Source organism: Pristis pectinata, chromosome 3 (assembly GCF_009764475.1).
Source record: "Pristis pectinata isolate sPriPec2 chromosome 3, sPriPec2.1.pri, whole genome shotgun sequence".
Lineage (NCBI taxonomy): Eukaryota > Metazoa > Chordata > Chondrichthyes > Rhinopristiformes > Pristidae > Pristis > Pristis pectinata.
This window is the reverse complement of record NC_067407.1, coordinates 105,685,945-105,758,033: the sequence shown is the minus strand read 5'-3', so window position 1 is coordinate 105,758,033 and position 72,089 is coordinate 105,685,945. Positions and strand designations below refer to the sequence as shown.

The 72,089-nt window shown below is 39.7% G+C and overlaps 1 protein-coding gene across 3 annotated transcripts; it reads right to left on the bottom strand.

The window, feature by feature from the left end:
- Positions 1–37,243: 37,243 nt before the first annotated feature.
- Positions 37,244–64,422, bottom strand: taf1a (TATA box binding protein (TBP)-associated factor, RNA polymerase I, A). Of its 3 annotated transcripts, none has more exons than XM_052012484.1 (11): positions 64,141–64,422; positions 60,050–60,210; positions 58,319–58,488; positions 56,565–56,678; positions 55,934–56,132; positions 54,752–54,879; positions 52,838–52,996; positions 50,576–50,642; positions 49,651–49,774; positions 47,836–47,990; positions 37,244–45,408 (listed from the first exon to the last, which is right to left on the bottom strand). In XM_052012484.1, exons 2-11 carry the CDS (start codon positions 60,174–60,176, stop codon positions 45,293–45,295), a joined length of 1,359 nt encoding a protein of 452 aa, XP_051868444.1. In that variant the 5' UTR covers positions 60,177–60,210; positions 64,141–64,422; the 3' UTR covers positions 37,244–45,292. The 3 variants fall into 3 exon arrangements, with proteins under 3 accessions (XP_051868444.1, XP_051868446.1, XP_051868447.1); XM_052012486.1 differs by having other exon boundaries at positions 60,036–60,210; positions 64,141–64,395; XM_052012487.1 differs by lacking the exon at positions 52,838–52,996 and having other exon boundaries at positions 64,141–64,395.
- Positions 64,423–72,089: the final 7,667 nt, after the last annotated feature.

Below are 72,089 nucleotides of genomic sequence, written 5' to 3'. Positions count from 1 at the left end.
CACCTTATGTATAATTACTAATGTTATATGTATTATTTTGTACTAATTTGAAAATTAGTAAAAAGATTGAAAAAGAAAGAAAGAACTATATTGCGAACCCTGTAAAGTCAAGCCCCATACTTAACTTTAATGCTTGGCCGAACCACTGCTGATTGTCTTTCCCCACTGAAGTCTCAGACCTGAGTGGTATATTGGGTGTGGGTTAGGTGGGCCATCACTGCGATAGACCAAGTGCTGGTAAGTAGGATTGGTTAGATGAGTATTTGATGGTCGACGTGAACACAATGGGTTGAAGGACCTGTTACTATGCTGTCTGACTCTTACTTTTGCACGATATTGCACCTGGGTGTAATGGAATCTTTGGGGCCACATGTTGTCTCACTCTTGGGGATGAATTCCACTTCAATATCTAACACTGAACTGTAACGTGCCAGTAGGATGGAGATTACTGATCTTTTATACGGCTGCAGTTAGTTATGTTCCGTAAGGCTGAAAAGAGTTTTCAATTTATCTCTGGAATGGTAATGCAGCAAGTGAGTAGAAATTCCACATTGGTCATACAGCAGCAATCACTATCCTTGGAAAAAAGGAAAGAGTGGCACAAATAATCAATGAAAACACAATATTGTGCAAAATCCCATCCTGAGGGCATAAAAGCACATTTGATTGTTTGGCCCTGTTCACCAATTCTGTACATTTATTCATATTAATGATCGCTCATTCTACTGATTTGTCATTATTTTCAGTACAAAAAGAGGAAAAAAATTGGAGGGGTCTGAAGAAATACTAGCTTGAAAATACTTCTGGTCAAATTGCTTATCAATGTTATATGTCTCCCTTCTGCTCCCTACTTGAACAAAGATCTTTAAGGTTTTAAAAGTAAAGGATGCTTGAGATCCAGACCAGGTTGCTCATGCAGTCATAGAGCCAGACAGCAGAGAAACAGGTCCTTCAGCCCACTATGTCTACGTTGGCCATCAAATACTCATCTGCACCAATCCCATTTGCCATCGCTTGGTCTGTTGCCTTTCATGCCTTGGCAATTCACCTTCTCATCCAGATACAGCTTAAATGTTGTGAGAATACCTGCCTCCACTATCTACTCAGGCAGCGTGTTCCAACTACCCCTGGGATGAAAAGTTCTTTTTCAGATTCCCCCTTAACTGCTTACGCCTTATCCTAAACATATACCCTCTAGCTTTAGATACCTCTGCTATAGAGAAAAATTTCCTACTATCTACTCTCAAAATTATGCCTCTTATAATTTTGTATGCCTCCATTGTATACCCCCTCAGCATCCTTCACTCCAAGGAAAACAAACCGAGCCAATCAAGTCTGTCCACATAACTGAACCATTCTATCCCAGGTAATCCCTCTGCACCCTCTCCAGTGCAATTATGTCCTTCTTATAGTGTGACAACTAGAACTGTACATAATACTTGAATTCTGACCTAACTAATGCCTTAAAAATTTGTACCGTATGTTCCCTACTCTTTTATACTATGCCCTGGCTAGTAAAGGTAAGTATCTCATATGCCGCCTTCACCACCTTATCTATCTGAGCTGCCACCTTCAGGAATCCTTGGATTTGTACATTCCTGGTCACAGGGTCCCAATCACAGAAGATCCACCCTCCACAATTACCCCGCCTCCTATTACCAAGCCAATTTTAGATCTAATTTGCCAACTTGCCCTGGATGCCATGGGCTCCAACCTTTTAGACCTGTCACTCATGTAGTACCTTACTGAAGTCCATGCAGACTCTTTGCTCTCCTAATTTTTTAAGTACCCCCTTAACTTTCTATAACTCCTGAAAGGCTTCCCCGGTTTTTGATTCTATATATACCTGCCATATGTTTTCTTCCTTTATCCACCCCTCAAGATCCTTTGACATCCATGGTTCCTTGGACTTGCAGTTCTTACCATTCACCTTCACCCTTGTGGTGACATGTTAGCCCTGAACAATCATTATTTCCCATTTGAAGGATCCCACTTCTCAGATGTAGACCTAACTGCAAGTAGCTACTCGTATGCAATCAGAGATACAGCATGGAAACAGGCCCTTCATCTCACCAAATCCACACCTACCATCAATCACCCATTACACTAATACTACGTTAATCCCAGTTTTTATTCTCTCCACTTCTTATCAACTCATCACAGATTCTATCACTCACCTACACACTAAGGGCAAATTACAATGGTCAATTAACATACCAAACCACAGGTTTTGGGATGCGGGAGGAAACTGGAGCTCCCAGAAGTCACAGGAAGACTGTGCAAACTCCACACACAGCCAGCACCCAAAGTCAATATTGAATCTGGGTCTCTGGTGCTGTGAGATAATGGCTTACCAGCTGCGCCACGATGGGTCTTAATCTACGTTTTCGAGGTCACATCTTATGATATTAAGATCAGCCTTCATCCAAGTCAGGATCTTAACTTCCAGACCATCCTTGTATAACTACCTTGGAACTTGGGAAGTCATGGTCACCATCTCCAAAATGCTCTGCCACTGACACTTCAACCACTCGACTGGCTATATTCCCTAAGATTATATTAGTAGCTGTTATGTATTGTGTGATGAGTAGTTATAACTTGTATGTTATTAAGATAAGGTTTAACCCAAGAAAGTGGAGTGCAGTTTCTTGCCGACTGTTGCCATAATGCTGTCTTGCCAGCAGGGGGAGTTGGCAGGAAAGGGGTGCGGGGAGGATAATAAAGTTGACCACAAGTAGATAAACTAGCACAAGTTTTTCCCTTTGTATTACTTACAATGTAGGTTATTTCCAGAAAAACACCCCATCCAATATTATTCTATATTGATGGCATTAAAATGTAAAATAGGCCTTTGTACAAATTCAATATTGCAGTCACTTATGGTCAGTTTTCCCAACAGCTGAGTTAGGTTAAAATTGCTCATTCAGGAAGATTAGAAGACTGTCACCTCCAGGGCTAAAGTTCATACCACATCAACCGTTGTATTATTTTAATAATGAACATCATTTGATCCTTAAAGAAAGCCACTCGTGACAGTCTCAGACTTTAAGAAACATATATTCAAAATATCTTAAAGTATAAAAAATTGTACATGACCTTCAATGAAAGAAAACCAGAATAAGAAAAATGATTTGGTTCAACGAAAAAATGTTGGCTTATTTGTAGGGTTTAAATTCTGTGTGTGCCAGCACAGATGTATTTTCAGACAAGAAGGTTTGTTCTAGGACTAGCACCTTTCCAATTTTTACTTTTCCGGCGTTGCTAGGGAATAACGGTTAGCACTGTCTTGAGGTGGGTGGTCCAGTCAAAAGAGTGCAAAGGTCTGAGTGCAAACAGCTGCGGCCAATTACATCCTTCCAGACTTTAAATTTTGTATCATTTTCAAGCATGAATGTTCAATTATGAGGAAGGGACAGACACAATAATTGAGCCCTGAGATTACAGAATGTCCTAAAGCTGTACATCTGGAAAATCACTCAAAAATAGTCATTTTAGGGTCATCCAAAGGCTGTGTTCCTTTCCAGTACGTCAATTGTATATTTAAGTAACATAAATGAAAATCAGTGCTAATTTAATTTAATTCATGTTTGGCCATTTTGGTTGGATTGGAAGAAAGAACCTGCATTTCCCTGTTTCTATTTGGAAAGACTTAGATTTTAAATTCAAATTAAGTGATTTATGGCTTGCTGTCTGGAATTCATCTTGGATTGATTTGAAATAAGACACAGTGAGGCGAGACAAATCCACATGAGGCCGTGGAGGACTTTTCCTGAACTTAATTTCTATTACACTGCATCATATGTTACAATTGTGCCACATGTATTAATGAGAAAGAATTGACAATATAACTCGGGGGTGAAAAAGGCCTAATCTTGCATTATACCTAACAGTTGTGGAACTAAATAATAGACAAGATGACATTGAATTTCTGCCTCAATAAATAGTCTTGAGTTTTCTGCATCTCCCTAATGTGAACATTATCTTCAGTAGATTTAAACTGCATCTAAATCCCACTGATTTGCAGTAGGTATGATAATGATTTGGAATATATCCATCAGTCCTTAGGTAAAAAATTGATATCAGTCTTTCATCACTACTGTGGGAGTGGAATCCGCACTCTATCTATGTAGACTTTAACTTTTTGACACTAGGAGATCCAACTCTTTCTCTGTGTTTGGGCTAACAACTATTTCTTCACATCCATTTTTGTTTGGTTTCTAACCTTCAAAACATTGTTATATGGATAGTACATTTCACGATCTACAGCTATTCCAGAATATTTGGGAAAACTCCCTACAGGGTGTGAGAGCCTCACAGTGAAGTGCGATGGAAGATTTAGGAGACTCACAACTACAGGTCCTCCCCAGGTAACGGCACTGTTCTATTCCTATTCGCAAATCGGAAATGTAGCCACAGACTGAGTTCCCACCTGGCAGAAGATGCCTGCAGCCCCGCAGCAGCCAGTAAGTCCATACCGCTGGTCTTCCAGATGCTCGTCGTATGTACTGGCTGTACGTAAATTGGGCATTCATAAGCTGGGGAGGACCTGATGTACATTTGAAGGATGGATACTGTTGTAATGTAGAAAACACTGTAGAAACCTTGTACACAGCAAAATCCTACATGCAGCAATACAATGAAGGCCAGAGATGGTTTTCTTTGGCAATGCTTATTGAAAAATAAATATTGGCCAAGATACTGGGGTAATTTGTTTATTCTTTAAAGTAGCCCAATGAGATCTTCTCATCCACCTAAGAGAACAGGCAGGGTCTCAGTTTAACAACCTCATCAGAAAGATAAAAACGTCAAGAATTTAGAACTCCCTCAGTTATTGCTCTGAGAGTATTGGATTTTTGTGTTCAAGTCTCAAGGGTGAAACTTGAACAAACCCAGACGTGAACAGACAATCTTTTAATTCAGGGGTAGTACTACAAACTGAGGCACAGCCTGAAAAAATGTTTTGCTTATCCTTTTGCTTTCATTTCTAATGAAGTGACACACACACATACACATATATGCACTCATGCACGTGCACACACACACACAGACGCACCGCACGCGCGCACACACACACACACATACACACACACACACACACACACACACACAACACATATTTCACTTCACACGCCCTCTTCTTGCTGCTACCATCAGGCAGGAGGTACAGAAACCTGAAGCCCTCACCAGCAGGTACAGGAACAGCTACTTTCCTACAACCACCAGGTTTCTGAACCTACCTGCACAACCCTAACCCTACCTCAGCAAGACCTCTTGCACTACCATGGACTTGTCTTCGATTGTGCCTTTGTTCTGTTTTGCACTAAGGTCTTGCTTTTGGACAGTCTTTTTCTCACTGTATGGTATAATTTTTTGTATAATTTATGTTTAATTTATGTTCTGTGTTGTCTGTACCTACATGCCCGTGATGGCGCTGCAAGCAAGTTTTTCATTGCACCTGTACCTCACCATACTTGCCCTCTGCAATAGCTAAGAGCTTAAAGTCAAGGCCTTTCCCATTGCAACTGGCAATGCCTCAGGTCTTGTATGCAGCAGCAGGCCCTATATAAAATCATATGTTGGCATATTAGCCCCATTAATGGATTAACAAGCAGCATTCAGTTTCTAGGCAAAAACTTTTCTATAGCAAAATCAAAATGGTAGCAGATTCCAGTCAAAAAAATCTGCATGTTAAGTTCTATTCATTTAAAAAAGGAAATAATTTCATAAGGGGGATACTTTCATTAAGAAAGGATAATACTTTCATAAATACTTTTCCCCGTGTTCATCATCGGCTTTTACTACTGCAGAATGTGAAAGGTGCTTGGGAGTGATCCCTTACTGAGCACTTACTCCTGAAATCAGAATCCAGGCTGGCTTCATTTCATTGTTAGCCAGGGAAATCAGTGCCTAAATTGTCAGATAAACTGGTCCGTTACACATTTTCTTTTTATATGATTATTATAATAACAGTTTATTTAACATTTATTTTGCATGTCATGGGGGAATCCTCCATTATAATGGAACTATTTATTGGAGTTCAGGGATCAGCATCTGTAAATAATCTGTGTACAATGGAACAGTTTATCTCACGTTTACTGTGGAAAAGATTATGTGGAACCTACTCTCAACCAAAGCCACAGGCACATTAGCAGCTTGCTGATGTGCACAATGGGACAATATTGTAAGGTCAGGACACACTTTTGAATGACCCTGATGGAAATGAATATTTTCCATTATACTATTGTGACTTTTCTGTAATATTTCCGATGTTTTGAGCTCTTTAGGGATGGCATAAAGAAGTCAACTAAAATTAAAGCTGGAGTATCAGAATTTTAATAGAACACCTTCTGAGGATGAAGAGGGTGATAAAAACTGGAGTCTATAAACCAAGATCTCAACAATAACTTAATTGTTTTGTAGCATAAGATCCTCACCTTTAATATGGGAGCAAATCTTGAAATAGTACTCAGCTGCGGTTCATTGATAGCACAGGATCATATGAGTGTAATACATGGAAATCATAGAAATTTGTGATGCAGAAGATGACCATTGTTCTCATGCCAATTGAGAAAGAGTTGCCAGCCTAATGCCGCCCATCCAGCACAGGTGTATAGCCCTATTCAATGATACATCCAAGTAGCTTTCAAATATGATGAGGTTTTTTGTCTCTACCACTTTTTCATTGAGTTCTTTTGGAGAACACAAGGAGAATTGTTCCCTGATCAGGCTTGATTCTCAAGGTAATCCATGAATTAGCCTTGTGAGATATTAGCTAATAAACACTCATTTGATTGTTTAAAATTATTCTCTTGACTGTTTAAGTTGAAGCATTAAACCTTTCAATTTGGCTAAGGTCAGAAGTGAAGATGTTCACTGATGATTGCACAATGTTCAATTCCATTTGTAACTCCAGAACAAATGAAGAAGTCCATTCCTGCATGCAGCAAGACCTAAGCAACACTTGGGCATGAGCTGATGAGTGGCCAGTAAAAGTGTGGGCCACAGAAGTGTGGGGTAGTGACCATTTGCAGCAAGAGAGAAACTAACCTCTTACCCCTGGCGTTCAATACCACTACAGTTGCTGAGTCCACCGTCATCAACATTCTGGGGATCACCATTGATCAGAAAGTCAGCAGACCAGCCATGTAAGTACTGTTGCTGCAGTAAGTGACTCATCCCCTGATCTCTACCAAAATCTGTCCAGATCCAAAATGATGGGTCCTTGTGCAATGCAATGGCATCACGTGCATGGAAAGAGGATAGATAGAGCAAGCTCTATCTACAACCCTGGCACTGAAAACTACTAAAATGAATTAAATGATTATTTCAAGATTATTTGAAAATTAGTTCATTAATACTCTGATGCTTTGAGACAATTTAGACGGCATCTGTAGAAAGAGGCTGCCTAACCTACTGAATGCTTCCAGCATTTTCTGCATTTTCAGACAGGTAACTTTTAAAAATGTCTATTTACTGCTATTGGTATCCATACTGTATTTTTGAATGTCATTGCGTATTCAATATACTTCTGCTTGTTAAAATGATCTAGTAAGCATGTTATAATCAAATTTAATTATTTGATACAGTTCAAGCAAATCAAGGTTTTAATTTCACTTGAGGGACTAAAGTTTTCCAATTTGAATGGTAATTCAACCAGTATCAGTAAGTGTAACAAGGCTTAAACTAATGCAGTCGTATATCCTCTGCATTTGAATTACAAACCTCTTTGTTTAACAAGATGAGCCATTTGAACTTTTGGTCTTTGGTGTAGTAAAAACTCTTGGAAGTTAAGCCCCAGTCTTAAGTTCCAAGGTGCACCATTATTATATCCCATTCACTCTACTTTTTTTAACTTATGTATACATTTTTGGTCAGGCCCTCCCAGTGGAAGTAAATACATATTACATTACACCACAACATGCTTAGGTATCAATGTTTTTTCACAACTTTTAACAGGAAACACACAATTTCCCAATTTTGCCTCAAAGGTTTGCTTGGCTGCTCCTTATAGGGAAAAAAATAATTTAGGCTTCTCAACTGTATTATGTAATGTTCTTAGATCACTTTATCTGTTTACCCATTTAATGGTTATAAAGGATTTCTGGCATGGATTTACAAAATTCATTATTTATGCTAGCAGCTACACATTAGGAAGTGCATCTTACAAGTGGAATCCATCTTTACTAAGCCAAAGTGAAGGAAGTTCCCTGGGTGGACTTTTCTTCCTGTGATCCAGGACAGGTCAACATTTCATCATAGAAGAGCTCTAGTCCCCCAAGCCTAAACCTTTCTAACCATTCTATTATTAGTATTTTTTCAAGAGATCAGGCCACAGCCTCTTCGATCCTTTGTATCTGTCACGCTTCTTAATTAGATCATAGCTAAAAAGGTTTGATATAAATCCTGAGTTGTGGTCCTGCTTCCTACTTTCACAAGCCCTGCTCTTTGAATAAACTCACTGCCAACAATTTGCCGGGCTGTTTCCTCAAGCTGCACAAGAGGAGGTTGAGGGGTCTTCCACACATTCAGATTATTTGTTTATGCATTGCCTTCTGAAACATTTGTAGGTAAAGGAAGAAACTGTAGTTAAGTGGACATACTGTGTGTTAGTGGCCAGTCCACATACAAATTTGCATCATGTAAATATGAAATATATAATCTAGGATTTGTTTAAGGAATATCAGCCAAGAAAGGAAAAAGAAAAACACTCACAAAAATGACGATTCCACCATGCAGTGTCATCTAGTGGGAATTTGTTTATGTTATTTTTTTAACATAATGGGAGACTGTATAATGAGCAGGTGCAATTCACAGTAGTGATGGAGCCTTCCTCAAGCTCAACAGTTTTATTGGCATTGGTTTATTATTGTCACTTGTACCGAGGTACAGTGAAAAGCTTGTCTTCAATATTCTTATCACAGTGGGGTAGAAGCTGTCCTTAAGTCTGGTGGTACGTGCCCTCAGGCTCCTGTATCTTCTACCCGATGGAAGAGGAGAGAAGAGAGAATGTCCTGGGTGGGTGGGGTCTTTGATTATGCTGACTACTACACCGAGACAACGAGAGGTAAAGACAGAGTCCAAGGAGGGGAGTCTGGTGTCCGTAATGCGCTGGGCTGTGTCCACAACTCTCTGCAGCTTCTTGTGGTCCTGGGAAGAGCAGTTGCCATACCAAGCTGTGATACGTCCAGAAAGGATGCTTTCTATGGTGCATCGATAAAAGTTAGTGAGAGTCAAAGGGGACAAACCAAATTTCTTAGCCTCCTGAGGAAGTAGAGGTGCTGGTGAGCTTTCTTGGCCATGGCTGACCAAGACAGGCTGTTGGTGATGTTCACACCCAGGAACTTGAAGCTCTCAACCCCTTTCGACCTCAGCACCATTGATGTAGACAGGTGCAATTACACCGCCCCCTTTCCTGAAGTCAATGACCAGCTCTTTTGTTTTGTTGACATTGAGGGAAAGGTTGTTGACATGACACCATTCCACTAAGCTCTCTATCTCCTTCCTGTACTCTGACTCATCGCTGTTTGAGATACGGCCTACAACAGTGGTATCATCTGCAAACTTGTAGATGGAGTTAGAGCAGAATCTGACCACACAGTCATGAGTGTATAGGGAGTAGAGTAGAGGGCTGAGGATGCAGCCTTGTGGGGCGCCAGTGTTGAGAATAATCATGCCGAGGTATTGCTGCCTATCCTCACTGATAGCGGTCTGTTTGTTAGAAAGTCGAGGATCCAGTTACAGAGGGAGGTGTTGAGTCCTAGGTCTCGGAGTTTGGTGACAAGCTTGCTTGGAATTATTGTATTGAAGGCAGAGCTGTAGTCAATAAACAATAGTCTAACGTATGAGTCTTTGCCGTCCAGATGCTCCAGAGCTGAGTGTGGGGCAGGGAGATGGCATCCGTTGTAGACCTGTTTCGCCGATAGGCGAATTGCAATGGGTCCAGGTTGTCTGGTAGGCTGGAGTTGATGCGTGCTATGACCAACCTCTCAAAGCACTTCGTGATGGTGGATGTCAGAGCCACTAGTTGGTAGTCATTGAGGCATGTTACCTTGCTTTTCTTTGGTACCGGGATGATAGTGGTCTTCTCAAAACAGGAGGGAACCTGAGATTGAAGCAGGGAGAGGTTGAATATGTCCGCAAATACTTCTGCCAGCTGATCAGCACAAGATCCGAGCTTACGGCCCGGGACACCATCTGGGCCAGGTGCTTTCCTCATGTTCACTCTCAGGAAGATTAATCTTACATCCTCCACTGTGATCACAGGTTCAGCCGCATTGGTGGCTGTCAGGGTGGATGGTGACAATCCACTTCCCTTTTGTTCAAAACGCGCATAGAATGTGTTAAGTTCATCAGGAAGGGATGTGCTGTTGTTAGCTATGCAGCCTGACTTCATCTTCTAGCCTGATATGGCATGTAAGCCCTGCCATAACTGGCGGCTGGTCAGGGACTCTATTTTGAGTTGGTATTGCCTCTTGGCATCCCTGATAGCTTTCCGAAGGTCATACCTCGAAAGGTATGAACTTCTGGCTTTTAATGTAGCCAGATCTGCCTCTAGTGTGGGGTTCACATCTGGTGCTAGGTACACTGAGACAACCAGCTCCCAAGCCTCTGGAGATCCATTCCCAACTGAAACTGCTCCTTTTTAATTTATCCGTTTGCAGGATGTGAGTGCTATTAGCATGGTCATCCATAATTATCCTTGAAAAGGTGGTGAACTGTCTTTCTGAATAACTATATTTCTTCTGATAAAGCTAACCCCATGCTGTTGTTGAATTAGTGAGGTCCAGGATTTAGATATAGTGATGATAAAGAAAAGGTGATATACTTCCAAGTCATGATGGTGTGGGAATAAAGGCATCCAGCACCTCTAGGTGGTAGAAGTGGTGGATGTGGAAATGCTGTAGGAGTATCTAAGTAAGTGTCAGTGGTACATTTTGTAGCTAGAGCACACTGTAGCATCAATGCATCTGTGGAGAGGGACTGAACATTAAGCGAGATTGCTGATGCTGGAATCTGGCGCATCGGTGGAGCATTGCTCCTAAATGTAGGGTTATGACCCGAAATGTCCTCCAAAGATGCTGCTTGATCCACTGAGTTTGTTTTTTGCTCCTGGATGTTAACGATGCTTCCAATCAAATGGGCTGCTTTATCTGGAATTGATTAATATCTCCATAATCCCATCTAAAAATCAATCTTGTAAACTAGAACCACTTGATATTTACAAATATATTCAATTACAGCCCTGTAATTTACTACACTGTGATGTTTTCTATCTTCTGTCAAAAACAGCAACTCCCCTTTAAATGTGCTTTGGGCCCAGAGAATGTTGTTGATAAAAATAAAGAAAGTTAAAAATAAAAAAAAGAATCAATACGCCACTGGATCAGTGTATACTAATGCTGCATTTTTTCACCAATATAAGCCCCAGCTGAGTTCATGGCTGACTTGTCTTGAAATAAATCCCCTTTACATGTCTGGGAGTCTATATTTCATGACACTAAGATTGCAAAAAATATTTTCTGTAAAGAAGCATGGACGTAAATTGTTTTATGGCCCCAAGCTTCTGCAGAACAATGCAGAAATCATCACCTTGTCAGCAGATATATACAGCAGAGGTGAAAGTGGAATATTTGCAGTAATATTGAGAGCCACCTCAGGGACGAAGCCAATCTATTAGCATTCAAGTTGTTCTAGTGATATTGTAAACCATATCAGCAAAACTCATCTAAGAACAAAGGAATTAGGATTATTTAACACACTAAGATCATGTAATATTTACAATTTTGTTTCTTCTTTTAATTTTCAACACTACTCTGGGAGTAGGATGGTAGTGTTGTATGAAAATGACAAGATCTGTGGGGAAAGGTAATGTTGCCTCATGGCTCTTGAATGTGGATGGGATTATGTAGTGGGAAATTAAATTGGTTTTCAGGAATTGCCATCTTCTAGCATAAATGACAAAATGCTGCAGATGGCTCTTGGAATTCTATGAAGATAGATCAGGTGGGATTGGTTTATGCTTTCTGGAGTTTAAAAGATTGTAGGGTGAGCTCTTTGAAGCATGTAGGTTTCTGAGAGGGCTTGATAGAATAAGTGTTGTTTTCCCTGAAACCAAAAATCAGGAAGCGTAGTCTCAGGATAAAAAGATAGCCAATTATGACAGTGATGAGGATGGATTTCTTCACAAAGCATTGCAAATTTTTTATTTCTTTTTTTTTACAGAGGGCTGTGGATATTCTGTTATGGGTGAGGAAGGCTCAAGGGCTCAATGGCCTTTTCTTGTTTCTATTTTTTCAGTTGCTCTGCTAGAAATCTGAAATATAAGTGTTGGAAACACACAGCAAGTGAGGCATCACCAGCAGATAACAAATTAACATTTCAACTTGGTGGCTTTTAATCACATCTGGAAATGCTCCAGCTGTAAAGGTTTTAAGCATGTACAGAGGAAACAAAAGGAGGAAGGGGAGGAAAGGGTCAAAATAAAATTCTAGGGGAAAACAGGAGAGATTAAATGCAAAAGCGATGACAGTGCTAAGAATATGAGAGTTGCATGGTAAGACATAAAGAAACAAAAGGTGGGTATAGAAGAAATGTACATGACAGCAGTAGAACTTTACCAACAAGTTGGGATAAAATGGGAGCTGAAGTGAAGATCTGAAATCGAAATGAATTTCCTTTGCTAAAGGAGGAATAATTCCTTTTTATGATACCTCTCAAAAAGCTGAATGTTTGCTTTTTGGCAATAAATTTCCAGAGTGTGTCTAAAAGAGTGAAAATATTTCAGTATTTGAAGAGAGGCTATAAGATAAAAACAATGTTAAAACGATTTAGAATTTTGGTTAGATTAAGGTGTGCAAATAAAATAAAAAATAATCTTTCAACTGAGGCTATATTAATACAACATTAGACTGAAGACCAGTAACTGACTTTGCAAATTACAACATGCTCATGCACTCTGATATAAAAAGACCCAAGTAAAATATTACAAATATAGTTTAAAGAGCATATTCAAAATGAATGCAAGACAACAACACTCCTATTTTGTACAAGTATCAGTCAAAATAAATAGATCATTTAAATATATTTTTTACTCATTCATCTTCTTGTTTAATCATCCATCATTGTTTCTGTGATTGGCAGCATCAAGCAAGGCAGCATTTTATTAAATGCAGTATTTCTGTGGCCAAACCTTTGCAAAGAGGTGTGTTTGGATATGCAGTGATAACAGAGCTGCTGTACCAGTGTCATTTATCTCTGCTGCTGGCTCTTCAGAATCTTGTATGAGAGCATGGAGGTTGACTTCTCCCTTGCTCCTTGTCATCTCCTGCATTTGGTCAGATGGGCCTGAAAACACACCCTCCACCTCCTTGTGCATCCATTTCAGCTTTATAATGAAGACATTCTGACTGTGGTCCTCATCTGCAACTTTTGGTTCAGGGGCAATAGGAACTACCTCTGAGAAACTGCTGTTCCAGATTCCCTCTGCTTGGTGTCAGACTGCAGTCTGCTAGTGCTCCATGCATCCACCTACAACACAAGTCCCTTCAACCTAATCTGCTCCTCCCTCAAGGTGCCAGTCTCTGGAGTGATGGTATGGGCTGTCAGGTGCAATGATAGACTGTGATCTTCTTCAGCATCACTTTCCTCTTCTTCCACTCCTTCCAGTAGTCCCTTCTGTTTCTCCAACTCTTCCTGTTCCATCCTCCTTTTTGCACTCCTGTAGAACGAGGAACTATTAAGTCCTCTGAAACCATGAAAAGACAGAACAAAAGATAATTGCTCGTTTATTGACGACCAACATATCTTTATAGACTTGCAGCAGCACAAAAAGCAGTGAGACTGTCTACTGTAGTAGAAAGTGAGACTATCTTCAGGGGAGAAAGAGTGCCCCCATTTCTCAAATTCAGATCTCGACATCCCTGTGAGTGAGGTGAAGTTGAGGTGGCATGTCCTCTGTGCCGGGAGGATGGCCAAAGCACAAATGAAGAGGAGATGGCATTAAGCAGCATCAGATACCTTGGCATTCATAAATCATAAGTGTCAATATAACCACTGCCAGGTACTCCTCTCATCCCATTCCCTGAATCAATGCAATTTCTTCCTGCCCCTTCTTCCAATGAAGGAAGTACACATCACATTGCTTTTTCTCCAGCCTGATATTCAGAAGGCAATGTAAGCAGCCACAAACATTAGTGAGGATTTAAGCAACTGGATGGATAGAGAAGCTTAATGGCTTGCACTGTGCAGAGCACACATATGGAAATTCCCTTCTCAGTGAAAAGCCAACTATCATTTGTGAGCATATGTGAAATTGCTGTAAGCGATTTCTAACCTGGGATATGAATCATTTTTAAAGAATGGGCAATTTTCTTAGTTGCTTTTGTTTTCAGAACTATAGTGTGTAATGATATGGATGCCGTTGGTTTGCAGTCATTGCTCTGCAATTGGAAACGCAAATGGAAAGATGGTTGAGTATGTCAGTAGCTTTCCAACTGCATCATTTCTTTGGCTTTCACTGCTGAAGGTCAAGGCTTTGGCTAACAGCTTCGTACGGCATTGGTTATGCTCTGTGATCACTGAGGCAATATTTTTGTGTCATGGTCACTGATTAGAGCAAAGTTTCAAACTGTGCTGGTCCCTCAGATTAGAGATATATCTGGACCCATACAACAATACAGCACAATACAGGCCCTTCAGCCCACCATGTTGTGCCAACCTTTAAACCTCACCCAAGACTATCTAACCCCTTCCTCCCACATATCCCTCTATCTTAAATTCCTCCATATGCTTACCTAACAATCTCTTGAACTTGGCCAATGTATCAGCCTCCACCACCACCCCAGGCAGCGCATTCCATGCACCAACCACTCTCTGGGTGAAAAACCTCCCTCTGACATCTCCCTTGAATTTCCCACCCATTACTTTAAAGCCACGTCCACTTGTTTTGAGCATTGGTGCCCTGGGAAAGAGGCACTGGCTCTCCACTCTATCTATTCCTCTTAATATTTTGTCTACCTCTATCATGTCCCCTCTCATTCTTCTTCTCTCCAATGAGTAAAGCCCTAGCTCCTTTAGTCTCTCCTCATAATCCATACTCTCTAATCCAGGCAGCATCCTGGTAAATCATTTCTGCACCCTTTCCAACACCTCCACATCCTTCCTATAATGAGGCGACCAGAACTGGACACAGTACTCTAAGTGTGGTCTAACCAGAGTTTTGTAAAGCTGCATCATTACTTCGTGGCTCTTAAACTCGATCCCACAATTTATGAAAGCTAACATCCCATAAGCTTTCTTAACTACATATCCACCCGTGTGGCAACTTTTAGTGATCTGTGGATATGAACCCCCAGATCCCTCTGCTCCTCCACACTGTCCAGAATCCTGCCATTTACCTTGTACTCCACCTTGGAGTTTGTCCTTCCAAAGTGTACCACCTCACACTTCTCCGGATTGAACTCCATCTGCCACTTCTCAGCCCAGCTCTGCATCCTATCAATATCCTTCTGTAAGCTTCGACAGCCTTCCACACTATCCACAACACCACCGATCTTTGTGTCATCTGCAAACTTGCTAACCCACCCTTCCACCCCCTCATCTAAGTCATTAATAAATATCACAAAAAGTAGAGGTCCCAGAACTGATCCCTGTGGGACACCACTAGTCACAATCCCTTCAATCTGAATGCACTCCCTCCACCACAACCCTCTGTTTTCTACAGGCAAGCCAATTCTGAGTCCACACTGCCAAGCCTCCCTGGAACCCTTGGCCTCTGACCTTCTAAAGAAGCCTACCATGCGGAACCTTATCAAATGCCTTACTAAAATCCATGTAGACCACATCCACTGCACTACCTTCATCAATCTTCCTGGTCACCTCCTCAAAGAACCCTATCAGGCTTGTGAGGCAAGACCTTCCCTTCACAAAGCCATGCTGGCTGTCCCTAATCAGTCCATGATTCTCTAAATGCTCATAGATCCTATCTCTTAGGATCCTTTCTAAAAGCTTACCCACCAGAGATGCAAGGGTCACTGGTCTATAATTCCCTGGACTATCCCTACTACCTTTTTTGAATAGGGGGACAACATCCGCCACCCTCCAATCCTCCAGTACCATCCCTGTGGCCAACGAGGACTCAAAGATCCTAACCAACGGTTCAGCAATCTCCTCCCTTGCCTCACAAAGCAGCCTGGGGAATATTCCGTCAGGGCCTGGGGACTTATCTGTCCTAATATTTTCTAAAAACTCCAACACATCCTCTCTCTTGATTTCTACATACTCTAGAACATTACCGTTACCAACACTGTCCTCAGCATCAAGACCCCTCTCCTTGGTGAATACTGAAGAGAAGTATTCATTGAGAACCTCACCCACTTCCACAGCTTCCAGGCACATCTTCCTACCTTTGTCTTTAATTAGACCTACCTTTACTCTAGCCATCCTTCTGCTCTTCCCGTACGAGAAAAAAGCCTTGGGATTCTCCTTAACCCTACTAGCCAAAGCCTTTTCATGTCCCTTTCTCGCTCTCCTCAGCCCTTAAGTTCCTTCCTTGCTACTCTATATTCCTCACGAGCCTTGTCTGATCTTTGCTGCTTACACCTTATGTTGCCTTCTTCTTCCTAACTAGTTGTTCCACCTCTCTCGTCATCCACGGTTCCTTCACCCTGCCATTCCTTCTCTGCCTCACAGGGACAAATTTATCTCTAACATCCTGCAAAAGCTCCCTGAACATCGACCACATCTCCATAGTACATTTCCCTTCAAAAAAAGTCATCCCAATTTACACTCCCAAGTTCTTGCCTTATAGCCTCATAATTTGCCTTTCCCCAATTAAATATCTTCCCATCCTCTTTGCTCCTATCCCTGTCCATGACAATTTTAAAGGTTGTAGAGCAATGGTCACTGTCTCCCAAATGCCCACCCACTGATAGATCTGTCACCTGTCTCGGTTCATTACCTAAAACTAGATCTAATATGGCATTCCCTCTAGTCGGCCTGTCAACATACTGTGTCAGGAATCCATCCTGGACACACTTAAACTCTGCCCTGTCTAAACCTTTGGCACTAAGTAGATGCCAATCAATATTTGGAAAGTTGAAGTCTCCCATTATAATAACCCTGTTATTTTCGCATCTTTCCAAAAACTGCCTCCCAATCTGCTCCTCAGTATCCCTACTGCTACCGCGGGGGCCTATAGAATACTCCCAGGAGGGTAACTGCTCCTTTCTTGTTCCTAACTTCCACCCATATTGACTCTAGAGAGGATCCTTCTACATTATCTACCCTTGCTGCAGCTGTAACAGCGTCCCTGAACAGTATCACCACCCCTCCTCCTCTTCTCCCCCCCTCCCTATCCCTTTTAAAGCACTGAAAACCAGGAATATTCAATAACCATTCCTTCCCTGATGTCAGCCATGTCTCTGTAATAGCCACAATATCATAGTCCCATGTAATTATCCAAGCTCTCAGTTCATCTCCCTTATTCCTGATGCTTCTTGCATTTAAGTAAATGCACTTTAGCCCATCCACCTTACTACTTTTATAGCCTGTACTCTGCTTCTGCTTCCTCAAAGCCTCTCTACCCATCAGATCTGACCTTTCCCCATCCCTTTCTTCCTCTGACCTACTCCTCCAGTTCCCTTCCCCCTTGCAATCTAATTTAAACCCTCCTGAACCACCCTAGCAAACCTGGCTGCAAGGATATTGGCCCCCCTCTGGTTCGGGTGTAACCCGTCCTCTCTGTACAGGTCCCACCTTCCCCAGAAGAGATCCCAATGATCCAAAAATCTAAAACCCTCCCTCCTGCACCAACTTCTCAGCCACACATTTATTTGCCATCTCCTCCTATCCTTACTTTCACTATCGAATGGCACTGGCAGCAATCCTGAGATTGCTCCCGAGGTCCTGTTCTTCAGCCTTCTACCTTGCTTGCTAAACTCACTTTTCAGGACCTCATCCCTCTTCCTACCTATGTCATTGGTACCAACATGATGTCCGCCATCACTGCGACCAACCCCACCCCTAACCAGCCAGCACCACAGCCCTCATGCTGCACCACACTATCTAACCCAATGCCCTCTAGAACCCCATCCACACTCTTGATCATTCCACATTGCACCCTAACCCAACCCACTGCCATTCATTCTCCCCCTCCATCTTCCTTTGCTGGTAATGAATCTGCTCTGTGATGTCTTTTAATAACCACTATTTGAAGTGGAAAATCCTTTTGAAAGCAAAAAAACTATAGTTAATTCTGCTCCAGAGAATGCTCTGACCTTCAGTGTAGCCTGGTCTGATTTGTGCAGGTTTGTTTCAGGTGTCACTGTAGATAGGGGTTAAGCCTTTCAGAAATGCCTATTGATGAGATCTATTGCAAGTTCATAAGTCCGATAGTAACTACCGACCCCCCCCCCATCACCCACAAAGGATCTTGACAACTGAACACAAAGGAGGTGTGGTCATTGCTTCTACACTCATTACCTCCTCACCTGGGTGTGGTGCCCATGAAATGGTGCCCTTGAGAGAACTGACTCGAGAGCAAGTCCAGAGAGGGTCTCCCTTTACCACTGTAAAGCCTTCTGCTTTGCCACCTGCTGTGCCTGTTCCTCCACCCCCTCTTTCTGCATCTCCAGGAGGGCCTTGACAGAGCCTGAGCACTCCTGATGTGAGGTCATTCAGGAGGCAACAGATATCAGTGCAGTATCCAGTTCTGCAAGATGTCCCTGAAGTGACGCGGACATCAGAATCACACTGTGAGCCCTGGTGGCATTCTCCACCTGGCTCCTATGTTATAGAGGTGATCAACCTTTATGAGAACCCAAGCTCTCCGTGCTTATCAACATTCCTTAGGGCCCTACCACTTACTCTGTATGTCCTACCCGATTTGACTTCCTAAAATGCATCAGCTCACACATATTGGGATTACATTCCATCTCCCGATCCTCCACCCCACTTTCTATTTGATCTACCTTATCCATATCCTGCTGTAGCCTTAGAGAACCTTCCTCACTATCCACAACACCATCAATTTTTGTGAATTCCATGAACATATGAATCATATCTCCTATATTCACATCCAAATTGTTGATATACATCACAAACAACAAGGGTCCCAGCACTGATTCCTGCGTACACCACAAGTGACAGACTTCCAACACTTCCACCAGTACTCTCTGCCTCCTATCACCAAGCTAATTTTGGATCCAATTAGCCAGCTCACCTTGGATCCCACATGACTTAACTTTCTGGACCACCCTACCATTCAGAACCTTGTCAAAAACCTTACTGCCTTGAGCCATTACTTGAATCGAGACGCATGAAATCACCAACCATGCGCATACTGACTTTTCATCCTTGGCTAAAATCGATAAATATTCATGAATGTTCACTTTAGCTTCCTTCAAATCACCAGTTTATTCTCAATACATGTGATCATCCTGTAAAACACCATCAGATCAACACTGACCTGTACTTGTCTCAAACTGTAGCTCAGCAATCATCTATAACTAGGTAAATCTATTAGCAATATTTATAATGATAATCTGCATCTCCTCCCAATGGAACAAGGGAAACAAAATTATTTGGGCAGTGTGTCCATTGGAAAACAGACTGAAGTGGTGGTGATGGCCTTGGTAAATACCTTATGTTGGCTTAATGCAGAAAAATCAACTCATTTAATCAATTAAATCAGTTCAGTGATTATAGATTGTAAAATTGGAGGACATCAAACTTTAGAAGATACAGCAGCCAAGTAAGAACAAGGAACCAATTTATACAAATTGAAGATGAAGGTAGATAACAAGGTCTGGTTATCTTCCTGCTCAAACTGCCACTATCCAGTCCAGTTTAGTTATTTGGGGAAAGCAAAACATTTTTTTCTGTATTTTACTACCTGAATAAAAAGTAAACAACTGCTACTTTAAAAGCTAATTAACTTCATAGCATCAGCAATAGAAGGATTTATATTTCCTTACTTTTTAGGTGTTGAAAACAGTTAAATTCACAACTGTAATGAACTTCTGTAGCTAATTTTGCAGGCACGTTATGTATTTTAAGGAAACAATGTTGAGAAGTACGTAGGGAGAAGAGACACCATCAGAATGTTCATACAGTCTTGCATTTATTGTATAAATTTTAGTGATGCAAAATGAGTGAAGGCTTTGAGGCATAAATACTTCCCTCAGCAGCTTTGTACAAAATGTGTTAAAGTCAGCATTTGACATATGAATAATAGAACTGACTTTTTAATCACTGGTGAAATTGCAAATGTAGTGTATCCGTAAGATAAGGTTCCTCAACCATTATTGTGAATAATGCATTAAATTGAGATTGACGTTTGACCTTGGACCACAGAAATTAAAGAAAAATGTGCACTGGAAGGTTCTTTTTTGAAAAAAAACTCATACTTGGGAAATTATTATGAACCTACTAGATTTTTGCTGTTCTAGGGAAAATAATTTTTGAGTTTGTGCTGTGTCAGATAAAGCTTGGTTATAACTGTTAAACTCCATGTTATTAAAATGCACTGTTGTCATCAAAGTGGCACACTGCTACAAACAGATGGTTTTTCAAAAGGATTATGCAGATTGACTGAATCATCAAACAGTTTCTCAACACCCTGTTTCCTTAGAGTCAAGTACATAAAATATCATTTCCAAGCCAGAATTCATTCAACTGATTCAGTCAGGAAAACAGACCATGAGCATCAAAGTGTAACACCAAAAAGATATTAATTATAAGCCACAATCCAATTGGTTTGCTATTTCAGGTGCCTACGCTACCATTTCTATGATGTAATGTGATCTAATACCCAGTTACTGTCATTTCTTTCTGTGAGCTCAACACAATTTTTCTGACTTGCAACAAAGAAACAATATTCTTCTCTGTTCAGTTACTCTTCAGGTTTACATCAATTGCATAGAATTAAATAGAATTTACTGCACAAAACAGGCCTTTTGACCAAAGTGATTTAACTAGTATCTATGCTCCACACGAGGTTTCTCCCACCCTTGCTTATCTGGCTTTTTTCTCCCCCCAATGTATTTTTCCTCTCATTTCTCCCTCTTCCTCAACTGACACTCTATTTCATTAATAATGAAAGATGAAACAAAGAGGTTTCATGCAAAATGTACACCTTCCAATTTAAAATCCCAAAGTAGATCCAAAATTACATTGCCTTTGAAGTAAGTCGTGCAATAAAGTAGTCAAAAATTACAACAAATATGCTTAGCATTGTTGTCCAAATGGCAATGAGATAAATGACCACCCAGTCTATTTAAGGTGTTGTTATCTAAGGAATAATATTGGCCTAGACATTGGAAGAACTCTTCAAGTTCTTCTTTAAAAAATACCATGAGATACCTTACAACGGCCTGAGCATATGGACAGGGCCATTCCAATCGTAGTATCTTTGCCAATGCAGCACTTATTGAATGCCAAAGTCTCAGCCTAGACAATATGTTCTGATCCTGTTGGAATCCTTTGAATTAGAAATTTGCTGCATTGACAACTGTCGTTGAATTAAGAAAAAAAAGGTTGTTCTGACAGCCCCAATTGGTTTAAGAAGTGGGAGGTGTAGGGGAAAGTTGGCAGTAGGTGATATGGAATGTGGGTGCTACACATGATCTTCCACTGTACTGGACCAGAGTTTGAGAAATATATCATAGCTGTGCAGAATGGGCCTCTAGGGTTGCTAAACTGAACTATATTACTTTAGAGATTGAAGAAGAGATGCGCCATTATATATATGCTCTTTTAAACAGAATTTATTTTTTTATGAATCTATGTGCTTATTACTGTAACAGCTATTTTACCTCATGGATCATCACTGGTATCAATGTGCCTCAATGCATCTCCACCCTTTCCTGAGAAATTTGGAATCACTCTGAGGTACTGAACATAATGCATCTTTTGCAACAAAAAGAAATGCTGAAGTAACTCAGCCAGTCAAACAACATCTGTGGATAGAGAAAAACAATTAATGTTTCAGGTCTGCAACCCTTCCTCACAACTTGTTTCATGCAACTTTTGGTTTGGAGCCCAAGATCTCTGCAGTAGCAGAGTGAATATTGCTGGAGATGCTCCCTCATTCAAATGATATGCTCCTCTGAAGGCTTTTTTGTAGATTCTTTCAAAAGTTGGCAAATGTGTGGCATGACCAGTTGCCTCACAGATAGTTGTAACCACATAGATCCAGTTAATGCACTCTTCTGTATCATGTAATGTACTGTACTGAGCCACAAACAAGCCATGAGGTTGCTCTTGCTTAGATGGCATTTTCCATTTTTAACTGATTCACTGTAAATTACCTTGTGTTCTGCCTACTTCCTCTTAAGTTATTCTCATACCTGACACAGGTGGCACTACTTTGTACAGTATTTTGTGTTGTTGGTTTGCCTAGATTTAAGATAAGATTTCTTTATTAGTCACATGTACATTGAAACACACAGTGAAATGCATCTTTTGCATAGAGTGCTCTGGGAGCAGCCCACAAGTGTCGCCACGCTTCTGGCGCCAACATAGCATGCCCACAACTTCCTGAGATGTACGCCTTTGGAATGTGGGAGGAAACCAGAGCACCCGGAGGAAACCCACGCAGACACGGGGAGAACATACAAACTCCTTACAGACAGTGGCCGGAATTGGACCTGGGTTGCTGGCGCTGTAATAGCGTTACGCTAACCGCTACACTACGGTGCCTGCCGTACTGCTCGGGCTGACGTGTTTTCTGTCATGCCTATTGAAATGCAAAAGAACAAATTGTCAACAAATTGCTCTATTAGAATGAAACTTTTTGAGATGCAATTGATTTTGAGTATCTGAATGGAAAGCAAGTGGTGTTAAACAACATACCAGGAGTAGACCTGCTACAGCAAAATTTACCCACTATAACTTTCATGGAGGGTCAACAGAAAACTCCAAGTTAAAAGCATAGCCAAAGTTACGCCAAAAGAATGGAAGAACTGCTGTTGAAATTCTGGCCAAATGTCACTTGCTAATGTCTTTAATTTTACTAACTCCACTCCAATTATGCATTTCTGGTTGATCAATTTTAGGAGTCTCCTCTTGAAATAGGTGAGGGGATTGTGTCTTTATTTGCTTCTCACCAATTTGTCCCATAAGCAAAGAACAGAACAAAGGAAGCACTTGTTTATTTGATGCTAACATTATAAATGTTTTGCACAACTTCAGCTGCATGTTAAAACTCTAAGGTGCATATTGTTTATGTAAATCCCCTAAGGATTAATTGAGATTCTTAGAAGTTACCAAAAGCACACAGTAACCATTAACTGTATCAGATGTCCCCACGTGTATAAAGTATTCCTTGAGGTGGCTGTGCTGGAACTTCTAGATGCAGTCTAAAATGTTACAGCAGCAAATTTAGAGTAAGAGGAGAAACCATTCCTATGATTGTATCTGTGGCAGATGTTTGTTGTGCATTATAGTTTTCTTGGTTTAATTTAACAGATATTTCTCGCTTCCTTTCTACAACCTATTGCTTATTTCTCCCATTACTAGTGAACCAGACACTTACTTGAGCATCTGCACATAATCTCTTCACTGAAGTGTGTTCCTCTTTCCCCTCCTCTTCACAACCTTACCTTTGTACCTGACTTTTACTGAATTGCTGAATTCTTCAGCAAAACTGCAGTGATGAGCATTGGGTTGGAACAGAAAGTTGTACAGGTTGAGGGTAGATTCCACTCCCCCAGAAACAGAGTCTTAGAGCTTAGGGTCAACTACCTTGTTTGTAGACTTCTACCTAGATCATCAGTGATAGCACACTTTTTGTATTTTATGGATTATGGAGTGCACCAGACTGCACAACAAACACTGTTCAATATTCATTCATCTATTTAATAGCTTGGAGTTATGTTTCATCTTAATGTGTTGCTGCTCTGTCTACTTTTCACAAAGATGAAAAAGTATATGCAGCTGAAGATGCAGTGTTATAATAACCAATATTAATGTGGCAGAAGTTCTGTAATATGTTCTCCAAGTAATGCTGACACACAAGATTCTGCAGATGCTGGAATCTGGAGCAATACACACGAAATGCTGGAGGAACTCAGCAGGTCCTGATGAAGGGTCTTGACCCAAAACATCGATTGTTTATTTCCCTCCATAGATGCTGCCTGACCTGCTGAGTTCCTCCAGCATTTTGTGTGTATTGCTCCAAGTAATGCTATTGTATTGTGGGATATTAGATAGAAAAATTGTTCACTGTGAATTCTAGGGACCAAAGTCTGCTTTTAGGAGTGACAGGAGATGTTAAAACTGACAAGATATCTAGGCCAAATTCTGAAGACTGTGACGGGAAATAAAATGAATTCATGTGCTGGAGAGTTTGATTAACAATCCCTTAGCTCTAGCTCATCTGCCACTAAAACCTAATATACTTCAACTAATTTTTTCAATGCTTGCCCACTTTCTCCTTTGGACTGTCCCCTTCTGTTCCTTTACCCTCTCAGTCATCATCAATACCAGATAAAGAGAGAAAGCTATACTTGTTTAAAGCAATTAATTACTTTTAGTTGAGGAATATAGATGTTTTTCCTTTTCTTCTGTTGGTGTCTCCATTGACCTTCATGACATCTCAGCACCTGATCCAGTGACACCAAACTAATCAAATGTAAAATGCAGCCCCAAAATCTGGGCTTTTGCAGCCAATACATGAGTGAATATTTATACTAGTAAAGCCTGAGTTAGAAGCAGAAGCAAATGTTTGAAGACCTGTAATAAACAATGAAACAGCATCCGAGTACTTTGTTTTGAGCCTGAGTGCCATAACATACCTAGGTACATTTGACTGAGCAAAAAAAAACATTTTAGTCACAGTTTTAAAATTCCCAAAGACAAAGCATTAACCATACTTAGGTAAATCTAAATGGAAGATACCAAAATGTATATAAAATAGTGGGCACTTTCATGAACTTCCTTTTGTTTAGTTGAACTTTAAGGATAATTTAACTGATCAAATCTCCCTAGGCTTATATGATCAAGCCTGATTGCATTGAATACAATAACAATAAAGCCATTTCAATGCTAAGTTAGGACTTATCCTTTCATTCATTTTGTTTCTCTTAACTCTTTTACCAACTGTTGTTTTGTATTATGAATTATCATGAAAATATCAACTCAACCATTTATAAAAGATGACCCATTTTGCATCGTTGTGCTCCTGAATTACAGGAAACATGTTTTGTTGCTACCATGTGTAGTGATTGCCATTTAAATCTCATCTTGTTATCTTTTGGCATTGATCTGAATATGGGTAGTTAACATAATCTGATCCAGTTGAGGAGTCCTTTCGAGTCCAAAGCACGGTTAGCATTGCCCTCAATATTGCTGCATCAGTGTGATCACCACTGCCTTTCATACCAATCCATATTGGTTCTATTCAATCCAAAATGAAGCCAGTGTTGCATTGTCTCAAGCCTGAGGAAAATGCAGAGCTTTAAGTTAAGATCGATGGACAATAAACCTTCACTCTGCTAGGATATATCTGATTCTAGAAGACGTAACAACATAACTACATGTTAAAGGTTTGAGGTAGCAATGGTTTGCTTGTACTGACTGGGCCACTGACCTTCATTAAAAATAAATTTAGAGATATACAATTTTCTTACAGGAAAACCAATATTTTATGCCAGCAGTGCATAATTTTAATTTCAAATCCAAAAAACGATGAAATATTTTATCAAATACTTAAGAACTTAGAAATATTTCTTTTTTTTTAAAAAATTGATCATTTATCTGATTTATTTTCCCTTGAATTCCTCAGTGCCTGGAAGGGAACAGAGCTAAAGCAATTACACATTTATCTAACTGAAATAGCTGACCAAATCATTAATCCACAGCCTCAAGTCGACAATCATCACAGGCCTGAATACCAATTCAGTTATTCTACACCGCTTGAGTAAAACATAATTATTGATATTTATGGAAGCAAAATATGTAATTTGTAACGGCAGTGGAAGGAAAAGAAACCAGTGCAGAATTTCCCTTAGCTCCCCCTTCAGCACATACCTGCTGCACACACTCTGCCTATGCCAATCTATCCTTTTCCATTGTTAGCACTCCTGCCTCAACTGCACTTAAAACTTTCAGCCAATGTCCTTGCTGAAGACAACATTCTACTTTGTGGGAATCATAGCTGTGAAGATACATTTAGATATGTTACAAAGGTAATTCCACCCGTACTGCCGTCATGTGTTTGATAATGAAATTTCATAACTTAAATTGGAGAGAAAATTTAGTTGCAACATTTCCCTAATGAACTAAGATAATTAGATACTTCCTTGAAATGCCAAAAGATTTTTGTCAGGGGCTTCATCTGGACTGCATATGTTTATCTATTCTTCAAGGGAGTTTGATTGTACACGTTAAAGGTTAGCAAATGTTTACAGAGGCAGTTTAAAAACTCTCACTAATAAGTAACAGTTTAACTTTCCCTGTCTATCAACAGGTTACGAAAAAGCCTGTTTACAGAACTGATAACAGAAACTCTCACTGCTTCAAAAGAAACCATTGGGCAGCTGGGTTCTGTACCCAGCCCCCCTCCCTGGATCTAGCACCTGCTGGACAAGCTGAGACCCTGCACCTGAGATGAGCAGGTGCTGAATGGTGAGTTAGCCTCAGGTAATGTCCATCAATGTCCAAAGGTCCATCTTTGGAATGGCTTGATGGCTCGCTCCAGCTTATTGGCCGTCAAACACTCTTAACAATTTTTCATTCTCTGCAAGGCAGCAAAATTAACATCTATTTGAACAGATCTAAATAATTATAGAATACAAAATTGATTTGAAACATTTTAAAAACAAATTTAATTAAAATACATTAACATATACTTAAATACATTAAAATAAAGTAAAATTAGTAAATCCTTACCTACATTTAGCTTTATTCACTGAGTCGTCGACTTCATTCCAAGGAATGAGATTGCCTTTTCTATGACAGCCTTCCCTAGCATTAAGCTGAAGGCCAATGGAAGGAGATATATACCCCTCTTCAGGAAGTCACTACTGCTCTGCAGTGGGAGGACAAGGGCATCTCTAGCAAGAGAGCAAAGAGTCAGATACACCAACATTTGATCTTCAACACACCTCGGGCTGCTGCATAAGGTTTCCTACACGTGGAGGTCACATAGATCCTGAGGCATGAATAGCCGATGGGCAGCGGTTCTATCAGGAATTGTTGGCTATCAGTCAGCATGATTTGATCCAAGGGTTTCTACTCACTCCATCTGAAGTACATGTGTTCTCCACATTAGAAAAAAAACATTGATTTCACAATTGAGAATCTATTAATGGTTCCAAATATCTGTAAAGCTTTCCTCTATTAACTACATTTCTCAGAGTTAAGCATGAAACATCTGCTGACTATACAGATATGCTCATGCAAGCTTTATGCTCCAGATATGGTAACCATCTCACTATACCACATATAACCAGAGGATCATATCTGAAACTAAGTGGGTTTGGGTCAGGGGTTTCTACTCAAACTAAAATGCAGACATTTCCATTACCTCCCAACCATAAATTCCCCTGTCAGTAGAAAGCAATTTGACAATTCTGCAGCATAGTTTATATTAAAGCACAAAAGCAGCTGGGACTGTTAGCATTTATAGTAATGGGAGCTCTGGTGTTTGCACAGTTAGAATAGATCTGTTTTTATTCTATTCCTGGAGCGGTGCAAACGAAGTGGGAGCAAAATTTCCTTCATTTTTGGGGTTATCCTCAAGGTGTTAATGTAAATAAATTATTGGTAAGTATTAGATATTCTTACTGTGAATTGTATTTTACTTCAATCCCAAAAGACAGCACTAACTCCCAAGGATAGTCCTGGTAAATTAACAGATTATCTTGATTTTATTGTCTTTCATCAATCTTTGTGTGGACAGGGGAGAGAAATTACTGACGTAAGCAAGAATGTTCTTAGCAAATATAAATTAGGATGGTATTATTCATATTCAAACTTCCTAAAAAGAGTTTTCTCAAGAGTTTAAATGGATTATATCTGTGCCTGGGAAGTAACTGCTTGAAAGCTTATTAGCACTTGAAACACCCACCAGCAGGAAATTCAATAGCGCACAAGCACAAGGTCTCTTGCACCACTCTTGTAAGATGATGCTTTCATTACATGTATTCCACAAGTGAAATTTGCACAAAAGGAAATCAGAAAGGTCTGGGGTTGGGAGTTTGCGGTAGCCAGAGGACTAAGAGTACAGATTGAAAACATGGGGCTGTTGATGTTGCCACTGTTGGTCAAGGTCTGAAAGAGAGCTGATAAATTAGTTGCCTTAGAGAGATCTACCTGAAGTGCCATTGAACTGTGCAGAACTTTCCAATCAGTTCTGGTCACCTCATAACAGGGAGGATGTGGGGGCTTTGGAGAGGGTGCAGAAGAGGTTTGCCAGAATGCTGCCTGGACTAGAGGGCATGTGCTATGAGGAGAGGTTGGACAAACTTGGGTTGTTTTCTCTGGAGCAGCGGAGACTGATGGGAGACCTGATAGAAGTTTATAAGATTATGAGAGGCATAGATAGACAACTGGTATCTTTTTCCCAGGATCGAAATGTCTGATACTAGAAGGTAAGAGGGGGTAAGTTCAAAGGGGATGTCCGCGACAAGTTTTCTTCCCCCCACACAGAGAGTGGTGGGTGCCTGGAAACAGTGCTGGGGTGGTGGTGGAAACAAATACAAAAGTGGTGTTTAAGAGGCTGTTAGATTGGCATCTGAATGTATAGAGAATGCAGAGATATGGACATTGTGTAGGCAGAAGGGATTAGTTTAGTTAAACATTTAATTACTAGTTTAATTAGTTCAGCACAATGTTGTGGGTTGAAGGGCCTGTTCCCGTGCTTTTCTACGTTCTATAAATACGAAAGAGGCATTTAAGAGGCTCTTAGACAAGTACATGAATATGCAGAGGATGGAGGGATACAGACATCATGTGGACGGAAGAGTTTACGCATTAAATTAATTAATTCAGCACAACATTGTGGGCCAAAGGGCCTATTCCTGTGCTGTACTGTTCTATGTTCTAAACACATTTTTAGCCTGCAGAAACAGCTTTTAGACAGCGGGGACACTCGAACTGTGCTGAAAATCTCATGTTGCACTTTAATAGATAGACGTCCCTATTATCCAGGATCCTCCATATGCTGCATGTAAGATGCATGAAAGATCCAGAATTAAAGTCCCTGCTTTTCATTAATATTCCATTCTACATAGTGCTATGCAATCCAGTTTTCAGAAAACTATGCCTGCAAAATACAGTGTTTCAGAATACTAACATCAGTAAAATCCTGGAATAATGTCAGGTATTAATGCACATTTCTGAAACATTTACTTGTTATTTTTGATTTGTATTGATTCTGTATTTGAAATTTAGGTTATTACAGAATTATCATGCAGCAGCCAATGGGTTAATCTAGCTAGTTTTGGTCTAGAAAGAAGATAGCCTATCATTGCTAATCCCCTTGAAAACAAAACAAATATTATCAAACCACTAAACACATCATATTCTGTCCTCCTAAAGAAAAAATATTCATTTTGCATAACAACAGTCCTGAATTATGCCAAGCTACCAGCCGAAACAAATACCTTCCTCTTGATATGGCTGCCATCAAGTGGTCACTTAGGTACACTACAGGAAAACAGATGAACTGCATCAGGCTTGTGAAACAGTTCACATTACTTCTTTGTACTATTCATGAGAATATATTAACCACAGACTTTTTACATCTTTAACATATTAACCTAATTGTCAGATTTTCTTTTTGTTTTCCTAACAGTCTTCTACAACGGGCATCTACACATCTGCATGGCAGTATCTGGAGGATTTGTAGATCAAAATTTCAAAATCAATTTCCATTTCATGCAATGAAGATTGATGATCGTAATTTAAAAGAGAATGCAGAACCTGCATTCTTTGGGTGTATGATTAATAGTTTGCAATTACATTGTGGTTCATTTAGCTAACATTTAGAAATTAATTTGAGAGGCAAAAACCTGCAGATGCTGGAAATCTGAAATGAAAACAGAAAATACTGGAAATACTTAGTCAGTCAGCATCTATGGAGAAATGGAATTGATGTCTAAGGCTGATGACCTTACAGCAGATCCAAGTAAAGTTATAAATCAAACATGCTTGAAGTTATGGGGGAGGAGGAGGGATGGAGAGAAGAAAGGGAATGGCTGTGATAGGGTGGGAGACCAAGCGAGACCGAATGACACAAGCGATGGTGGTTTTCCTTTTTCCCTATTCATGGCTTCTTCTCCATTGCAATTTCTCTATTTCTTGCACATCTGCTCTCATCTCCCACCTTCCACCCAGTGCAAGGATAGGGTTTCCCTTCTCCTCCCCTTCCAGCTCACCAGCCTCCACATTCAACACCATCTCCACACTCTGGTACACTCTTCCATCTCCACTGGTACCCACTCTCCTTCTCACAGAAACTTTAAGTAACTGCAGGAGATGCAACACTTGCTCTTTTACCTCTTTCTTCCCACCATCTAGGAACCCAAACACTCCTTCCAGGTAAAGCAGTTGCTTTTTACAATATGGTGCACTGTATTCCTCTACATTGGAAAACCGGCTTTCTTACTTACTTGTGACTGAGGTTCAGTAGCTTGATTCACAGGATGAACGGGTTGTCTTACAAGGTATTGGTTTATTATTGTCACTTGTACTGAGGTACAGTGAAAAACTTGTCTTGCATACCAATCGTACAGGTCAATTCATTACACAGTGCAGTTACATTGGGTTAGTACAGAATGCATTGATGTAGTACAGGTAAAAACAATAACAGTACAGAGTAAAGTGTCACAGGTACAGAGAAAGTTCAGTGCAATAAGGTGCAAGATCACAACAAGGTAGATCGTGAGGTCATTGTCCATCTCATCGTATAAGGGAACCATTCAATAGTCTTATCACAGTGGGGTAGAAGCTGTCCTTAAGTCTAGTGGTACGTGCCCTCAGGCTCCTGTATCTTCTACCCGATGGAAGAGGAGAGAAGAGAGAATGATCCAGGTGGGTGGGGTCTTTGATTATGCTGGCTGCTTCACCAAGGCAGCAAGAGGTAAAGACAGAGTTCAAGGAGGGAAGGCTGGTGTCCATGATACGCTGGGCTGTGTCCACAACTCTGCAGGAAGGAGTGAGAAGTTTGGGCACTTACTCATCGAAGCTTAGAACAAGAAGTAATCTTTTTGAAATGTAAGATGCAGAGGAGGCTTTACGCAGTAGATACTGAGAAGACATTTGCATTTTCATGTGGAAATCTAGAACTCGGACACTTTTGAACAAAGAATTTACACAGAGAGGCATATTTTAAGAAGCATTGTAAAGGAAGGAGAGGTGAGTGTTGAAAATGTGTAGCATTTAGCAGAGGGAATTCCAGATGATTAAAAATACAGAATCCAATGGTGTGACAAAGCGGGGGAGGCACAAGAAGCTAGAATTGAAGAAATATGCATTCAGAGTTGATTGTTACTAAGAATAGGGAGGTATTAATTCCTAAAGAGATTTGAACATAAAGATGAGAACACTAAAGTCAAGGCTTTGTGATTTACTGCAGATTTTGTATTTTAATTATTCCTCACTAAGACCTGCACAATTTTGTGTTTTGTAATACATTTTTATGACAGCAGTATAAGTTACATTATATCTTTAACTGTTGTATTCTTTATTGCAATGCTTTTTCGAAAGTGGTATTACTTAAAAAGAATTACCAAAGTAGTACATTGTGAGAGTTTGTATCTACTGATAACTTATTGTTTACTGACCGATTTAACATATTAACATTCTAATATATGTTAATGAAACTGGCAGGAAATTTAGGTTTTAATAATTAATAGTAAAATGAGCATACAAATTGAATGTTTCCCCCACCCATCTAGCCCTCTTCCCTACATACACACAATATTATATAAACACACACACACACCATGAATGCTGAGGACTGTTGGTTGGAGGAGAGTCAAAGCATAGATGGATTAAGATGTAATGTCTCTTTTAAATTAATGAACAATAATTTGTCAGTTCAGTTTGGAACCTCTATTTTCTACACAGATTAGACTTCAATATTAATCACAATAAAAATATCCCCCTCTGGTACAAAGTAATTTCTACACAAATGCAATCTGTATATAAAGTCTGTCACAAATGGCTTTTGTGTTGTGGATTTATACTTGATGTATCTAAATAGAGCAAAATCAACTAATGATTTTGCATGAGATAAACAATTCCTGTTTTAAACTAATTTCTGTATTGTAGAGTATAATTTAAATTAATTTCAAGCAGCTGTTTTGAGGGAAGTGTAAAAGTTTAATCTTTTAAGAAGAATGTAATGCCAGGCTAATGGAACATTATCTATTTCTGTATTTGCTTACAAAAAGATCATCAGATACCACTAGTATGTAGCAATGGCCAAATGCTGGAAGACAATTCTTCTGAGGGAGGAAGTGTTGAAATACCAACCAGTTAGAATACATTCAGGATCAGGAATGGTTGCAGCCGAGGCCTGGGAACCAGCTTTGTGTCAACCTTCCTGTTTTGGAACGGTGATGCGATGCTTCCAAAAAGAGATGGAGCATTTGGTAAGAATATGACAGAAAAGTTATAATACTGATCGTGCATTTTCCAGAAACATTGGTATTTGATGTCAAGATTTTGAAGAGGGGAGGGTAGGGAAAGGGAAGGATTGTTGAGAAATGCACCCAAAAATTCAAATGAAAGCCTCATAAAGGGTGAACTCTAAAATTGGACTGGAATCTTAGCTTGAACCAAGCCCATTACTACCACTATATCCTTCCCATCTCTCCTTGTCTTTATCAAATCTTCATTTCACTAAACATTATGGGTGTCAAATTTGATGAGGAAGAACAAAGATCCAAGCCACATATTGGTATTCTACTTAGAATCTGTGGAACTCCAGCTGGTAACCATTATTTGACTCTTCACATCCTGAATGATCTTAACTGAGGTGTCTGTACATCAAACTTCCAATGTGGAAAGCCAGTTTTTCATTTCTGATGTTAAAACAGATAATGGAGGGAACAAAGAAGAATATTATTCTCAGGTTTGCTGAATGACTGGCTTTTCAATTCAAAAGATTAATTGTTCTCTGTGATAGAAATTGTCTTTCAATTTGTATGAGTAATTACAGTCAGTGTAGAATTGAACTCTCAATTTGTGAGATTAATTATGCTTTGCAAGGAACCGAATTCCCAACTCATGGGATTAATTTTGCCCTATGGAAAAACCAGGCAGTTCTAAACCCTTATGATTCACTGCTGCTCAGTTCCAACTCATGGGACTCTTCTATCTGTAAAAAGTTAGCAGTTTGCAGCTGATGAAACGGAGTACTACAAATAGCAATTGTGTACATTTAAAGGTGGTCTGTAACCAATCCTGTGGTGCTGGTAAGCTCTAACTAGAGAAGTCTCAGGAAGGCATCAGGGTTTCAGAACAAGGCTGCATACTTTATTACAGACGAACTTCAACTAACATGTCTGCTATCATACACATAGTGATATCAAATGCCTATTTACATACAGCTATACAAATGCACGACACTGATTTCCCTCTGAGAACAAATTGTGAAGTACTTTCACATGTATGCGTCAGTTCAATCTGTTAGCTTTCTCAGACACCAATCCTTTTAATGGTCTTTGAGTCTCTAATGTTGTAGTTATTTCCTGATTTGCAGGACATGTATTATCTTGACTCAACTTGTGCTTCCTCCTTTGTAATTAGTTTTATATCAACTTGCAGAACAAACTCATGTTTACATATTTCTTCAGTGTTTGAGAATGCCTTTCACTATAATTAACTGGTCAATAAGGAGACTTCTGACCTTGCACCCAATCCATAGCAAAAATTGTGTTGGATCAAATACTTATACTGTCTCAATATTCCACTTCTGTGTTTTACTTGTTCATTGATCCCAAGACTGATTTTTTTCCCCCCCACTTTGTCCAAATTTCCTCTTGTTGTCTCTTGTCATTAGCATTGATTTCAAGTGCCATCTCTCCACTCTCCTGCAAACTACACCATTCCAAACTCAAATATATTCAAAGGCTTTGACACATATGGCACTTTTACTGAGCTAAAGATTGTGGAGGAGTGTATAATTATGCAACACTTAAACAAGATTGATTCATTGCCAAGGTAGAACAACTTTGGAAAATCTGCTTCCTCACAATTTCCTTTAAAACAGATGACAATCTTTCAACTGCTCCATTAGAGGCAGGATGATATAAAGGAATTAATGAATGCTCAATGACATTGGATTTTATGAAGCTTTCAAATAAATATGAACAGTTTTCCAGTGTTGGACACGAAGTTCCCAGGTATGTCCACGTCACAAAGGTCCATCTTAAATTTTCAACTGTCCATTCTGCTACCCATGTATACGACAATTCATTTCAAATAATCCTCACATGACAAGTGGAAAGCTATCATTGCCTTTCTGACAACAATTAACATGAACTCTCTAAAATGATTGTGTTGGCCACGACTGCAGTGATGTCTTAGCTGGTGCCACTCAGCACTCCCGGTAAACCCCAACACATGGCTTCATGTTGAAAATGACAGAACATTCAGCAGATGGAACTCATCCACAATCTGAATGCTCAGATCATTTAAGTTTCACATTGTGGTAATGAGAACATTTAAGAACATCCTCTGATTAGCCACTAAGAAGGTTACATGGACAATAGTTTATGCTCAGAAAGGATTTGTTTTTGTGTGTACTGGAAGAACTTTGGCGAAAGACTTATTGTACAAGCACCAAAAACTTTAGAATTTTACCTGAGGTAGGTCTTAAGACTCTGCTCCAAGGATATGTCACTGAAGTTCTTGTCATAGTCTTCCTAGTGCTCCTAAGGTCCCTGCCCTGTACCTCTCAAATTTGACCTCTCAAAGTGCATCAACCGCCCAACTTTCCAGCTGACCTATTCCCTGTTTTATCTTTAAATAACCTTCTTTGCTATGTATAATTCCACCAATTTTTGTATTGTTTTCAAACTTACTAATCATTCCCCTAACATCCAAGTCATTTCTATAATATTACAAACAGCAAAGGTCCCAATATGAATCCCTGCTTGTTACAGATTTCTAGTCAGAAAAGCACCAACCCACCACTACCCTCTGCCCCGCACCAACACGCCACAGATCACTTAAGCCTTAATCTCTGGACCAACTGACCACGTGGGACCTTGTCAAAAGCCTTACTAAAGTCTATATAGGCAACATCTACCATCCTGCCTTCATCAATCTCCTTGGTTACCTCCTCAAAAAACTCGGTCAAATTTATGAGACATGGTCTCCCCTGCATTAAACCATGCCAACTCCTAATCAGTTCCCTATCTTTCCAAGTGAACAAAATCCTCAGAATCTTCTCCAGCAACTTCCCTACCACTGAAGTAAGGCTCACTGGCCTGTAGATTTCAGGCTTATCCCTACTGCTCTTTTTGTACAGGACAATATTAGCTATCCTCGTCTTCTGGTACCTCACCAATTAGGGATGAGCAATAAATGCCGGCTGTAACAGTGACACCCAGATCTTGAAAATGAATAAAAATAAGCCCTGTTTTACATATTCTTGCCTCACAATAATTAGATAATTTGTTAGAGGAATGAAGAAAAATTTTATGTCCCTAAAATGGATGTCAATAATAAAATTTAGTTTGATTTGTAAGACATTGGGCAGATTTCAGTAGCAGAATTATGTAAAATTTAATGAGAGAATGAATAGGAAACATAATGAGAAGGTTATTGAAGTGAGCAATTGAGTTTAAGAGGCCAATTCTGAAGAGGTGAGATTAAAGAATTTGGGTTGAGAAAGAGCCAGGTGGTGTTAATTAACAATAGTCAAGCTTAATGATGTTTCTTTTTAAAGATTCTTATATACTTAATCAACTGGAATTCCATAAAATTAGCTGAAAGAATATTGGACCAACACTCTACATGGAAGAGGAGCATCTGTTCATTAATAAACCCTATAATAATCAAGGTATATTTTCTTCTGGCACAACTTGAGTCTATTTGCTTTGAATTGTGACTACAGCTAGCTTGTACTTTCACTTCCTTGGAACAGATGTCTGGCAAGATAAATACAAGTCAGTGAACGTGAGGAAGAAAGTCCAGTAATATTTCTTGAAATTAGGGCCTCTCCTCACAAGTACAGAATTTGTGTTCTTTAATTAACATCTATGATTGACCAAATCATTAAGATCAAATATTTAAGTAGGTAAAAATGAATTAGATAATCCTGGTCTGCCTACCTCTTTAATAGTATTCCACAAATGTATTGATTTTCTTTTGATCTTGATTTTGTTTTGAGATTAACAGATTTATCCAAAAATGAACCTTACTGATCAAGCTATTTCATTGTACAAGTGATTACTTATGTAATTTCTCTAATTAAAGCTTTAAAAGTTTTTTGATATGTTTTCCAATTGCCTGCAACATAGGTAACCGTCTAATATTCCCATCCCATTAATTATTTAAGACTGACTACCACACTGAGGGTCCTTTCCTACATTATACAGAAAAATATTACATGGTGGTCTATAAGGTGCGAGTCATAGCTTGCTACTGGAAAATCTCATCTTGAACTACAGCAGAAAAGGTCATGAACTTAACATGAATACCAACCTGGAAGACTCAACAAGCTTGTAAATTATTTCTTGTGCTTGAAAAGGAAGTAGAGCTCAGTCTAATAGATTTTAAAATATTGTTCAGGAAACTGGAATAGTTAATGACTGACTTAGCACACAAAGGCCTTAGTTTGATGATATAGATAAAGGATACATCTGAATTACTTAATATCTTGTACCAAGTTGATCTCTTCCTATCAGGTCATTTACAGATCATTAGATTTCAATGTCTATATAACCATAATGGAACAATCCATTAATCAGGATTAGATAACTGCCCTCTTAGCCACATGTATTGCTCCATCACTTTTCTCTGACAGGTTATACAAACAACTAGCATTACCCTTTGATATTTATAGAAAATTATCTTTCTGTCTACCAAGACCAAACAGGATTTCATTACAAATAAGATCTACCTGCAAATTAAATTTCCCCATTCATTGACATATTTGCTGAAATAATAATGAAATACTTGCCTCTAAGAACTTTTATGGATAGGAAAAGCCAAATAGTTCTAATTTCTTGAATTTAAAAATTTTGAATATACTACATTCTCATTATTTCTCTGTAGACTAGTATCACCTTGTAATTGGATCATATTAAAGCCACACATCATCACATAGTACTTGGATAAAATTTGTGACAGCTGTTTTGTAAAACAAATAAGAAAACTTAAAAATATCGGCACTTTATGGCAAAATTAAAGCGAATTTTCATTTGTGCTAGACTCATTTATACATATACATATATACACACACACATAGTCATCATGATGTAGTTGCAGGGTCAAGCAGCTGGATAATCTTGGGATTTGCTATGAAAGCATAAATTATGAAGCTCTAATACCCTGAATATATGCCAGAACAGGATGTATTGCCAACATCCTGCACAAACACTGAGGTGGAGCTGGTTGTACATATGTCTTCCAGCAGTGACTTCAATAGCTTGAAAATCAAACCACTTAGAATGTGGTCTTTATTTCTGTTTGAATCATTCAAATCAAGTCGGACCCTAAGCTTTTGAAAGAAAATTGTGGCTCTAAGATAGAGATAACTCATTTACATGCATATTTAATCAAATTTTAAATTATTTTTAACTGCTACAGGATTGTTGCCTGTAAAACTGCACACTATTTAATTTTAGTGAAACTCTATGGAAGTCCAGTGACAAAGAGATACTCATCCTATTGTATATGAGATACTGCAGATGCCAGAAATCAGAAGTCAATGCAAGGAATTTGATATGTTATTGAATGCATACAGTGTATCTCATCATTCCTTCATTATTATCATATATGAGGTGTAATAATTCTAATTTTCTTTAAACAGAACCAAGCTGATTTAAATCTGAAACACCAATGTCCCATTCCACCAACAATCATCCAGATTAAACCTTACTCGGTCAACTATTTCAGACCTTGGGGAAATCTGATGGAATAAGAGTGATAAATCGATATACTGTGCCCATTTTAAGATGGCTGTCCTCATTATTATTATGTTGACTATCCTCGTTATATCACTATCATAAATGATACAGAAATGAAGTCTTGTGGATTGCTGGGAATCTTAGGTATCGACGTGATTATTTTGTGTTTATTTCTGAGAGCTTTTTGTGGAGGATCAAGTGTCAACATGACTATTTTGGACTAAATAGATGTCGTAGCTACTATGTATATATAACACAAGCTGCTAAAGTACAGCAACTATAAATCTTCTACTTCTAAGTTACTTTCTTGAACATGTCCATTTGTTGGCTAATTTGAAGGTTTATTTTCTACAAACAGATGGCAGTTGTTTTTATTTTAAACTTAAGGCCAATGTGTTCTGCACTGGTGCTGATGTATTAAATAGCTTTATTTAACATTTCCTGTCATGGTGTTTGTATAATAGCCATTACTTGGATACAAGTTAACAATTAAGAATACAGAGATAAATCTTATATAGAAAGAACATCACTGAAAGGAACCATTCAGCAATCGACGCAGGGGTTTAAGATGTACCTGAGCACCCCCTACCATCTTTTAACACACATGTCCCACTTTTTAACCACTTTACATTACCTTACAAATGAATTTCCAGTCAGATCTGCTATTTATCACATGGGCAATTTATTGATGAAAGTAATTGGCACGTAATTTGGGGAGAAATCATTGAGATTATTAATTTCTTTCAATGACTATTTTTTTGAGGTTTGTTCTAATGCTGTATCAAAGAAAAGCCACTACATAACTGAGCTAAGGACAGCTAATCACGTTGATCTCTTACTGTAACCATCTGATTCCAGAACACAGAGATTTCACATCAAAACTGGAAAGCTCAGACCAATGTAAATTCTTGCCACAAAGCCTCAAATCTAACACGCAAAAATAATAATGAGTCCATACTCCCTATTGTTGTTTCTGGGGATGAAGCTTGAAATAATTTTGAAATTTAAAAAAAATCAAAATTATTGCATGTTAAATCACAGCAGCACAATAAAAGAAATCTGCAAGGTCTACAACTGGTGCGAGTGGAAACAAGCAAATTTGGGTGTTATTCCCTGCTGATTTACAAGTTATATAATTTTTTTTAAACTACACCGCCTTTCTTAAAAATACGTAAACCATCTTTTGTGTATAAAAATGGTGTCAACATGTTGAACTCAGTTCCAAGGAGTATCCACAAGATATATGTGAGGCATGGCCTTTCAACTCTTGGAAACACTGTAAGATGCAGTAAACAATTTTTCCACAAAGACAGTATTCCTGCATTCATTTCTGACCATCTGCATGACTTCAAAATCAGCTGTTCACATGATGTAAAAACTGCACAAGTAAATAAAAACATTGATTTCAATGCTTTAAGATGAATTCTGGCACAACTTCCCTTAATAACATTTAAAGCCTCCCTAAGCTCTCCAGTTGTAATTGCGTCTCTTAACAATCATATCAACTTCTTCAGATTTCTTCTGACCTTATTGCCACATTTGCTTGCCTTTCTTTATTGTTGGGTCTCTCTTAGCCTCTGCACAATGGCACATATTTTCTGTACAATATGAATACACTGCATTGTAATCATAAACAAATGGGCTGTCCTGTGGGATTAACTATGAGCTGACATGGGAACTTCCATTAACAACAATTTATAAAACTTTGGCAAATAAAACAACTATTATGGCAGAAACATGATTTTCTTTTGAAACTAAAATATTTTTCATTTACAACTTCTGGGTAGGACAAGCTCTTTGGAATAAAGTCTCACTGGGTGCGAGACTGACCCCGTGAAACAGTCACCCATTCTAAAAACTTTATCTCCTCTGAATTCAATGGAAATAAAAACTGAACAGTTTCTATAACAGGCTGCAACAAGCCTGGATGGTCATTTAGAAATCTACCCTTTAACCTGCAATAGATCACGATATACCAACAACATTGCTTTAAGGATGCCACACTTGCTGCAAGTTTCATGTTTGCAATGTAGCTCTCAAATCACATTCTTATCAATATATTCCAACTATTTCACCTGTTTATCCACTCTATGATATCAGTGAATCTCATCTGTTTCACACTGTCAGCAGCCAAATTGCGAATACTTTGCTCAATGAATTGACCTCCTATTCTAATTCATTAGCATTCTTTAAAGAATGAAACCAGCCATCCTTCCCGATTCAACTCATTTATGATTTCAATCTCAAGGACTCTTAACTGCCCTAGGAAATGGCCCAGCAAGCTATTCAGTTGTACCAAATTACAAAAAAAGTACAGTGGAGATTTAAAGGAAAGTCCACACTCAATGATCCTGCTCTCATCAAAATGTCAACTTAAGATCAGGGATCAATGTTCTCAACTTGTAAAAGGAAATCATTTTTTGGTCATAGTCCTAGAGTCATCCAGCATGAAAACAGGCCCTTCAGCCCAACTGATCCATGCCAACCAAGATGCCCCATCGAAGCAAGTCCCATTTGCCAGCATTTGGCCCAAAACCTTCTAAACCTTTCCAATCCATGTACCTGTCTACATGGATACACTTCATGTAAAAAAAAGTTGCCCCTCAAATCTTTTGCTTCCTACCTTAAACCTATGCCCTCTTTTTCCCCCAAAGTTGTGGTATCAAGAATCAGAGGGCATTCACCTTATGTATGCCTGTCATGATTCTAAACACCTCTATAAGATCACCTCTCAGTTTCCTACACTCTAAGGAATAAAGTCCTAGCCTGTCCACTCTTCCTTTTACTTAGTCCCTCAAGTCCTGGCAACATCCTTATAAATCTTTTCTGCACTCTTTCCAGTTTAATAACATCTTTTCTGCAGCAGGGCAACCAAAACTGAACACAATACTCCAGTGTGGCCTCACCAGTGTCCGGTTCAACTGTACCATGACCTCCCAACTTCTATACTCAGTGCCCTGACTTATGAAGGCCAGCATGTCAAAAGCCTTCTTCACCACCCTACCTGTGACTCCACTTTCAGTCACCATGTACTTGTATTCCAAGGTCCCTCTGTTCTACAACACTCCCCAGGGCTCTGCCGTTCACTGCGAAAGTCCTACCTGGATTTGACTTTCCAAAATGCAACACCTTATACTTATCCGAATTAAACTCCATTTGCATTCCTTGGCCCACTTACTCAGGTGACCAAGATCTCCCTGAATTTTTTTTTCCATATAACCTTCTTCATTGCCCACTATCCCACCTATTTTAGTGTCATCTGCAAACTTACTAACCATGCCTCATACATTCTTATCCAAATTATCGATATAGATGACAAACAACAATGGGCCTAGCACTGACTCCTGAGGCACACCACTCACGGGCCTCCAGTCCGAGAAACAGCCTTCGACCATCACCCTCTGCTTTCTACCATCAAGCCAACTGTGCATCCAATTAGCCAGCTCTTCCTGGATTCCATGCAACCTAACCTTCCAGAGCAACCTACTATGTGGAACCTTAGCAAAGGCCTTACTGAAGTCCATATAAACCAAGTCTACCACCCTGTCCTCATCAACTTAGTCACCTCATCAAAAAAACTCAATCAAGTTCATAAGACATGATCCCTCATGCACAAAGCTATGTTGACTACCCCTAATCAACCCATCTTTCCAGATTTATGTAAATATTATCCTTCAGAATCCTGTCCATTAACTAACCTACCACAGACATTAGACTTACTGGTCTATAGTTCCCAGGTTTTTCTTTGCCACCTTTCTTAAATAAAGGCACAACATTCGCTACCCTCCAGTCTACTGGCACCTCATCCATGGCTAATGATGATGCAAATACCTCAGCCAGGGCTTCTGCAATTTTTTCTCTAGCCTCCCACAGCATTCTTGGATAAATCTAGTCAGGCCCTGGAGATTTGTCTACCTTTCTCCTCTACTGTAATGCAGACTATCCCCAAGACCTCCCCATTTACTTTCCCTAGTTCCGAAGTCTTGTCTTTCTCCACAATAAAAACAAAGGAGAGATATTCATCAAGAACCTTGCCCATCTCCTGCAGCTCCACACAATGGTGTCCCCTTTGGTCTTTGAGGGGCCCTATTCTCTCTCTAGTTAGTCTTTATCCCTTAATATATTTATAACATCTCTTTGGAGTTTTCTTAATTTTCTCTGTCAAACTTATCTCATGATTCCTTTTTAGAGTCAGAGTACAATAGCACAGAAATAGGCCCATCTAGTCCATGCCAACCTGATCTGCCTAGTTCCATCTGCCTGCACCCAGACCACATCCCTCCAAACCCCTCCTATCCATGTACCAATCCAAACTTTTCTTAAATGTTACAATTGAACTCACATCTACAATTTCTACTGGCAGCTCATTCCACACTTGCACCACCCTCTGAGTGAGTTTTCCCCTCAGATTCCCCTTAAATATTTCACCTTTCTACCCTAAACCTATGTCCTCTAGTTCTAGTCTCACCCAGCCTTAGGGGGAAAAAGCCTGCATGTATTCACCCAATCTATACCCCTCAATTTTGTATACCTCCACAAGATCTCCCCTCATTCTCCTGCGCTCCAGGGAACAAAGTCCTAACCTATTCAACCTTTCCCTGCAACTCAGGTCCTCAGTCCCAGCAACATCCTTGTAAATTTTCTCTGCACTCTTTCAAGCTAATTGATATCTTTCCTGTGGTAAATGACCAGAACTGCACACAATACTCTCAATTCGGCCTCATCAATGTCTTGTACAACTTCAACATAACATCCCAACTCCTGTATTCAATGCCTTGATTAATGAAGGTTAAAGTGCTAAAAGCTCTCTTTATGGCCCTATCTACCTGTGACACCACTTTCAAGGAATTATGGGACCTGTATTCCCAGGTCCCTCTGTTCTACCACACACCTCAGTGCCCTACCATTCACTGTGCAAGTCCTACCCTGGTTTGTCCTCCCAAAGTCCAACACCTTGCATTTGTCTGCATTAAATTCTATTAGCCATTTTTTGGACCATTTTCCCAGCTGGTCAAGATCACGCTGCAAACTTCGACAGCCTTCCTCACCATCCACTACACCCCTAAGCTCAGTATCATCTGCAAATCTGCTGATTTAGTTTACCACATTGTCATCTATATTAATGATTTAGATGATGAACAACAACGGACCCAACATCGATCCCTGCGGCACACCACCAGTCACAGAGACAACCATCAACTACTTCTCTCTGGTTTCTCCTGCTAAGCCAATGTTGAATCCAATCAACAATTTCATCCTGAATGCCAAGTGACTTAACCTTCTGGGCCAGCCTCCCATGAGAGACCTTATCAAAGGCCTTGCTAAAGTCCACGTAGACATGTCCACCGCCTTTACCTCAGCACCCTTCTTGGTAACCTCCTCGAAAAACTCCAAGATTGGTTAGACATGACCTACCATGCATAAAGCCGTGTTGACTCTCCCCATTCAGGCCCTGTCTATCCAGATACTTATATATCCTGTCCCTTAGAATACCTTCCTTGCTCTCCTGATTTTCTTGAGCACACTCCTGCATCCCTTATACTCCTCCAGGGATTCACTTGATCCCAGCACCCTGTACCTGACCCATGTGTCGTCCTCCTTCTTGGCCAGGGCCTCAATATCCCTCATCATCCAGGGCTCCCCACTCCTACCAGCCTTGCCTTTCATTCTAATAGAAACATGCAGACCTTGAGCTCTCAATATCTCACCTATAAAAGCCTCCCAACTTGCCTGTGGTCTCTCTGCCCACAAAGAACCACCTCCAATCAATCTTTGCAAGCTCCCATCTCATACCATCAAAATTCACCTTGCCCCAATTTACAACTTGAACCTGTGGACCAGTTCAATCCCTTTCCATAACTATTTTAAGACTTTTGGTGTATTTTTGGGTCAAGCCTGTGTTACTCTATAGAATGACTAGTCCTGGGCAAACCAAGTAGAGAAACATTGAGAAAGATAAGGTACGTAGAACATGATAGCACTGCTAATGACTTTCCATCATCATATTTTGCTGATAAGGGTAGGATAATGGTTTGGCTTCATTGGACTTGCCTTGGTTTGTATGGGTAGGATACACCACAGTTTCATTTTGTAACAGTTACGTCTATAGTCCTGGGTTATTTAATAAAAAGGATTCACCACAACGTTGCTAGGCTCCAAGGGTTAAATTATTAGGAAAATGCACTGGTTACTTAAGTAACTCATTGCTTTTAGAGAGCACCTTACATTGTACAAGTGAGCATCTTAAATGTTTCTTCTGAATGAGTTGGCCATGACATTAATGTTACATTTCCAGGTCCAAAGTTCAAGCATATAAAAATATTCCATCTATCAGACCATCACAAAATCATTCAAACCATCAGTGAGATTCCTTATTCTTCTATATAGAATCTGCATTTCTTAATAATTTGATCCTTGGTGCCTGGCGAAGTTGAGTTGAACCCTTTTTAGTAAATGAAAGGTCTGGTACTCCGAATTATATGGACCACTTCAGATGCAGTCCAATCAAACATGTGTATAGCTTGTAGCAAAGAACTTAACACTTCATATTCAGGAAGTCTAGTTATTAAAACTAACATTCAATTAGTTAAGAGTTAAGTGGTGACCACAAAAACTCACTTTAAAATCAACTAGTTTGGGTCAAATCTACTGATGCTCTAATTCACAGTGCAACTGCAAGCTTCCCGACTCAGACTATAAAAATAGCAGGTGTTTCGTGGGAATGGAGACCGATCTTTTGAGAAAAGCACCATCATTTTATGGGTATATTACAATACAAAGTTTTCAATTCCACCATTCAAGTCTTCCAGATAAATTATGCAAAGCACAATCTTTCCAAATACTTAGACCATTAGCACTTTTATACAACATTGGTACCTTGAAAAATATTCTTCAAAGTAAGTTTCAGTGAGTGCCTCACAGTAGAGATCAGTGGGAAACCTCTCAACCCTCTGACAGTTGTTAGCTTCCCTTTACCCTTACCACCCCATGGCATCCCCGTCTTTATTCTTCTATCTTAACTCAGTGAAAGGTCTCGAGGGGAAAAAAAACATTTTAAGTCAGTTCCAAGTGCTCTCATTTTGGCAAAAATAGTTGAGCTTTGTTGAAGCTGGAATAAAAAATAATCTCAAGACTGTCCTTTAATTCACATTGCAAAAGTCAGAAGATTATGTGCACTTTCTAAACAGCAGGCAGACTTCAAGTCAACATCCGCTCAGCTGCAGCAGGCTGTGATCCTTTACATATTGCCTCATTTTCTTCAATTTTGCCTTCTGAACTTTACGTCCCAGTTGGTAAATGGTGATGAAATATTTGCAACCTGAAGGGGAAACAAAAACAGCAGCAAAGCTTAGAATCATTGGGCTGAGTTTAGCCAGTACTGTTGACCTGTCGGCATTTACTTGCTCAGGAATTCAGTGCATGCTCATTTAAATGTGAGAGTCCTTAAGTTACTGACACATTCCAGCTGGTCAGTCTGTCAGTACGCTCCACTGTTAGGCTCTGCATCGAGCTCAATGGCATAACACAAGCTTGCTGAGATTTGCCTACACTTTAGGCCGGTGGAGGGGGCGGGGGTTCCTCATCTGATCATGGAAATTAAAAAGCCTGTAGATTGGAAATCTGAGGGAAAAGAAAAAATCAGAAATACCCTAATGCCCTGCAGGTCAGGCAGCGTTGGTGGGAACAGAGAGTTCAAGTTTCAGGTCAAAGACCCATCTGCTCATGGTTCAGAGCATGATTGAAAATGGAAAAGGACCCACAAGCCCATTCGTTTCAAAGGAAATTTTACAGCTGTGAGGAAAAAAAAATATTTTTACAATTTTAGAGGTGGGCATTTACTGATGCACTTTGTTCATGCAGCCATGTCATGTTGAGGGGCAACCACCATGCAGGACCCATGGTAGCTGGCCGCATTCAGCAAAATCTGGCTGATTGACTAAATCAGCAAAATATATTCACAAATCAGATGAAACTGCAGAATCACCATGGAGGTGCATGCAAGTCCAAGAATCTCCATGCTGCTCCTCCAGTGTGTTGACAGGTTACAGATCACACTCTTCGAGAAAAATTTTATCATTCTAAAGCAAGGCTCAGGAAAAATTAAATACTTGTTTCAAAACAGTATTTTTTTTAAAAATGTAAATAGAAACAACATCTCATGTTAGTTAACCCAACTCTATAACAGACTAGGAAGGAGTGTAGTCATTGTTAAAAATAATTTTTTCCACTCTGACAAAAATCCTGCTTTTATATATAGTCTTCACAAAGTGAGAGCTTTCTCTAACGTATACCAACTTTATTGCTTGCATTATCGAAAATGTTTAAACTCCTTAACTTTTAATTATGTTAAACATGAACAGCAGGCTGGAAATCTGAAGTAAAAAAGGTCTGGCACCTGTATACATAACCCATTGTAAAGCTGATGCTAAATGTTGTCACTTTGAAATTAAATGTTGTCAGTAATAAAGCAAGAAAGTAAGGACTTTTACAGCTGAATTGTCTATATGGGAATACTGCCAATATATTGAAGCCTCATTCTGGGTGGGTATTGTTAGAATCTGTATGTCTTTATTTCCTTAAATTACTTCAAGGATAGTTCATCTCATCCAATTTTTGCTGTTAGCTTTGTTTCCCCATTCTCCTAATTCTAAGCTCCTACAGTCTAAATTAAATAACAGTGTGAATCATTTTAAAAGATCAGGATCTGGGAGGTCTATGAACCAATATTGAAAGGTATACAGAAGGGGAGAGTGAGGAAGAGGAGGATAGATTAGGCAAAACTAACTAGTACATTAGCCTGGCTTAAAAAGAAATAGATACACTATATCAGAGATTAGTGACTTGATCATGCCAAGTTTGAACAATGGCAAATAATTCTGTGGTGTTGCAAAGTTAACAGAGGGAAATTAATCTCAATAGAACTGTTAGGAAAGCAAGAGGTGAAGTTGCCATGGAGAATCATCTTGTATTTTCACTTTAAGGATAATGATGATATGAGATATTACATTTAAGAATTAATCACCATCATAGCTGATGCTCTGGTGGGTTCCAACATTGTTCTGCAGTTGTGTAACTGTGGCTCACCTGAGGCTACCTGCATGGCAGGGGCACACATTCAGCACTGCTCTACAGAGTTCTCCCATTGGTAGAAACAGCAGCCAAGGCTTTACTGATCAATTTAGGTTTGCAACAAGCAATTATCCTGCTTGCACAGTAAAGGACAATTTGACAATTCATTCAAAGATCTAGGCTCATTTAGTGGAATACCCTCTTCATTTTTTATGAATCTGTGCCTTCTGTAATCTTTTATTTTCCTTTCTAAAACCATCTACTTCTTCACAACATTGCTACCATAATGGGAGTAGTGACATCTTAATAGATTTTTAATTTTAAAAAAATGCCATGCTCATTTGCCCAGATAACATATAACAGCAATGTCTGCACTCTGACTGAAAAAAAATTCTTAGTGATATCAAACTCTAAAGCAGTAGAGTGCAATGACAAGTTGTCATTCTAGGAGCAGAATTCTGAAGAATTCAGGAGGAAGAACATTTCAAATTAGTGTAATTCTGTTTACACATGGAACATCTTTTACAACATCAAAATTCTATGCCTATATAGCTAATGCTGTATAATTTTTAAAAAATTCACAAAAAACAATTATTTTTGAACACAATTCCACATTTCCAATTGTTTTAAGTAACCTTTTAAAAAGCTAAGGTGGCCCAGTGAAGCTTTGATTTACCTTTGCCCATTAGGATTCCTGCAATCTGTGCTTTCCTGTAAGCATTGGTATTATTTTCTTCAAAATCCTTATGTGCACGATACTTGCTGAAATGAAAGGCAGGCCACCAATCTTGTCGCGGCTCCCATTGCTCTTTGATCCAGTCTGAATAACCCCTAACAAAGAAAATAGCCACCTTAAATGTCATCAAAAAGTAGAACATTTAAATTGTTTTTAAAATTTCTAAATTTCTTTCACAGTGGTAAAATGAACAAAGTGAGAGTCAAAGAGAACCCCAAGAGCAAACAATGTTTTAATTTTTCCTTCAGCAAGCAACTAATAACTGCAGGTTGATAAAAGCAATGTACATTGTTATTCTGAAGATTGTTAACTAACACCTACTACAAAGTGTGAAACAAGCAGGTCTTTAGCCATGAAACACCCTTGTCTCAGTGGCAGTGCTGTTGCTGACTAAGTCAGAAAAGCACTTTCAAGCCTCACCCCAGATCTGCACAGGAGCAAATGAGAAACAGACGAAACTGCAGGAAAAGTTCTTTTTTTTGTCTGTATGGACATGATATACAAGATCAACTGCCAGTTAAAATAAACCATGCACAATATCACAAAATCTTTCGTATTGTTGCATTAACAGGAAAGTCTAGTTTTCAAAGCAGCTGGCAGGTTCCACTGCTGCATTAAAACTGTAGAATGCACTTGGCCAAAGCTGCAGCAACATCAGTCACCTCAAGTGCTCAATTTCATTAACACTAATAAACTTATCCGGTCACATTTAAAATAACTAACACTTTAGAGAATTCATTTCCCAGAAATAATTCATCCATCAGATTGAATGTCTTGTGCAGTTCATCTAAAATTCCTCACAATAGTCTTAATTCTTTCCCAACCCTCACCATCTACTACATAGATGCACTGAAAGCCGAGGATTACAATAGCAAATTTCACAGCAAGGATTTCAATATCTGATTATAAAGACTCCTTTGGTCCCAGAATTATTTTCCTGCATCCCATCCTATGCTTATGCACAAGTTGCACTTAATATTTTATTTCACTCATGTCAAATATCAGAGGCTGGACACAACATCAGGGAAGGTGACTCAAGAACAGAAACATATCTGATATCCAGGTGTGTAAATGACAAGTTTACCGCTATCACAGCTCTCAGCCAGATCTTAGGATGGATAGCCCTGTTACTGTATGAGAGGACATGGAAAAAAAACAGAAGCTAAATTAATCTTCTTTGAGACAGCATTCATGTTATCACCCAGAAGACAGAACTCACCAAGGAGGACTTGGTTCAAAGCACTGATGAACCATCTCCAATGCTGTGGCACTTCAAAGTTTCACATCTTTTAACATCCCTATGCAACCATCAGAAAGTTTGCATTTCCCATCTGATAGCATGCAACAGTCTAATAACTGTCTGCCACATCAATCCCTCAGTTCTTGTACGGGAAAGAACTGAAAGATTGTCATTTTGCTTTGTGAGAATTTATAACTCTAATAATAGGGCTAGACTGTAGTAACATTAAGGGTTGTTAGTTCTTCATTCATTCTGATATATAAAATATACACAGTTATTATTATTCCCTGCATCTATTTAACAAGACATTAAAATAAAGGGTATGAGAGCAAGAGAGATCAGCATTGCTACGAACATCCTAAAGAAATTTTTAGCCGATACTTCATTGTACACTAAACTTGTGTTAAGTCTCACCCCAGTACAACTTATACAGCAATTTGCCAGATACTAACAGGAGTTTGCAATACTGACTGAACAGAAGAGAAAAATAATTGATGTTTTGCAAGTGTACATACTGGGCTACAGCTTTCTTCACTTGCTTCAGTAAACACTTCCATGTGTTGCAGTCTTCTTTCCAAGTGGGGAAATCCAGGAGACAGAAGAGAACACCCAGTGCTTCCTTATGGTGACAACTTTTTCCTGAAAAGGACGAAACTACATGAAGTAGACTTCTGGTTTTACCAGTGCTATGTTTCCTTTAACCAATTACATGCAACATTAAGCATCACTGCAGTCTCATACGCAGAAGATCAGGGGTTCAAATCCCAGACACTTCAGTGAAGGGCAGCAAAGTGGTGCAGCAAAAGGTTTTGCTGCCTCACAGATCCAACAGCCCACGTCCAATAAGCAGGGCAATGGGATTTCTCTGTGAGCCAGTATAGTCTTGATGGGCTAAATGTCATCCTCCTCCAACATCATAAGGAGAAATGAAAGAGTGGTTTTTCAAATGAGAAATTAAATTGAGCTATGTTGAAAAGGACTGAACAAGATTGTTCAAGTGAGAAGCTTCATCATTATCTTATCATCAAGACAAATATATAGATGCTTGGACTACAGCAAAATCAAGAGTTATGGAAAATTGTGCAAAAACAAAAAAATGTTGTTTAAGGCCTAGAGTCAGATCCGTCATGTTCTTATTGAATGGCAGTGCATACTCATGAGGTTCTATGCCCTGGTCCTGCTACTATTCCTCTGGGTACTTTGATCATCACCCTTACTCAAACAACATCACCCAGCAATGCAACATCTAGTGAATGATACAAAAACAGGCCATTTTTGTACACAGAACATTTGAACAGTGATCAACATTACAAGCTAAACTCAATTCCACCGGCACCGGCACCATCCTCACAAGTTGCCTCAGCTAATCCCACAATTGCAGACAATCCTTAGATGACGTTTATAAACCATGACGAGAGAGAAGAAATGACATCCACTTACTTGACTTCAGGAGCAGCGAATTAAATTCCAACATCAGTTCATGAGAAGGAGTCAGATGATACAATACCTGGAAAGGCAAAAGAAACCATTCAGCAAACCAGTCACAGTTTTTTTTTTAAAAAGAGGTTATAGCAGTATGGAACATGTGGCATTTAATCTCCTTTTATTTCCACTTCCACAATGTACTTTGAAATCACCCAAAATTAATGCTTCTGGTTGATGACCTTTCACTGGAACTGGGAAAAAGTTAGACATCAAATAGGTTTTAGGTTGCAGAGAAGGGGAATGATGGAGAACAAACAGAATGTCTGTAATATAGTGAAGACCATGAGAGACTGAATGATTACTTCTCAATAAAAATAGAACTTTATAGTCTATACCTTTAAGTATATTTTGAATTATATTTTGAATATATATTACCAATGGCCAGATGCAATGGATGATTAAGAGTGAGGCAATGAGCCTGCTGGCTATTCACTCAAGTAAATCATCCACAGTCTTGGATACGATACTCAAGAGAGAAATAATGGAGATACTGAGTTCAAGAGTCAGGTTATGTTGCAGCTTTATAAAACTTTATTTAGGCTGCATCTGGAGTATTGCATTCAGTTTTGGTTGCCCCATTATAGGAAAGATGTAGAGGCTTTGCAGAGGGTGCAGAAGAGGTTTACTAAGATGCTGCCTGGATTAGAGGGCACGTGCTACGAAGATAGGTCGGACAACTTTGGGTTGTTCTCTCTGGAGTGGCGGAGGCTGGGGGGGAGATCTGAGAGAGGTTTATAAGATTATGAGGGGCACAAATAGATAGCAAGTATCTTTTCCCCAAGGTTTAAGTGTCTAATACCAGAGGGCATGCATTTAAGGTGATAGGGGGCAAGTTCAAAGGAGATGTGTGAGACAAGTTGTTGTTGGTTTTTTTTCTTACACACAGAATGTTGGATGCCTGGAATGCGCCGCCTGGGGTGGTGGTGAAGGCAAGTAAGATGAGAGGCGTTCAAGAAGCTCTTAGATAGGCATATGGATGTGAGGGAAATGATAGGATATGGACATTGTGTAGGCAGAAGGGATTACTTTAGTTGGGCATTTGATTTCTAATGTAATTGGTTCAGCACAACATTGTGGGGCAAAGGGCCTGTTCCTGTGCTGTAGTGTTCCATGTTCTATACTGTGGCCTGGATCATGCCAAATTCTGCTCACCACCTGCACTCACCATCACCCTTTTCTCCATGACAGCACTTACCTTTGCAATTACATGGGATCAACTGACCTCTAGATCTGGATTCTTTGGCCGTATTGTAAAGCAGAGTGGACTGGGAGCCACAAAAATGCCTCAGGTTACAGATCCCGTGGCCTTGATTATAGAACCCACTGATGACTTTTACTTTTTAAATTCAAGGCTGGCTACCCTATTCAAACGAAGGATATCCAGCCTCTCAGGGATCTCTACTTTGCTGTTGTATTCAGTGATGATTCCAGCAATGGAGTTGTTTAAATGCTCTGGCATCTGACCTGTACCTCAATGCCTAAGGGATGCAATGGGTGGGCACTGAGGTCAGAGATCAGTGACCTATTCACTGCAGTTGGCTGATGGTTCAAGGAACTGCCAGCTAAAGGCAAGTACATCCTGGCCCAATGTGGCCATACAATTAATCCACCAGGCTCCCATTGGGTTTCTATTGCTGGCCTTAACCTTGATACAAGCAGATACAACAGTAAACCTCCAAAATTGATCAGTTGAACTATTTAAAAAAAAAATCAATTGCTAAAATAAAAGTTGCATTATTGACATTTTTTAACTTGCCAAAGAATGCATATGTTCACTCAGATAATGCTTACGGTCTAAGTAGGTCTAGGGTCACTCTAAACCATCAAGTGGAGACCTGCGTCAATTCACAATCCCAGGACTTAAATATTGCAAAATTTCTTGTCCTGCAAAAACTTGTCAGCATACGAGAGTAAAAAACTACAAGCTATTATCTCTGTCCTGTCTGCTATTCCCTAATGGGTCTAGTGGCCAGTAGCTCTGACTGCAAGCAGCACAGGCTCCAAATCAATGTTTAAAAGTTTGCAGTTAAGTACTACATATGGACAAACAGGGGGCAACAAGAACGTCAGCATGTACACACTTGTAGATTCAACACAAAGCCTGTGATAAAGGGAAAATATTGTTTCTGTGCCAAAAGAGCAAGCCCAGGTACAATCCAAAGATAAATCACTGCTAATATTAGATTGCAGCAAAGAGTTTCGATACATAAATCTTACCCTCAGTACTTTCATCAGCTTCTTAGGTGAGCTATCGTGTCTCTTTAGGAACTCGTACAAATATACATGAGCGTTTGGATTTAGTGGGAATCTGCTATCATAAGCATAATCATTCAGTACTTTCAGGGCTTCCTCAAAACCATCATAGAAGTCAAGCAGCTGAAATAAAAAGCAACAAGTTGCTGAACGTTTAATGATAATGCTGTTTCTCTAGATCTTCAAATCCAAATAAAGATAGATCAGCTAAATGTTGGCTCATGGACAGTTCGTAATTGTTCTTGATAAGGCAATCTTCACCCAACCAGCTGGGTAATCTGGTTCTGCTTGTGATGTGAAAGTAATGTATCACTGGAAGAGAGAGAGCCTATGCTGAATATTCAATATCTCATATAACAACAATATCAAGGTAGGGCATCTGTCAAATGGATGGAGAGCAGAGATTCACTGGAGAGAAGGCTCAAAGATATGCAAGATGAAAATTTCAGAATGAGGGATGAAACAGAACAAAGTTTCATGATTGTGAAACACTTCAACAAAAATAAATTGGTCTTGGTTAGTGCAAACACTTGACTGCTGAAAGTGGTAATGCAGATTCTATTATGTGGTTAAATATGATCAACTCTCTGAACTCAAGATATCCAAAGGGTCGACCCAATGGAAGGGACATTTGTAATGCAAAGCAGTTATCGTGTTGCTATACTGAGGTAGTGATTAGGGTTGTGCAGGTTCGTTCAAGATCCCAATAGTTGAAGGGAAGTGATTAATTAGAAATCAGTCAATACTGCTTGTTCTTTGGTTCAACAGTACATTAAATAAAAATTCAAAAATGTTTTCTCCATAAGCTATTTTGCGAGGTTAACACAGAGCAGAATGATGTACAAATTCACCAGTAGTGAAAATAAAAAAAAAACTGCAGATGCTGGAAATCCAAAATAAAAACAAAATTCTGGAAACACTCAGCAATCAGACAGCATCTTTAGGAAAAGAAACAGAGTTAGTATTTCAGGTCCAAGACCCTTCATCAGAAAATCACCAAGCTTTCAAACTTTTCACAATGCTTGAGTGTTTTAGTGTACGTCAGGAGCACCATCTAGTGGTCACATACCTACAAAACCAGCATTTAAAAATTCAGTCAGCATTCAAAAAAGTTCTCTTCCTCAATTTACAGGCCTTCCTTTCGGATGATCTTAAAAAAAAATGCATAAATTTTCTGTCCTTTCCCTGCACCTACATTCAGTTTATTTCAGGTAGAATCAATAGAACTTATTGAAGCAGCAGATGTTTCCAAGCACTCAGTCAACCCACTAGTATATGGTTGATTGGTATTGGTTTTTTATTGTCACTTGTACCGAGGTACAGTGAAAAACTTGTCTTGCATACTGATCGTACAGGTCAATTCATACATGGCGCAGTTAAATTGGATTAGTACGGAGTGCATTGATGTAGTACAGGTAAAAACAATAACCATGCAGAGTAAAGTGTCACAGCTACAGAGTACCTTTTGTGACCCAAGAACAGCCCAAAACATTTCACTCTCTAGGACGCAGCTTTTGTAACCTCGGGAGAGGTGATTGCCAATTTGCACTCAGCAAAGCTTGAAACCCTCAGGAGTTTTGTATCCTAATAACAGCAAACAATCTGCTGAAGGAACTCAGTGGGTCGAGCAGCATCTGTGGGTAGGTGGGGGGAGTTTTCAATGTTACTAGTTGAGCCTCAGCAGATTATTTGTTGCTCCAAATTCCAGCAACTGCAGTCTCCTGTGCTCCAAAGTACTCATTTCAATGTTTGTATTTAACCCTGATGGAAAACAACACTGAGAAAACCTAAAAATCCTTTCAAAATTCTATTACATAACAAAATCATTTAAACTTTTGTGAAGTTATGGCTTAAGCACCCAAATGTGCTGAAACTTACATTGACATAGCCAAGTATGAAAGGATCCCACACACCAGGACTTTGGACAACATCACGCAGGCCGATTGAGGCTTGTCGGAAATACTTGTGCATTTCTTGTGCTGTACTTGAATCGACTGCATCATTAGCTAGGTTTAAAGCATACATCATTATTTCTTGGGTTACAAAGTAGGCAGCTAGGATTTATATAGCATTTCTAAACACAAACATCACTTCCCAGGACTGTTATTAGACAAAACTCCACACCAGGCCTTTGGAATGAGGTCAACAGAAGCACAAGGTTGAGGAAGGGAGAAGCAGTCAAGGATAGATATTTATGGAACTCCAGCGAGAACAGTGAGAGGTTGGGAAGAGAAGACATTTGTACAAATGTTTGTAGTCAAGCATGAAAGAGCTGTGCTATGGAGATGTGGGAGGAGAGCATGGTCGATGTGTCAGAGGTGAGGATGGACAAGTAAGATGTTGAGTTGTCATTAGATATCATCTGTCACACTTATCAGGATTGGTACAGTACTCTGACAGGATTGAAATCCTCCAAATACAGGGTTGTTTCAGTTCCAGTGAACAACATAAACCAATGACCTAAAACAGCACATTAGAGGGAAAAAAAAGGACGTGTTTTGGATAAGATGTTAAAACTTAAAATTCTCAAACCTAAATTCATCTGTCCACTACAGGGTACAGGCAGCTAATCAGCTTAAGAGGCTGTGAGGCTCCAGATTTTCATCTGAGTTTTGCATTGCCTGCTAACTGGTACACAAGGACTGCCGACTTCAGCAAACAACAGCCTCTCCAGCACCACTCGTACCTCTGGCTCAAGCTATATACAAGCAATTCCTATTATCAGCTGACTTCATCAGCATTTCCAGGCTTTCCAAACCCACTCTCCCTCCCTCTGCACACTGACAATGCTGGCTGTCAAGCAACCAGGTCTTTAATCAACCTGGGTTAGCTACAGTACTTAAAGGCAGGCACAATGTTAATTAGGCCCTGCCATTCAGTAGGATCAGAGCACAAAAGTGCACCACACTTAGCCCCTCCCACCACCCCAGCAAACATCAATATTTGTAAAATTTCACTGGTGGGCAGATATGTATTTGTTGCTAACGCAAGCTCCAATTACAGGATCCATTGATCCAAACGGAACAAAGCACGGCACATAGCCCTATAATCATCACTTACCCATATCATGAACAACACGATTCTTTTTAGCCCATGTGTAATAATCAAGCAATGCCCTATAGCCTTGGATGAGTTTAAGCACTTCTTGCTGATTTGCTGATTTTTCCCCGTATCTCCATGTTTCAGCTACAGACAATTCTCTGTAGGCTTCATCCATCTTTCCATTACACAGCAGGTGGATTGCGTGCTCCAAGCAGGCCTTAGGAACGGAATGAACAGGAGCAATTACAGATGGTATTGTACAACAGGATGGGCTCGTCACCCAGCTCTGCACCAACTCACTGGATGGCTCATGGCTCAAAGCAGCCAATAAGGTTGGAGCCATTGGGACAAAGCCAGATTTAGTCAATGCCCAAGTAACTGATTATTCCCATTAAGTAAATAAAACTGAAATACGCCTCAAAGTCAGAGTCCATGAGTCTAGTTCCTAAAAAGACTCCTGTCCTGACCTATAAAAATACCAAACAGAAACATCAATTGAGACAGAACTAATCTGTGACACATAGCAATTTGAAAACAGTGTGCCAGAGATCTACTGATTGGATATTCACAGACATTTAAATTAATTGCACCAGCAGTATTTGTGCAATCAAGAAAGATGTTGTATTAATCTGAATTTTCTTGTTGTCACCTTCAAGTAAAATTTCACTCCAATGATTTTCATTTTTCTAGTGAATGATTCAATGTTGTCCATAGAGCTGTTAGGATGATGCTGAAGTATTGTAGTTCCCATCCTCCAGATTGCCTAAAATATCATCAGGGAGCACAATTAATTAAATATCTTACAGATAGAATTCTCTCTTTACTGAACAGTCTTATTTGCAAAATTCAAAGTCTTCAAAAATAGGAACTTCACAAGGTTGTCAGTATAAGGAAGCAAAGGTTGTAATTTCAAATTCTTGCTCGTTTTTTTTGTTACACACCAGGAACACCACTGGCTTATATTCTATTTAAATATTCCAGTGGTACATTAACCGCATGAACAATACATTATTTACAACAACCATACTCTGTACTGTTATCATTTTTACCTGTACTACCTCAGTGCACTCTGTACTAACTCAATGTAACTGCACTGTGTAATGAATTGACCTGTGTGATCGGTATGCAAGTTTTTCGCTGTACCTCAGTACAAGTGACAATAATAAACCAATACCAATAGTACAGATATGAATGGTCAATCATTAATTCCCTATGAATAGTACAAAATTTACTTTCAGAAAGATTTCTGATTAGTATGATTATTTTGAATCCATAAAGTGAACACATTACAGAAGAGATGCAAGTTAGAAGACCAATTTTGAGTGCTAGATCATCAATTTTCTTTGAGGTGAGTATGGTTACTATATCCTAGGGTGGATTTCCCATAGACATGCTCATTAACAATCATCGTTAAGAGGCATGAATTACCAATCACTTGTGGAAAACAATCTTACTCTTCCCAGCAGCACTGCACTTGCAATTCAGTTCAGATATAGGACACAGAACATTACAGCACAGTACAGGGCCTTCAGCCCATGATGTTGTGCCGACTTCTTATCCTGCTCGAAGATCTATCGAACCCTTCCCTCCCACATAGCCCTCCACTTCTCTATCATTCACGTGACTATCTAAGAGTCTCTTAAATGTCCCTAATCTATCAGCCCCCACAACCTCTGTTGGCAGTGCGTTCCACGCACCCACCACTCTGTAAAATAAAAATTTACCTCTGACATTCCCCCTATACCTTCCTCCAATCACCTTAAAATTATGCCCCCTCGTATTAGCCATCTTCACCCTGGGAAAAAGTCTCTGACTGTCCACTCGATCTATGCCTCATCATCTTGTACACCTCTTATCAAGTTACCTCTCATCCTCCTTCTCTCCAAAGAGAAAAAGCCCTCGCTCACTCAACCTATCCTCATAAGACGTGAGCTTCAATCCAAGCAGCATCCTGATAAAGCTCCTCTGCACCCTCTCTAAAGCTTGAGAGGGTTTTGCCTCTCAAGGCAAAATTGTAGTAAATATTACTAGAATATGTCACTGTGCTAACAATTCGGAGATGCTTGAACGTCTAATCTCATCTGAAAATTTGAATTAAACTTATCTTTATTAAAAAAAAATCTAGAATTAACATATCAGTACAGGTGACCAAGAGGTTGTCAGATTGCTGCAAAATAAAACCCAATTGATTCACTACTGATCATTTCAGGAAGGAAATCGGTCTTCTAACTTAACTGCTTTACATGCGACTTTAAACCCTCACCAATACCTAAAGTTGCTTGGCAAGCTGTTCAGTTGCAGAAGACATTTTTCTAGGCCCTCATCAGAGATAGCCACATTTTGAAAATGCCTATAGGTGACTAGGGTGATGAAATTTCCACAATGTTCCTGGATGCACTTTACCTTACAGGCAGATCTTTGATTTCTAGGAGAGGTGTCTTCTAAAATCTGGAAGTAGTTGGTCATCAGTTCTGCAGCCGTCTGCCAGTCATGATGCAATACAGCTTTGCGAATCTGCCTCAGACAGATTTTGGCTGTTCTTTGGAAGCCACTTTGTTTTCTGTCTTTGAGATCTGTATGTTGGAAGTTTATAGTTTTAAAAACTGCAGCATCCTTGTGAGAGCTTAACACAGAGCTTAAAGCAGCATAGCCACACTGTTTTATTGCTGGAACCAACAATACTCTTCCAGCTAATATCAACTGTATTTCCTGAATTAGCTTATTACAAGCAGCTGTTATTTATTGCATCATGAATTTTTTTTTTAGGGCTTCAGATATTTCTGATGCATAGTGTCTAAACTACAGTTTGTTTTCTGAATCAAACAGGTAAAATACCACTGCCCAGAGATCATACAGTAACACTTTTGCTACAATAACCTCTCACCTTTTACACAGAATACTCTACAACTTAGGTTACAAAATACAAATCAAATCTGATAAGAGTTAGAACTGTGGATGTCAAGGAATAGCAGTGCAGGAAAGTAAAATACATCTTTTACAGTTACAGGTCCTCCCCAGGTTACGAATGCCTGACTTATGTACAGCACGTACATACGAGAGTGTTTGGGCGACCGGCAGGATGGAGTTGCTGGCTTCTGCCTCTCCTGCCACATAGGAATACCGTCCTGCAGAGAAATCTGAATGGTCGAGTTAAACGCCCTGGTTTAACTACACGTTGCCTTTGGTTGGCCTCTTTTTATTTAAATATATTGCTGGGCAGCTGCATTTGCAACTTGTGAACTATTCGGAACCCTGTCGTATCCTGGGGAGGATCTGTAATCTTAAATGATCCAATGACAATTTGATGATCTTCAAAAAAACACTGGAAGTGCTTCCAAGTTTTTAAACTTTACACCACCTGCTTGTTTTAGTGTTTAACAAGGCACTTTGTGATTTTTAACTAGTTGGTGAGGAATCAGCGATGGTTCTAATGTAGGTTATCCTCAAGAGTATGACTTAGGTATGTAGTTACATGCAGAACTTCTTTCAATTGCTATCAAAATATCTTCATAAAAATAAATGAGACCACCCACATGTCCAATAAAGATGTTACGGCTTCAAATGACAATGGACATCATTCCATCACACACACTGCTTCAGACAACAGCTCAAACCTCAGTGGACGCTCTGGCTCAAATGCAGAACCTGGCAAGTTCTGAAGTGCATATTGTAGATGATACACACCGCAGCCACAGTGCACCGGAGTGGAGGGAGTGAACATTTATTTCATTTTTTTTTTGGAGCTGCATTCATCCACACAAGCAAAGAGAATTCCATCAGCCTCCTGACTCAAGTCTTGCAGATGGTGAGCAGCTTTAGGAAATCAGGAGGAGACTTTGCCACAGAATAATCAGACAGGATTCAGGTCGATTTTGTGAACAATTGAGGGCGTGTGCACTTACCATAGGCAGCCCACGTGGGTAGCAATGTTTCATTATTTATACTTCAAGAGTCAATCATAGAGAAGCTGGTTTATCAGATTAAGCAAAATTGTTTTGAACAGTTTTTCACATCCCTTTAAATCACATTTATGATATTTCCTGATGCTCCTATATACAGCCCCTTGCACATAAATGGGCATTTAATAGAATTATTAAGTGGAGATATATAAATAGCTTACTGAGATGGTCATACTTTGATACTGAAGCACACTTGTAGGCAGATGCAAATGAACTTCTGGAAGGGAACTGCTGGTCCATGCTCGCTCCACATCAAGAGAGTGATCCCTTCCCACCATTAACTTTTCTATCTCATCATCCATCTTCAGCTTATTATCAATGCGAAGCTAAAATAACCTGAAAATCATACATTATCTTTAAGGAGGCAGGAACTCAACATTATATCATAAAGAAAATAATGATAAGCATAAGGCAGGATTAGACTCTAAATTTTCCCCAAATTCACATCAAGATAATCCAATGGAATCAGTTAAAAGAAAATAAACATTTACTGTAACAAAAACAAATTTTCATATTAATCTATAGATTGAAGTCAGTTTTGGAAGGAAGAAAAAACATAACATAAATGCATATAACTATTTACATATAGTCTAATGTTAAAACAAGTTAGTGTATCACTGAAACCTCAACACCCTCACCCAAAAGCTTCTCACAAGTATAATGCAAAACCCAGCAGTGACCCTTACAATGGCATTCAGGCCTGTGTGCTGAGAAGGACTCCCCACACTCAATGGAATGCAAGGCAACACTACTGCTCAATAAAAGTTATCAGCCTAGCTGTTCTAGCAGTATTACTTGGGCACATCCTGCAAGCTAGGTACCATTCTGTGGGAAGGCAGGAAGCCTTACTTATACAAACTCTCCAATCCCTTGAGCATCCACCCACAAGCCCAAATTAAGGATTGATAATAAATGTTGCTGTTGTTCACAGAATGGGGGTGCAACTGGTAAAGAAGTATATAAATAAATTAGAGCGGCTCAGTAGTGTAGCGGCTATCGTAACGCTATTACAGCACCAGAGACCCAGGTTGAATCCTGCCACTGTCTGTAAGGAGTTTGTACATTCTCCGTGTGTCTGCTTCCTCCGGGTGCTCCGGTTTCCTCCCACATTCCAAAGACATACAGGTTAGGAGCTGTGGGCATGCTACGTTAGCACCGGAAAAGTGGCAACACTTCCAGGCTGCCCCCCCAGCACATTCTCAGTAACACAAAAAGACACATTTCACTGTGTGTTTCGATGCACGTGGCCAATAAATAAATCTCTTGTATCTTATCTTAATTCTGGGTTCACAGCTTGCACAAAGGGCTAAACAACAATGAAATATCTGCATGGTTATTTATGACAAAAAATAAATGAGAAGAGCAAAAACCGCAGTCCTAACTTTTTAGTTTTGTTCCCTTTTCCTTTTGTTTCTCCAAATGAGGCTGTGGGGGAAGCACCTTATGAAGGCAGACACCAAACTGGGGAGCTTGAACACCTGACATAAAACAGCAGGGAAGCTCATGGTTTGCACTACAAAAACAAATCACTGTTTAATTAGCTGAACCATTTCTAGTTTTATTTATTATATCGGAGCTGCAATCTTTCAAAAGTGAGACATTAGCTTAAAGATTCATCCGCTCTCTCACTGGATGCAAACAAGAGCACAGTTCTAGCAGGGAAGCTGCCCCTGGTGTTCTGGACACTACTCCCAAATCTAAACAAATAGCAGTAGGCCATTCAGCCCTTTACGCCTTCCCTGCCATTAAATGAGATCACAACTGCTTTCCTTGGCACCACTTTCCTGCACTAATCTTGTATCCTTTTAAGATCACTCAACCAATAGTATTACCAGGACATTATTATACTGCCACTTGTAGAAGCTTGTTGTGTGCTAAATCAGCACAGTGACTGTAACATAACAATGACCATAGTTCAATAAGTACTTTATTACCAGTAATGGGATGACTTAAGGTTGTGAAATTTGCTTTATAAATCTAAATCAGGAAAGATGCATTGACCCATTACTGTAACACAAAGCAATTTGAGGAGTACTTTGAGAATTAATGTCAGTAAAACATACTGAAAATGTTTTTACCATACAACTGTCAAAGTGACAGACAGTCAAAACAGCTTCAATGCCCTTCACTTGCCAATACAAAACTACAAGGACAACAGTGCAACAGGTTAGAATGCCTTAAAGATGGAGTGAGCACAAGCTTGCAGTGAAAGAGGTTAGCAATCATACTTAAGGGTCTTGACAGAGCAGATGTTGGGAGGATATTACTCCTATGAAATATTCAAGAATGTAATGTTTACATGATATCAGCTCAAATTATTCAAAACACTACCAAAGCTAGGTTAAGTTTACTTAATTGTTCCTTACAAGTATTTTTTTTCTTCTCCCAAGAGTAAGCTCACATTTTCCCACATTATACCTCATCTGACACATACAGCATTGCAGACTGTGTGTCCTCCTCACTGCTCATTACCTTTTTATCACCAGCAAACTAGGAATGTTTACACACTATCATTTTACTCACAATCATATGGAGCATAAATACTTGAAGGTCCAGTACTGACCTTTGTTGCACCAGAAAACTAACAGCCTGCCTATTTGATCCCTACTACTGAATAGAAAATGCCAGAAATACTCAGTAGGTGTGGCAGGATTGTGGGAAGTGAAAAACAGTTAATACTCTAGGTTGATGGCCTTTTACCAACTACAAAAGTTATCTGACCCAGTGAGTTTGCAAGCATTTCATTTCAGATTCTCCAACATTTGTAGGATTTTGTTTTTGTATTACTCTTTATTCTACTTTTTCTTTCCTTCAACAAAGCCATTGCCAATTAGCATCAACACCGTGTCTTTATTTTCTGCAACAATCTTTTAGATGGCAAGTATCATAACCACTGGTGCCCCTTGTCTATCTCACTAGATGCAAACATTTATTGCCCTTTCACAAATCCACATGGACCTTGTCTAATTACAGGATGTTCTAAGTGGTCTGTTACCATATCTTTTATAATGGATTTTACCTTCTCTTGACATCTGATGTCAGGCTAACTTATCCAACCTTCCTTGTTTGTAATCCCTCTCCTTTATTGAAAAGCAGTGTTGTATTTGCTGATTTTCAATTTGTGGGATTGAAAGAGGAATTTCAGAATATCACCGCTAATGGAACTACAGTTTCTATTGCTACCTCTTTTTGAAATCTAGTCGACAGAATCCATGAATTTATCAGCTTTTTGCCTCTTTAATTTCTCCAGTCTTTTACTAGTTACTTTAACTTTCTTACCATTATTTGGCAATTGGCTCTCCAGTGTTTTGGTAGACTTGCATTTATACTGCACCACTGATGTCCATTTCAGAATATCCAAAACTTCTAGCTGAACCACACAAGGCATTGCACCCAGACTGCATAAGGCAACTTGCAAAAATAGCCATACAACAAACAATAACCAAATATTTTAATTTTAGTAATGTTAGATGAGGGATAAATAGCATCCCAGGACATCAGACACTGCTCTTTCTTGAAACAATCCACAAGAGGGGATGGACAGAGCTATGCATGACACCTTGTCAACAATAAAACATCGCCCACAACACTGGAATGTGGGCTGGAAATTTAGACCGAATCTCTGGCGTACAAATTGAACCCATTAACTTCAAACTAGCGTAGCGGTTAGCGCGACGCTATTACAGCGCCAGTGATCAGGGTTCGATTTCCGTCGCTGTCTGTAAGGAGTTTGTACGCTCTCCCATGTCTGCGTGGGTTTCCTCCGGGAGCTCCCATTCCAAAAGATTTACGGGTAGGTTAATTTGGGTTTAAAATGGGCGGCGCGGAGTCGTTGGGCCGGAAGGGCCTGTTCCCACGCTGTAAATAAAATTTTAAAAAAAGCACCGAAGTGCAAATACAAAACACTGCAGCTGGCGCACAATGTAATCAATAGACCTGATGAAAGATCAACCTAAAAGGTTAACTTGTTTCTCCTCAGATTGCTGAGCATTGCCCCTTTTTTTTGCCTCGGAAAGGAATTTCACATGGTTAAACAGAGGAAGTGGAAAGACAGTTATGTGGAGCTAAAACATTGACCAAACTATTCAGGCGCTGTAAGAGGACAGGTTTGAATTTGTGAAGCACCTTCCACAACCTCAGGTCATGCCAGAGCGTTCCATATCCCCTGCAGTAACAACTGTCCCTCCATTTAACACTGAAGTTCTCACCACATTCATTGCAAAGCGCTATTTTAAAAGCGAAATCATAATCATTATACTTTCCAACCTAATTAAATGCTCGAAGAACTTATCCCACTTGGCGCTGAACCAAGAGGAAGCCCTGTAACTCCTCACAAGCCGAGACCAGCAGCGATGACCGGAGCCCTCCCGCCTCCTCCGCGGCCGGCAGCAGCGATGACCGGAGCCCTCCCGCCTCCTCCGCGGCCGGCAGCTCCCGGGCTACGTTCCAACGTGCAGCCTGAAATTACTTCCGGGATCACGGTGCACAACCCGAGCGTTGTCTCAGGCAAGCATCTGGACTCAAAATCCTTTCCTTTGCCCATTAAGCAATGCCAATGGTAACGCGAGCATTTATTCCCTGGTTTTACCACCCCCCTGTACGTTACCTCGAAGGGGTAAAATCAGCATGGGACCGGGACTTATTTCATTATTTGCTCTCCTGAATTTCGGCTGCACAGTCGCCACCTCCTGTCTAACACTGGCACTACTTGTCTAATCCAGCTCTCAAAGGGGTAAAGATAAGGCTTGTTTATTAGGCAGGGCTTCGACCTGAAATGTCAATAATTCCTCTCCTCCCACAAGATGTTGCTCGACCAGCTGAGGATCTCCAGCAGATTGTTGGTTGCTAAAGATTGGGCTATCCTGGGGTTGGGGGTATTTTACATTAACCCTAACAGAAGCCCAATGAAACGCACGGGATTGAGCCCAGGTTTGTTTACGAGAGTGGAAAAACATCTATCAAATTAATTTCACTTAAAGTCTGTAAGGCCATTTAAAAGGATCTGCACTTATACAGCGACTTGTACGAAATCGTTGCCCAAAGTGTCCTCTTTCCAATGAAATACTTTTGAAGTGCAGTGATCATTGCAACACTGATAGACTGTATCAGATTATTTGGGTACATTCAAAAGACGGTGCATCCGACAGCACAACTCTCCATGAGTACCACCCCTTTCTTCTCTTTTACCGCTCTCATATCCCCCATAAGCTCTCCTTTTAGATAAACTCAACTGCATATATTTACCGTTTCCAAACACTTGCCATCATACAGAGCTTCCCCATTTCTCTCGGTGAACTCTCTGACAAGGCCACCTCTGATCTCTTGTATTCTTAATCACTCACAACCCCTCCCAAATTTCTCACTTACTTCTGTCTACAAATCTGGAAAGAAAACTTTCTTACAACTCAGTTATAAGACACATGAGATCTTCCAAATGTCTAGGTTCAAATGTCACAAGGCTGTTCTTTTATCTTTGTTTTTTGACCCTGGTAAAATACTTAATATCTCTAACCTTGGATATTCCTCTTCCAGTGATCTCCATTTTCTTTCCCTTAAATCCAAGGGATGCACATTTTCTCCTTAGCTATTTCCCCCTCTGGCCCTTATTATACTTACTGTTGCAACAGAAGGTTGTTACACTGGGAACAATGCCTCCGCTGACGACCAGCCTCAGTGGTTTTTATAGCAATAACATTTATTTACATTGACTCATAATACAACTCAGGACGGCCACTTTAAAATTACAAAATCATGGAAATTTACAAAACATTTGGCCCATCATGCCTGTGTTGGTTAAAAAAAGAGCTACCCAATCTAGTCCACCTTCCAACACTAGACCTGTTGCACTGCAGATTACAGATGTTTAAGGACACATCCAAGTACTATTCAAATATGAAGCAACACACAAAATGCTGCAGGAACTCAGCAGGTCAGGCAGCATCTATGGAGGGAAATGGACAGTTTACGCTTTGTTTCGGGCCGAGACACTTCTTCAGGATTGGAAAGAAAGATGGGATATAGCCAGGATAAAAGGGTAAGGAGAGGGGAGGAGCAAGAGCTGGCAGGTGATAGGTAGATCCAGGAGAGAGGGGAAAGAAAGGGAGGTGGGGAGTGGGAATGATGTAAGAAGCTGGGAGGTGATAGGTGGAAGTGACAAAAGGCTGAAGAAGATGGAACCTGATAGGAGAGGACATGGAATAAAGGGAAGGAGGTAAGGAGGAGAACTGGAGGGAAGAATGTGTGGGTTATGGGCAGATTGTGGGGAGGGGAAAGAGAAGGGGCATAGGGGCTGGTGGGATAAGGGAAAACAAAGGGGAGGGGGGCAGAGGGCATTGGTTACTGGAAGTTGGAGAAATCGATGTTGATGCCATCAGGTTGGAGACTACCAAGGTGGAATACGAGGTGCTGTTCTTCTAATCTGCATCTGGCCTCCACTTGGCAGTAGAGGAGGCTGTGGGCAGACATGTCAGTATGGGAATGGGAAGTAGATTAAAATGGCTGGCCACTGGGAGTACTGGCTGTTATGGTGGATAGAGCGAAGGTGCTCAGTGAAGCAATTCCCCCAGTCTGCATCGGGTCTCATTGATGTAGAGGAGGCTGCACCAAGAGTACTGGATGCAATATATGACACCAATAGATTCACATGTGAAGTGCTGCCTCACCTGGAAGGACTGTTTAGGGCTTGAATAGTGGTGAGGGAGCAGGTGTAGGGACAGGTGCAACACTTACCATGGTTGCAAGGATAAGTGCCTGGAGGGGGATTGGTGTGGAGGGACGAGTGGACAAGGGAGTCACGGAGTGCGCAATCCCTGCGGAAAGCAGAGAGGGGAGGAGAGGAGCAGGGAAGATGTGCCTGGTGGTGAGATGGCGGAAGTTGTGGAGAATGATATGTTGGATGCAGAGGCTCTTGGGGTGGCAGGTGAGGACAAGGGGAACCCTATCCCTGTTATGTTAGGGGAGGAATGGTGTGAGGGGAGACATACGGGAAATAGAAGAGACACGGGTGAGGGCTGCATCGACGGTAGTGCAGGGTAAACCCTTTTTTTTTCAAGACATCTTGTACTGTATATCCTGGAATGGAAAACCTCATCATTAGAGCACATCCAGCAGAGGAACTGAGAGCATCCTAAACAGAATAGCATTCTAAACAGAATAGCATTCTTGCTATAAGATAACAGGGTGGGAAGAGGTGTAGTTGAGGTAACTGTGAGAGTCAGTGGGTTTATAGAAGATGTTGATGGATTATCTGTCTTCTGAGATGGACACAGAGAGATCAAGAAAGGGGAGAGAGGTGTCAAAGATGAACCAAGTGACTTTGAGGGCAGGGTGGAAGTCGGTAGCGAAAATGATGAAATTGATGAGTTCTGCATAGGTGCAGGAGGCGACTATTCAAATATGATGAAGGTTTCTCCCACCCACACCCCCATACCCTTTCAGGCCATGAGTTTCAGACCCCTACAATGCCTCTAGGTGAAGTGACTTTTCCTCAGCTCTCCTCTAATCTTTCTACCAATTATTTCAAAACCATGTCCCCTGTTCTTAATCCCCATAGAGTCTTAAAACCAAGATTGCATCCCTCCATCCATCCCGCTGGATTTTGGAAAGTCAATGTCTTCTGAACCTTTTACACCGACTGTATCCCAGTTAACACTGGACTGTTGAAATCCCCCAAATCATCACTTTTGAGGTTTTACATTTCTCTTCAATTTCCTTTGGATGGTTTGGAAGGCTATTCCTAACACTGTGATTGAACTTTTATTGTTCTTACTTGATAATCCTTGCAATATTATCTCCCTTTTCTGCAAATGTGATTGTTTCTCAAACCAATATCATCATTTCTTTCTTTTTATCCTCTCTATTTTGTATTAAAACTCTGTAACTAGGAACCTTGAGGTGGCATTCCTCTTTAATCAATGTTTCCATAATAGTTGTGATATCATAATTTCATGAGTCTGTCGGTGCCTGCAACTCACCTGCTTTATACACAAGACATTTTGTATTTAGCTTTTTATCATTAAGCATAAGCAGACTCCTTTTCTCTCTATTTCACGACCTTAGATTGGACTGCCTTCTAAATTCTCTCACTAATTTTCTGTATTGCATTTTCAGATTTGCTTTCCTCCTTTCTGAGTCATTGCTCAACATTTCACCCTTCTGTTGAACTAGTTTATAATCTCCCAATTAGCAAACTTAGCTGCAAGGAAGTTGGTTCTAGCCCTGTTGAAGTGGGACCTGCACGGGTCCCAACTTCCACAGAAGTGATCCCGATGAACCTGGACCACAGATCTAAAGCCCTGCAACATTTCTCCAGTCACATGTTCATCTGCACTGTCTTTGTATTTCAGTACTCATTGATGCATGGGACCAGGGGTAAACCAGAAACTACTACTTTTGGGGTCCTGCATTTTCACCTTTCCCTAATTCCTTAAATGCTGCTTGCAGGTCCTCATTCCATTTTCTACCTAATGTCATTGTCATTAATGTGGACAGTGACCTCTGGTTGTTTACTCACCTGTTACAGAATTTTTTGCAGCTGCTCAGTTACATCATTAATCCTGACAGCACAAACCATCTGCAACCACAGCAATGCCTGTCTGTTCCTCAAACTATAGAATCGCCTATAGTTATTCCTTTCTTGAACTTTCTGTACACCTGAGATCCCATGTTGCTATAGTCTCCTGGACAACTGCACTTCCCAGGGGATCCTTCCCCCTATCAATTTTCAGAACTGAACACTGCTTAGAAGGAAAGACACCCTCGGAGGATTCCCTAACCAATCACCTGTTCTTTTTTTTGACTATGTGGCAGTCACCCATTCCCCCTCTGTCTTTGTTCTCTTCTGACCACCCCCTGAAACATGCTGTCCGCAAGATATTTGGCCTCATGGATGCACTGCAGTGGTGTCAACTGATGCTCAAGTTCCAAAACTTGGAGTTCAAGTTTCCTCCAATGAACAACTTCCAGTTTTTGTGGTTGCCCAATATAAGGGCAGTGTCCTGGAATTTTCCCAAGGCAGAGGATGTGCAATGTGCAGATTTAAGGTGTCTTGCCACACCTCTGTTTATTAGATTAATTTGCTTAACAGATAAGCAAAGATTTAAACTATTCTTAATACTAAATTACCAACTACTTTACTTACTCTAATCAATCCTTTTATTAATTTCTCCTCTCTTAATTTAGACTTGTTTTAACTTACTAAGCCTCTGTTTCCCACACTGTAAACTCTCAACCTGCCTGTTTGGCTGTATGCTTCTGAATAACCATGTGAACTTCCAGGTCTCTACAGGAACAACACAGCATGGTTCACATGAACTTTATAATTCTGATATGTAGAAGTTTACACTGGAATTATTTTTGGAATTGCAAGAAATAACTGAAATGTAGAATTTTTAATTCCATCTGCTATATTATTAAAATTAAGGAAGTGTTGTGTGATTATATACATACCAGATGTCAATGCATGCTTAATTAAAATAAGATCTGGATTTCATTTGACAGGTGGAATTTTATAGTTATTAATAACATAATTTTGCAATACTAAAATGAAGTAATTTAACCAGAATCTGGAAAATACTCACAACTGTTCACAATTATTAATGTCACATTAAAGGAAATGTGTTGCATTCATAGGAAATGACTTTTAGAATTGCCTAAAGTAGAGACAAATCATTATGTTGCAAGGCATGAGTCAAATAAACTGTGATGAAATGTGCGTCAGTATTGCAGTATGTCACAGCAATCTGCAACATTTACAAAATACACCAAGTACTGAAAGGGTACAATTTGTCAACTGGTGGATGTTTGCATTTCTCCTAATGACTTCCAATAGCATTTAAGAAGAAAGCATTAACTCAAATTAGAAAGTGTCATCAGTGGGCAGGCATACTGTGGTTTCCAGGCAATTGAAACACTTTTTATCATTCAGTTACTTCTCTTTATCCTAAATTGGATACTTTACTAGTATTTCAGTCTATAGCTAACTTTAAGGGCAAAGACTAAATTTTATTTAAGAAATAACATAATAGGATAAAATTTAAAAACTCTTAATTGAAGATTATAGTTTTTACGATATCAATCGCATAGTTAGGGTATTAATTAATTAGAGGATAACAGAAAAAACTTTGTTAAACTTCATAAAGTGTGTAAGATTAAATGCAGTGAAACTCTTGCAGTTAAATGATGGACAATAAATATGATTTCATGAAGAAGCTTGGTTGTGCGTGATTGTTTTCTCTAGTTGATTAAGAAAATATTTTCAACTAAATCAGATAATTGTTGAATTAGAGCATGGGAGTCAGCAAACTATGAATATAGTGCACTTGTTAATGCAGTGCAGGTAACCTGGTGTCATGGACCTGCCTGCTCATTAACATAATTTCTGTGTGCAGCTAACACAAATTGTGTTATTTATTCACATCAGCAGGAGGTTCAAAATCATATCTTGCTAAAATTAGTTAAAATTAGCCTTCGCATCTTAAAGGGGCATGCACAATGGTCATTGGAGTTGCTACTGACATTTGGAGTAGTGCTGTGCAACAAAGGGCATTGATTGATCAAGAAATTAGGAGCAGACACCAAGGTTTCACAATGCTGCCAAGGTGTTGGCAGTGGAAAAAAAAGTGTTCTATATCCACAGGGGGCCAGAATCTCCAGGACATATGGTGAGAAGGCAGTGGGAGTAGATAGCTGAAGATTTTTTTGATGGATCAGCAGCCCAGTGACCTAGATGTCATATTGTAAGAAGCATAATGACTTCACATGAGCAGCCTGGATGAGTGAATGCTATTTCCAATTAACTGCGTTGTTATCCAGCCAATGCAAAAATTACTCATAATATTCACTATCAGTGGTCTCAACCTACCATTGCACATAAATTTGTTTCTGATTTTCCTCACTTGGTATTTTTGCAAGCCTCACAATTAGCATACACTGGGATCTACTGAATCATGACAACTGCTCCAAAAGATTACATGACATCACAAAAACTCTTCCCTTTCTCATGCAGAAGATGATGCAAATTGAAATGACCAACTAGTTGTAATATATTGCTAATATCTCCAACAGCAGTCTAAATGGAGTTAAATACATAAAACTACAATCTCTATCATAGTCATTTTCACGACCACTGGTCTGAAGTTGACCTTGCGAATGCAGTTGTTTTGGGTTTCAGCAATGATCTCCTCAGTGAATTGCAGTAATTTCAAACATTGCTTATTCCAAAACTTCAGATGAAAACTCTACTATCTTTTTCTCCATCAACCAGGTATTTGATCTGCTCTGCATAATCTCAGCTCATTCTCACTGGCATGTTAGATTCCAGGAGTAGGGTTTATATGTACATCCAAACCTCGGAGTATTTGATTTGTGTATAAGTCTTAAAGTTAGAAAAAAAGTCCTTAAGCACTTGCAACACAACTGCCTGCAAATCTTTGGAACTTGAAACTGGAAAGCACCAAAAACATGTGGAATTGCACGTAGCTCAACTAATTAATAATCCCTCAAATATACACTGTTGGGGTGTGTACCTAAAAGGGATGGGGTGAGAGAATCATTCTTGAAATCATAGATTAAAGAGAAGGAACAGACTGGAGAGAGAAGTCTAAATTGGCAGCACTTGCTCCAAATCAGCTGGCTGATTGAAATCATGATCTTTGCTCTGCATACTATGTGAGACATCAGGTGCATTTGCTTTAAACCCTTTATTACAATGATGTACAATGCCCTTATCACCAATTGTATGGGTGAACATAAAAGAAGGCCAGTGCAACCCATAATTGTGCTGTGGGGCATTCTTGGCTCCATTGGGTTTACAGGAAGATTCATTTAAGGACCAATTTACCCTTTAAGGGTTGTAGGCCACTGAATCAACATAGAAAATAAGCAGAAAGGCCTAGCACATGCTAACTAATTTCTGGACAAGCCCTGAAATGTATAATATATTTCCCCCATTAACATATTCAGAGTCTAATGTTTGTTTTAGGTGTCAGCAGATTTACCTGTATACATTACAGCAGGAGCTTGCATTTATTTGACATCCTTGGAGCACAGGAGGCAGCACTGAAAAAATGGTGACAAATGCTCATGTTCTGTCCCTGTAAATGAGGTGTGTTCTTTACTGTCCAGGCTTGACATCTCAGTTTCATATTAAGCAATCACCACATTCATTTTACATATGTCTCTCATAGAGCAAAGCTTGATTTTTGTTCCCTCTCGAT

Bases quoted from the DNA above. Each gene is read 5' to 3' on its own strand.
- taf1a (XM_052012484.1), bottom strand. From the start codon at position 60,176: ATGGATGATGAGATAGAAAAGTTAATGGTGGGAAGGGATCACTCTCTT. The intron at 54,880-55,933 runs GTAAGTGATGAT...CTTTAAACCTAG, and splicing joins TCGTGTTGTTCATGATATGG to CTAATGATGCAGTCGATTCA. The intron at 52,997-54,751 runs GTAAGTTTCAGC...TTTTTATTTCAG, and splicing joins TCATACTTGGCTATGTCAAT to CTGCTTGACTTCTATGATGG.